Source organism: Seriola lalandi, unplaced genomic scaffold (assembly GCF_002814215.2).
Source record: "Seriola lalandi dorsalis isolate HSWRI2012SDOR001 ecotype SW California unplaced genomic scaffold, Sedor1 jcf7180002054630, whole genome shotgun sequence".
In the NCBI taxonomy this organism is placed as follows: domain Eukaryota; kingdom Metazoa; phylum Chordata; class Actinopteri; order Carangiformes; family Carangidae; genus Seriola; species Seriola lalandi.
The window spans coordinates 2779931-2851615 of NW_019525183.1; the positions used below are offsets into that span (position 1 = coordinate 2779931).

At 40.4% G+C, this 71685-nt stretch overlaps 4 protein-coding genes across 4 annotated transcripts in view; 3 read left to right on the plus strand and 1 right to left on the minus strand.

Moving 5' to 3' along the window:
* Positions 1-102, plus strand: part of spega (striated muscle enriched protein kinase a) — a 44146-nt gene extending 44044 nt beyond the window's left edge. The window contains 1 exon segment of the mRNA XM_087177697.1: positions 1-102. This exon segment is cut by the window's left edge and continues 1492 nt beyond it. The gene's annotated coding sequence lies outside the window, so the exon portion shown is untranslated.
* Positions 103-1289: 1187 nt separating this feature from the next.
* Positions 1290-14436, plus strand: LOC111665328 (carboxy-terminal domain RNA polymerase II polypeptide A small phosphatase 1-like). The gene is made up of 7 exons (XM_023420291.2): positions 1290-2110; positions 8661-8809; positions 9038-9139; positions 9653-9709; positions 10336-10428; positions 10677-10862; positions 11444-14436. The coding sequence occupies exons 1-7, from the start codon at positions 2038-2040 to the stop codon at positions 11570-11572; spliced, it is 789 nt and encodes a 262-aa protein (XP_023276059.1). The 5' UTR covers positions 1290-2037; the 3' UTR covers positions 11573-14436.
* A 1385-nt stretch (positions 14437-15821) lies between these two features.
* obsl1a (obscurin like cytoskeletal adaptor 1a) lies at positions 15822-29660 on the minus strand. Its single transcript, XM_023420290.2, has 25 exons — positions 29210-29660; positions 26910-28194; positions 25748-26017; positions 25289-25549; positions 24785-25090; positions 24108-24374; positions 23738-24013; positions 23542-23656; positions 22990-23150; positions 22557-22829; positions 22147-22422; positions 21742-22017; positions 21360-21635; positions 20989-21264; positions 20611-20880; positions 20242-20508; positions 19901-20170; positions 19545-19811; positions 18463-18729; positions 18206-18318; positions 17918-18071; positions 17480-17641; positions 17076-17180; positions 16722-16988; positions 15822-16431 (listed from the first exon to the last, which is right to left on the minus strand). Exons 2-25 carry the CDS (start codon positions 28102-28104, stop codon positions 16154-16156), a joined length of 6648 nt encoding a protein of 2215 aa, XP_023276058.1. The 5' UTR covers positions 28105-28194; positions 29210-29660; the 3' UTR covers positions 15822-16153.
* Positions 29661-60720: 31060 nt separating this feature from the next.
* LOC111665251 (sodium/potassium-transporting ATPase subunit alpha-1) overlaps positions 60721-71685 on the plus strand; it is a 15615-nt gene continuing 4650 nt past the window's right edge. Inside the window, exons 1-16 of the mRNA XM_023420182.2 lie at positions 60721-60894; positions 61202-61315; positions 65077-65136; positions 66473-66574; positions 66687-66788; positions 66874-66987; positions 67239-67373; positions 67573-67690; positions 67817-68085; positions 68178-68486; positions 69457-69591; positions 69836-70028; positions 70138-70313; positions 70439-70575; positions 71230-71380; positions 71482-71650. Of these exons, the coding sequence (XP_023275950.1) occupies positions 60883-60894; positions 61202-61315; positions 65077-65136; positions 66473-66574; positions 66687-66788; positions 66874-66987; positions 67239-67373; positions 67573-67690; positions 67817-68085; positions 68178-68486; positions 69457-69591; positions 69836-70028; positions 70138-70313; positions 70439-70575; positions 71230-71380; positions 71482-71650 (2296 nt within the window). The 5' untranslated portion in view covers positions 60721-60882. The remainder of the gene's footprint in view (positions 60895-61201; positions 61316-65076; positions 65137-66472; positions 66575-66686; positions 66789-66873; positions 66988-67238; positions 67374-67572; positions 67691-67816; positions 68086-68177; positions 68487-69456; positions 69592-69835; positions 70029-70137; positions 70314-70438; positions 70576-71229; positions 71381-71481; positions 71651-71685) is intronic.

The window sequence follows — 71685 nt, forward strand, 5'->3', positions numbered from 1 at the left end:
GATTTGTAAATGTACCAATTTGCGGTGTTTATATGTGGAAAAGTTGAAAATGTTTTTATGAGATAGTATGTAATAAACTATTGATACAACTGAGAAAATTAACGTTTCTTCTGAGTGGGACACTGTTTTGGGATAAGCACCTACATTTTGGATTTGCAAGAACCACCGAGAGCTTTAAGAATTCTTCTGTTTTTACAACATGTTTGCAATTAAAATACATTTATACAGGCAGGCAGGAGTAACACAATGCAAGCACCTTTGTATAGTCTTCCATTGTGTGCAAAACTTAGCTGTTGTTTTGCTGAGGTTCCCATGGAACCCTCAAGGATAGTTGATAGTGATGCGGTTCAGGAACCTTAACATAAAAGGATACAAGTGAATTGTAATTTAAAATGCCGACATAGTAAAACTGCTTGATCTTAGAGTGTAGTATTGGACAGTTTGCCTCATCAAGCCCAGGTGTGATTAATAACAATAATAGCCTCATTCCATTCAGGTGTACCTGTTCCAGGAAGCTGCTATTTTGCATGCTGGCTTACTGTCATGGATTACAGGCACACTTACATAAAACAGTGTCAGCATTAGTTAATGTTTTACCCCATGTTTTTCCCATACTCTGTTCACTCATAAAGTCTGTTCCATTGCAAAAAAGAGTCTGTTGTCCCACAATGCAATACACAACAAAAATGAATGAGCTGCTCACAGCTGGACAAAGGAATAATTAAGGACAGCTGTAGTAAAAGAAGTATTCAGATCTTTTACTTAACTTATACATCTATGTAAAAATCCTTAGTTACAAGTGAAAAAAGTACATTAGTATTATCTGGAAAAAAAATCTTAATCTTAATAAACAAAATAAGAAGAAGCTAAATCTGTAAAGTAAATGTGGAGCAAAAAATAATTATAAGTGTGAAATTGTACTTTAGTTCAGTATATATAAATGTACTATTCCATCACTGTATTTCAAATTAAGTTACCAGAGTGTAACACAACATTGCCACAGAAAGGAATAAGATGTAAAAACTATGCAGAAATTAACATATTATAGTATCTTTCTAATGAAAAATGAAGGGAAAACATTACAAAACTGTAAAAGATGTGTTTCAAACTAAGTGGGGGAGTAAAAAAAGCAATGTCTACAGCGAGTAGGTAAAAAAGACAGAGACAGCATTTGTGCGACGGTCCCTGGCTGTAGGCAGTTTCAAGGGGACCCAAACTGGGCGTTTCTTTGCGGCTACTCCAACGAAAGGTTTTGCTCTTTAGCAAGTTTTTATCAACAGCGGTCATTACATAATGTCCACTGTAGTGTAAACTCACGTATACATATCTAAAGCTGCCGGTCAAAAAGTAGAGAGAAGTAGTTTCCGCCTCCTGTTGAACAGGGCAGTTAGTTAAAGTTCGTGAGTTTAGCTTGCTGTGTGTAGCCTGTGAATAAATAACATCGTTTATTTACTGTTAAACGTCATTTTGCATGGCAAAGCCCTGTTCAGATAGCATAGGGGAAAATATACATCGTTGGCCATGTATATGGGGTAATATATCTTCTGTTGATATCTAAGAATAGTATGTTTGACTAAGTTAATTCCGGTGTAGTTAGCCTGCTAGCTTAGCTAAGTTTTGAGTAACTTTATTTCAGGCTACTTTAAGGGACCATCGTCAAAGTTGTAGGCGTCAGCAGAGGGAGTGTAGCACACGGCCATTCCCTTACTGCGCCACTTTAAGTGAAATGGGAAGCCTTGAAACCTCCATGTTTGTATCTTGAAATTGCGAGCGGAGTTGAGCACCATATTGAATCAAAGTTGCCAACTCCTTGTCAAATGTTTTATAACTTTCATACTTCAAACTTCAGCGGGTATCTGAGCGGACAAATACACCCGGAGTGTAATGGACTTGCTGTAGGCGACTCGTTTCTAGGTTTCCCGGAGCGCTCCAGTTTTGTTTTCGTACAAGTTAAGTTGGTTTCATGCAGCACCGAGTCAGCGAACAATCTCCAACTTTAAAGTGTGAGGTCAGCACTCTGGACCAGACCTGGATGTGATGGACAATCCGTCCTCAGTAATCACCCAAGTCAGCCGGGATGAAGAGGGAAGTAAAGCCGCAGGAGAGAGGGGTAAGTGGCTTTACTTTCGCCCCGCTTTGCTTCTGCACTTATGTCAGAAAAAGTTTTGCAGCTCCGCGGTCACAGCTGAGTCAAAGTTCACGATCCTCAACTCAGAAACCGCACAGTAATCTGCTTACAGTAACAACACATGACAATAGGCACGGCTGTGCAGATATAAACACTACTCTTTTAGAGAAGTGAACTCAAAACTTGTTCGAGCACTAAAACTGTCAGTTTTCTATTCTGCATAGAGTATGGCTGCGGCCCTTTGGCCTGTGATGAAAGTAAAGGAAATGACGTACCAAGACAGCTATAATATTTTTAATAACAGCAAAACAACATCTTACAGTCACCACAGACCCACTTTAAATCCATACATAATATTAGAGTGGTGTCATTTGGTGATAAGAATAAATAAATAAATACATGCAGCACTATAGCAGCATTTCTTATACATGTGTGTATATATATATATATACTTTCAAAAACATCTATAATAATGGCACCAGTATCATAAATATCTATTGTTACAATGACATTTTCATACTGAGAATGAAAAAGTTTAATCTCCTCCATCTTTAGCTCTGTTTTACCACAATGCCTCTCTGTTTCCCTCTTAACTAAACAACTGGCCTGTGAAATTCTGATTTCCGCAATGTAACACTAACTTTATCAGTTCTATGTTCACTAGCACGGATCTGTGGCACTGCCACTGTACACAAACCAATGACAAACCACAGACTGTAAATGCAGGTTACTGAGTAATCAGGAGTTCTGTCAGTCAACGTCCCTGAGAAAATGCTGCCAGCCATCCTCGTGAAGGCCATAATCTAACTTCATTAATGGCGAGTGTCACTTCCAGCCTGCATGCTGTCAAACTGATAGTTAAATTGTGGCTGGAGTTAAAGCCTTTGTTCAGGCAAACTGTACACACAGAGATGCGGTGAGCAGATGATCAGTGGCTGAAATGTCAAGCAACAGCCTTCTTGTAAATGTGTAGTAGCCTGATCTATTACATAACCCTGTCCCCACACTTTGAGAACATGTTTATGCACTGCGACACATGGCCGCTGTCTCAAACAGCATGTTTACTCTGCCCAAAGAGATTCTGACGAAGACCACGGCTTGTTAGCTTCATTAAATGAAAACAAAACTTTTAGTTTTGGTTAAAAACTTTTAGTTTTGGTTTCATTGTTGTGTCGGGTTGTGTTTTAGAGGATCGCCACAGTTCTGGTTTAGTGGTAGCCACTGAATTCAGACATATCCCTCTACGTTTGAACATGAGAATCTAAACTATGGTTTCACATTAGTAAATGTGGACTGAATGGCTGTGAAAACACCTGAGAAAAGTTTCTGGTGAGCAAGAGTACTTTGTCAATTAAAGCACACTTACTGTTGTTTTATGCACTTCTAGGACGGACCTAAAAGTGGGGTCAAAGGCCAGGAAAGGTAGAGAAACACTGGGCTAGTGATGGTCACTGTTTTTACAGATTTTTATTTAGTCTGATCCACCTGACCTCCAGTTGGTGGACAGACTCCATACACTTATAGATTGGGGTCAGAGTGTATGTGTTTTTGAGATCTGTATATTATATTATATTATATTTCTTTCTTGGTGTTATTTTCTCAGGGTTATAAATAAATAATAAATAAAATGCAGAATATACTTGGGGGGACATTAAAATGCGAATCTAAGACGCTGTTCTCTTGCATTTTCTTATTGACCGATGAATAACAGCGTGTCTGTAATCTATAAATATGATCTATGAATAATTATTGCTTCTGTAACCAGATCTCATACCATGCTGGTGCAGTCTCATATATCAGTTTGTCAATCAAGCAGGCGGATATCGTCATTTTATGAAGTATCACATGCAGCCTGCGTGATCACGAATAAAATGTGCAACAAGCCGCACGAAGTTGCAGCTTGTTGCACATTTTATTTATCGGTTTGTTTTAATATGGCGTCTCTTTTAACTGGAGCAGGTCAGGTTCACTTTTACGTCACTAACCAGTGTGAAAGCTTCATTAGTCTGTGTTTTATTGGAGAGATTTATTGTCACATTAAAGTGTAGGAGCTGTTTTACAGGCTTTTCGTTTCAAAGAATTAAACACTTTAAAATGGTTAAGTGTCTCTGATTAAGGCAAATTTTAAATAATTGGCAGCCTAGTCAACACCACCATCAGTCACACAGGGGTAAAGAGATGTGTCTTAATAAAACTCTGACTTTGAAAACTTTTGGAGTAAATCAGACAGGTAGGGAAGCTTTGTGGAGAACGACTCCTTTTTGTTATGGGTTGGTTTTCCTTATGTTTTGAATCATAGCAGCTACAGGAATCAGCCAAATCTGCTGCCTGACTAAAGCTCAGGAGTGAGGGAAACATAAATGACCTAGAAGAGGAGTGGAAGCGTTGATTACAGGAAACCATTGACACCGTCACACTTTAAAATGGATCCCAGGCTGATAAAATGAACTGATAAGGCAAAGCATCTCATCATGAGTACATCATGGTCACTGATGTGATAAAATGCAGTCTGAATTATTCATTTTCGGTAAAGTTATGGGACAGGAGATAACATTTTGAGAGTAGGCCTTTTGTGTCTAATTCACAGGTGATGTTTTGGTCCATTTAGAGCCACATTTCATCATCTGTTATTTATAATTTGTTTCCTCAGCTTTTACTTGTGTCAGTGGTACGGCAACAAACGGTCTAATTCATGATTACCTACGGTTTGTTTCTGCCTGCCTGTCTGGCGACACACTGATAGTATTTCTCACTCCTGGTGGTCGCCTGTTTATTTGTGTTTTAGCTTAAGTGTTAATGTCGGCGTAGTCAAAATGAATAGCCGCGTTGAATATGTTTTCACCTCAAGCTGATGGAAGGTCTGAAGACTTTTCCAGAGACTTCCCACAGTAATACACATAAAACGATTGTTCATTTTTTGTTTGAAGCCAGATGTGTTGAAGGGTTTTTTTTTTTTTTTAGCAGATTTTTCAAAACAACTTACAGTATATTACTTCAGATTGAATGGTAGTTCTAAAATCATCATTATTTGTTGAATTGGAACACTATTTATTTGTAGCATTTGTACATTATACCTTTTTTATTTTCTTGTGTCAGTTTGTCTTCAGCTGAAGGAGATGAGATGATAGTAAGGATCCATTTGATCCTTTTCAAACACCAAATCTGACATTTGTACTGAGGAGGGGCCCAGTGTTTTTCACTGTGTGCCACAATGTAGTGTTAAATGTCATAAAATGGACCATGGCCTGTGTTAGAAATGTCAAAACAAACTAGAGGAAATATTTTTTTCATAATCGATTCAGTCAAGCATAAATACCAAATATTATCTGGTTCCAGCCTCTCAAATGTGATGATTTGTTACTTAATGATAGTAAATCACAGAAATAAATTAATAACTCATTAATAATTGATTAATCTGCTGATTATATCCTCAATTATTTGATAACGAACGTAAACGATACATTGCCCTAAAATGTGCAGACCGAATCCCTCCTCAAATCTCTTTGTGAGTAAAATGTGGATGTCAGATTTTTGTATGGCTCTCTTCACTGTGTAAATCATCTGGATTAGAAACCTATTTTAAGAAGAATGACACACTTGTCTGAACATTGTTTTGGCTGCAAAGGAATGAAACACGTGGAAAGTACCCACTGAATAATGGAAGTGTAAATACCACACAAACTTTTGAAGAGAAAATCAAAACACTTTATTAGGGTGACATCCAGGGTTGTCATGTTTAATGATCAGTCAGGGGATATTTTTTTAGCCCAATGCCTGCAGTATGTTCCCTCCTTGTCATCCTCATAATGGCCCTTTTTATAAATTAATGCATGCTCTGTGTTGTTCGGACAGCACCCACTTAGCAATTTCTTCTGGTGAAAGGCCTGTGATTAAAGGCATGAATATTGATGTGAATAGATACTGAGGGATCAAATAAGGACATGTGATTGAAGCCTGGAAATTGTAAGGGCATATGACAAGGGAATGGGAGTGAAAATCTAAGGAGATCAATGAATAAGGGCATAAGGGAGTAAATAAAGTCACAGGAGACTAAGTAAGACCACCTAAACTTTGGATTTATTAAGCTATTTTCTTCTTGTGATTGGTTTAGTCTGAAGTTTTGTGGAAAATAGGGTGTGTTTTCTGGCACAGATTGGGACTATTTCTCCTCATTTAAGCTTTGCAATCATTCACATTAGTAAAATGAAAAAAAGTCATCTTGATGTCACGATTGCTCAAAGAAGGACAGCACTCGAATACATGAGTAAAAATGTAAACCTGTCTTGACATGAATTCAGCCCAGTATAAAGAAGAAGCTGCGTCATAGTTTCACAATCTTGCTCCTGCTGCACTACAACATGATGGCAAGTAGCTTCCTCCACTGATACCCGTCTGTTTCCTCTTCCTGTTTTGGCCTGAGCGCGGCAGAGGCCAGCGGAGGGTCAGACGGGGTTTGAATCCACAAATGGAGTAGGAGGGAATGGCAGAGAGGGAATGAAAGAGGCGTGAGAGATGGACAACAGAGGTTTGTGTGTTGGTAAAACAGTCACGTCCGGACAGACAGAGAGAGCGAGTATGGTGCATGAAGAGACACAAACAAAGTCCAGTGAGAGACAGAAAAGTGTGGAGGAGTGTTGATCAGAGATTAATGGGACATGGAGAAGAACTTAATGGTGATTTGACTTGACAAACATTCGTGAGAGCAGAAATAATGTGACTGAGTGACTGAGATAAACTTTGCTTGAAGGAGATAAAGAACTGCAATTTTTTTTTTTTATTTATCTTAAGGCAAAAAAAAAGGCATGTTTAGCTGCAAAGCTCGTGATAACTGATTGAGTTCTTCCCCTCAGAAGTTATGAGGTGAACCATTCCCCCTGCTGACCTTTCATGATGACGTCATGAAGATGAAGTCATAAATGAATGACAAAAATAACCAACACACACATTTTAAAAATTGTATTTAGACGGTGCAGTTTACATAATTTACATATAAAATATAATACAAAACAAATGAGTCAAATGTATTCAGTTCTGTTTTTATATACATATTTTTTTCCATTTTAATTTACGTGTATTTACCATAATACTAGATTATATAAATGATTACAGTAGACCAAGATGGCATCTTCGGATGCCTGTCTTTTCTATCCCACAGATACTCGTTTACATATACTAGTATATATACTATACTATACTATATACTAGTTTATATACGACTGAGGAAAGCAGAAAATATTCACATTTGAGAGGCTGGAATAAGAGAATTGAGGATTTACTTTTTCCTAAAATAATGACTTCAAACAATTAACAGATTTTCTGGTGGTCATCTCATCGTTGCAGCTGGATTACAGTGGTGCCGACTGGTTTTTCCTCATGCATATTTTCCCCACACTGTAAGGAATGAGGTTAACGTGCTGAGCTGTACAGGTGCACACTTCCTCCCCTGTCACAACCACAGTTCCTTTGTTCACCATTTGCCAAGTTTCTCTGGTTCATCATCTGTTCGGCAGCTGGAGCATTTGTTCTGTTGTTAAAGCGAAAAAAAACGATGAGCACCTGAGGGTAAAAAAATCGAAGTGCGCTGCTTTGAATCTTACTTTTTTATGCTTCTGCTTTTACTGCTTTTAAATGTAACACTGTTGGTTTGTTATTATCATTGTTAAAACAAGACATGCATACACAATACAAAGTAAAACGGGTTTTTAAAAAAAACACATTAAAGCCACAAATCCAACAGCAAGAAGACAAAGGACTAAAGCTTGTTGGGATACATGCATTATACTGTTGTTCTGACCACATCAGAAAGTTCATGTATTTACGAATGAATATATGACTATTTATGAATGGTCATATGACATTTGCCCACATCAGACTGGCATAGTACATTCCATAATAAACTCATGATGTGCTCATGTTGCCTTTTATTGCGCCTGCTCCCTGCACCGCTCTTTAAGCGTAGTGAAAAAGTGCTAAATATTTATTTGTGGCAGTTCAGGCTGTTTGCTGCTGACATCGGAGGCGATTGTGCAAGAGCTCCTGGCAGGCACGTGTGTCTCTAGCATGGTTTGTCCAAATGCAGAAAGTATGAGGAAAGCTGCGGGATGTTTTTTTTTTTTTTTTTTACTGTTTTTAGACACTCATTGACAAGATGAGTCTTCAGTTATGTGGCAATAAAACAAACATCATTACAGTTTCATTTTTCTGTTTTGTTTGTTTCTTCTGTTTCTTTTTAAGGCTGAAATCTGAGTCTCTATAGCTGCTCTTTGTTTGCTTGTACTTTGTTTTTTAAAGGTTTACTTCATTTTGCAGTTTTACTTCATTAACTAGATAGAACAGGAGAATATTAGCAATTCATCACAGTTCCTCTTGTGGCAATTTTGCTTGATTTGAATGACAAAAATTAGTCAGTAATTAGTAAAATACCACTTTTAAGGGCTCATTCTACATCAAAAGTTTCATATGGCTCAGGAAGAGGGTAAGTCAGAGTCTTTGAAAATAACCTTGGTGACATCCTCCCCCCCTGTGTCTGCAGGTTCCTCTCCCTCTCTGTCCTCCAAGAAGCCCAGGAGCAGAGGCCTCTTCTCCAGCCTCTTCTGCTGCCTGTGTCGGGACCAGCCTGAACCCCCACCAGTCAACAACAACGCCCCTCTGCTGGTCGAAGAGAACGGAACCGTCTCCAAGGTGTGTTTGCCTCTGTCTCACTGAGAGCATTTATTTGTGGTTGCATTTTTTTTTGTCCTGTTTTGACAGCAATGGAGATGCTGATAAAATCAGAGATGAGAGAAAAGAGATGTCAGGGTAAAAGACGTATTTCAGCTGGCATTTAAGAATCAATTTATAGGGTTCTTTCTCTTCTATAGAATTTCTCTGTGCGTGTTCAGGTAAATATCATTTTGTGGTATTTTTTAGATCCAGGTGAAGCCACTGCTTCCTCCAGCGAAGTCAAAAGACTCTGGAAAGATCTGCGTGGTTATAGATCTGGACGAGACGTTAGTTCACAGCTCGTTTAAGGTAAGACGGGTTAAGAAAACAATACTGTTGCATTAACTACGAGCAGCTGTGTCCACATCCAGGATTGCTAGAGTGTTCGTGAATTTCTTCGATGACGCAGGGACTTTAAAATATGATTTGTGCTTTTTTAAGAACAAAACGGCTTTACAGCACATATTTGTCCCCTGTGATCACATTCCATCATGAGATAGTTATGTTTAATCATAAGAATCACTCTGTAAGATCTATATTTTGCCCTACCTTGTTGTTATTGGCTCTGACAGTCACATTTCTGTCATTGCCAAATCTAAACTAGCTGGTTCTTAATCCCAAATAAACACAGTCTCTCCTCCATGTACACACACTCTGCAAACACACTGTCTCTTCCTGCAACTGTCCTGTAATAATCCCACAGTCAGTGCTATTTAGATAAGGTTATAGAGAATGTTGTGTTTTGTGCTTTCTCTCCAGTGATTGTATCTGAAAATATCTTGTTTATTTAAACCATCTTTTTTCTGTGTGTGCTTCCGACAGCCTGTGAACAATGCAGATTTCATCATTCCTGTGGAAATAGATGGAACGGTACACCAGGTAATGTCATCATCACACTCCCGCTTGATAAACCTGGCATAAAATATTCATATTGTAACCCGTTGTCATCTGTGGCTCGCCGTCCTCGTGGTTGTGTGATAGCACTGCTCTTGAGTTTAAATTGCCGAGTGTAGAGGGTGCAGTCGGCATTTAAGGGATTTGAAGATATGGCTGCTTGGAGATGGATGACATACAGTGGGTCTGGGCCTGATTCAAGTAATCCAGGATAGGTTTGTTCAGACAAGCAAAGCCTATTCCGGATGACTTGGTTCAGGAACGCTGCCCTCAGCCGCCGACGCCGCAGAAAGAAAAAAAAAATGGAGGAACTTCAAGAAAACAAGTCTTGTGTTTTACTTTTGGAGCCAGATGTTTGTGTGTTAGTGATCTACATGAGTATCTTTTATATTTAGTTTCCTTTGCAATTGCGGTGTGTGGAATTTGCATATTTGACCGATATGTAAAACAGGTCTGCTAGATCCATATTGCACAGAAAACCTTCACATTGTCCAATCATTATGTGCATATGTTATATTGAATACCAGAAGAAAATGTCATGGGTCCTGAGGCAGTTAAGATTTGTAGAAACTTGTGTAGAAGCCTTGTTTGAAGATTACCATGTGTTCCAGGTGTATGTCCTGAAGCGGCCCCACGTCGATGAGTTCCTGAAGAGGATGGGGGAACTGTTTGAGTGTGTCCTGTTCACTGCCAGTTTAGCCAAGGTAAGACACTTCACAGCTCGTTGCCCAATAAACCAGTGCACTGAATAGAATACTGTGTTTCATACATACTGTTTATACATGCTAATATAATATGTTTTGTACATCACATTCATGTCTTACTGTATACACAATATACTGTATGTTCATTGCTAAAATTAAGTTTATACTCTTGTATGAAAACAATGTCAAAATGTATTATCTTTGAGGTGCACAAGCTTCAATACTTTTTTTTTTTTTTTTTGCTGCAGTATGCAGACCCAGTCTCTGATCTCCTGGACAAGTGGGGCGCTTTCCGCTGTCGCCTCTTCCGGGAGTCCTGCGTCTTCCACAGAGGAAATTATGTTAAGGACCTGAGTCGCCTGGGTCGTGACCTCAACAAGGTCATCATCGTGGACAACTCCCCGGCCTCCTACATCTTCCACCCCGACAACGCAGTGAGTGTCACTAGACACAGCACCTGAGTCATGATGATGACAGTGGTGTCTTTGGGGTGGGGCGGCAAGATATTCACCTGCTGAATAAAATCTGTATCATGAATAACTGTAACACAGTACACACATCAAGTTTTTATAAGTTTATTTGACTTTTTCTATACTGGACTTTCCTACTTTTGCCATTCTGGTGCAGTCATGCAGTGTTGATGATAAAAACAAATAACAGGGCACATTTCCCAGATGACGGTGGTTAAGTTAAAGTAAATAAAAGGGGTAGTTAACTTTTCTTCTTTGTTCTCCAGGCTGTTCTGTTTTGTTCATTTTATTTTTTGCTTTCTTATTATGTTGTGTAATTCAGGGGAAAAGGCAGTATGTCACAATATCCATTTAGTTGTGAAAAAGTCGTGTTAGTGTCTGTAACAGTTTGAAAGTGAAAATATGACTTTAAGCCATTCTCATTTATTTCAGAAATAATTCTTTCAGAAATCTGACTGTGATTGGAACATCAAAACTGTACATCATGATCCACATTAGTTAAAAAAAGGATAAATGTGGTTATGTTGATTTTTGCTTTTGTCCAGGTGCCTGTGGCCTCGTGGTTTGACGACATGTCCGACACCGAGCTGCTGGACCTCATCCCATTCTTCGAGAGGCTGAGCAAAGTGGACAACGTCTACTCAGTCCTCAAGCACCAGGGGGCCGCAAGCTAACAGTGTTCGTCTTTTCATCTCAGCTCTGAACAAAGCGGCGTACTGAACGGAAATACACACCAGCGAGGCTCCATCACCAGCTCCAGCTATCACTGCCCACCAGAACACAGACTGCTTCACAGCTGACAGAGCCTTCACCTTCCCAGTATCAAACCAAGATTATGTTTGGGAGTTTTTCAGTGACTTCGATGGCGTCATCACTGCCACCTTCTGGTCAAACAGAAAACTGCCTGAAAATTACCTTGCAATTCTCCCCCCATGAACCAGCTCATGTGAGTGAATGCATGAAAGGATGAATGAATGTTTAAGGACATTTCACTGAACTTGCAGTACATTTAACAAAACAGATGTCTGCAGCCATGAATCCAATGGACACAGACTGGGTACCGGACATAGACTTCTCTCATGGACTCGGCAGTTTGACCCTGCAAACCGAAGCAGGTTTGGTAAGCAGGAATTAAGTGGAAAGGAATTTTTGGAAATGTTTATGTGCAAATAAACTTGATCAGATTTGTCAGTGAAAGAGCAGAAAGTGAACACATACTGTAGATGTCTTTTAAATATTTTGGAATAGCATTACCTTTGTCACACACCTTAATCTTGTCAATTATCACACTATTTGTCTGCAGTCGAAAACGTGATCCTCGGGTGTGATTTTAGAGGTTTTAGAACAAAATTATCAGGTATTTTTGAATAATCATGACAGTGTTACGGATGAATCTGATTCAATTAAAAAAAAAAAAAAAAAAAGGTTTCATTAAAAACCATCTGGGATTGTACTGTCAAATATAATCAGGAGTTGTTAAATACATTAATAACTAAATGATTGGACAGCACTTTAAAGTCTAGTCTAGAGTACAGTCCTCGCTTTCACTGCAGTTTAGAAATTGGTTTTAGCACGATTTGAATACTAAACATAGTTTGAAAACTGAATAATAAATGGGGATTATTATTTTGGATTTTGGATTTACTAGTATTAAATAAAACTAGTGGAAAAAATCAATAATGTGTAAATAATAATGTCCTCTTACAGCAGGAGGCAATACAAATTTTTGATGCATAGAAACATTACTCAGTGGGAAAATCAATCATTCTAAACTAAATGTTTCAGCACTGAAACAAAATGACTGCAGTATTTTCTTTTTTCTCCAAAATTCAGACACTAATATGAATATCAAACCATCCGCATATGACAGTGGAAGAGCAGCTGCTATGCTTATCGGTTGTGGATTTCCAAAGGCGGTGCAAAGATTGATGGACAGCCAAAATGCATTGTGTATCTCCACCTGTGTGTTGATAGATGCCATGACCAGTTGATGCCAGAGACGAGAGGACCAGGATTGACTTCTAAAAGCGGGTCATTTGTCATGCTACATCAGAACAGAGGCTCCGTTGGTGTATGATTGGTCTTGTTACTTGTTTTAAAGCCACACTCAAAACTTGAATATCTCACAGCATTCACAGACTGTATTTGAATGGGTAAAGAAAGTCGCAGAAAAGTTAGTTTGGCTTGTCAGTTTTGGTCTCATAAGCTTAAAAGTACAACTTTTTTTTTTCTTTTCAGTTAAGCGGTACACATACGCTGGAAACAATTTCAGGACTTTGTAATAAAATGTGTGTCGAGGGGGGGAGTCTAGGATATGTGAGGTGTTGTGCCTGGTGAGCTGGCACCCCTTTGCAAACAAAAAGTGGTTTAATTCGGTCCAGATTTAAAGGAGAAATCCATCCCGAAACACTTTCAACACCGTCAATAAACAGCTATTGGTGATTTTTCTTGCACCTCTGGGTCCTTTGTTATTTGGCTGGTGGTCATATTCTGGTGTATAGACATCACGTAATGTTAATGGGAGTTAAATGATGATGTGTTGTAGTGTGATTTGAGGGTGGAGTTTTCCTTTAAAATCTCAATTATAACAGATGTGGAGTTATACATTGAGGCTGTGCTGCTTTTTTCGTTTTATTTTTTAAGCTCTATGTGGCGATGTTAGTTGGTCGGTTTCTTGAGCTGGTCTGTTTTAAGGAGCGGCCTGGTCTCTAGCAGGAGTCTCAGACTCTTGTTATGTCCTTCATATGCGTTGACAATACCATGTGTTGACACTGATGAATGAAAATGGTGGATTTGACTAAGAGCCTCAATAGCAGCGTTGATGCTTGATGTGACTTTACCTAGATGGAACAAGGATGACAATTAAGTCCACCATATTAAGAGCTATTACATTATTTTTCTATGTTTAACAAATTATTGTCAATCAAATTAGCCTTTTTCTTTTCTAAATAATTACTGATTTTAATTCTTCTCTTTGCCCAGCAGTGGTCCTCTGATACGACATTGACAGGTTGTTTTCCAGAGGGGAAACACTGTTGTGGCCGTTTTCATGCAAGACGTGATTGGTTACCTCATATATTAATAGGTAGGATATGGATCAGAAACACCAGCAACTGACTAAAAGATTAGTATCTTACTGTTGTAGGCACATAACAGGGTAATTTGTGTGTTTCATGTAAGCCATCATCACATGTCTCAATTAGATTTAATGCTGATACTGTTGTTTCTGTTTTTGGAATTCATTGGCAAAAAGGAGTATTTATAGGGATGTTAAGTCATTTGATTACATACAGAACAAGTGTTGTGTCACTACAGGGCCCATTCGCTGATACTGTACTTCTTACACATTCAGTAGATATGTATATTTTGTTTTGCACATTAATAAAGCAAACAAATTTCATTAATATATGGAATATTCATGTTACTGTACTCATGATTCAATAGATGTAACCTAATTTTTGACCTTTGTTGTTTTATCATACCAAATTATATATGGACTGTGTAATAATGCCATTTTTTCCATAAATGCTAAATGAAAGATGGTCCATGTGCTGTTTTATTGAGCATTTCCTCATTTCCTCATTAGGCCTGGGGATTGGGTTTGTCAAAATCAGATGGTAATGCTTCAAATGATGAGACTTGCATCAATGGGTTGATTAATCAATTAATCCATAGACTGAAAGATAATCAGCTTAGATTTTGATAGTTGATTAACTGTTTGGAGAAACTGTAAATGCTTTACACTGTGATTTAAAACATTTTATAGAGTAAAGGACTAATCGATTTATCAAAAAAATAATTGGCATTTTACTTAATGAAAATAATAATTAAGAAGAAGAATAATTAATTGCAGCCTTTATATTGGGCTATTGTTTGTTTGTTTTTTATGTTCGAGCAACATTACCTTTTTTTTTTTCCATTTATTTATTGACAACTGGCAGCATGACATAACACTATGTAGCATTAATTTCCAACAATTAGCTGTGGACTAACCACCTGTTAGCAAACTAGTTACGCAGCTAGCAGGCACAGAGAAACATTAGCATGTTGGTCGCCTCACGAATGTAAGTAAAAAAATATTTACTCTCCTTTTAGCTGTTTTGGTGTCCACCAGCTCCTTAGAGAAGTATCTTTCTCTTAAAACGTCAAGTCATGAGCTATGTAACGTTTTGTGTTTTATGGTTATAGTTATATGACTATGACAAGCACAAACTGGGGCTAGCTAGTCGCTAGCAAGTAGCTAACTTTTTTGATGGCGGGCGGGTCAAATATACAGTAGAAATACAGTGTACAATTTTCTACTGAAGTATTATCATTATATACTACTTTATACGTGTACCATCAAACTATATAAAGTACTGTAGTTAAATTAGTTTCAGCTCAACCAAATACAACAGTAAAATGTTGAAGTGTCGGTTGAAATGAACCAATAATGGAATACGTAACAATATACCCCTCATGGGGATGACTTTTGTCTGAGTGCTTTTACTGTTGATACTTAAAGTACATTTTGCTGATGATACTAATGTACATCAGAACCCCAAGATACTCAGTTTACAATAATATAAGAGTGAGAAAAGCAGCACATCCTTACTTTTGGAGAAGCTGCAACCAGAGAATTTTAGGCATTTTTACTGAAAAAAGGCCTGAAAGGATAACGTGGTTATTAAAAATAATCTGCAATAAATTTTTCTATTAATGCGCTAATTGTCTAATGGACTACCACATTACCTCTGGGTGAGAGCTAGGCCGGACAGAGTCTCTTTCTGACCATTATACAAAAGTCTCACAGTTTATTTAGGGTTGGAGATGTATGGATACTGTAAAATCTGAACACCTTGCTCAGGATTTTTGAGTGTTCCAGTGCATTTTTAGTCACATTAGTCACAAAATATTAAAAAAAAAATATTTGACTCTATGGAATTAACCACTGTTACTTATTATTTTAATTTGGGGGGTTTCCATCAGAATACAACAATGTAAAGTCAACTAGGCAAATAAATATCATCTATGCTGTAAAAAAAAAAAGGAATAACTGGACTGAAGAAACATCCTTCAGGTTTAAAATGCTTAGTCCAGCTTCACCGAATAGCCTCAATTTGAAAAATCTCAGAATAGAAAAGTGCAGGCCATCCAATCACAATAATTGGATTTTAAAAAGTTCTAAGGGACAAGAGTAAATCCAATTTTTGCAGTTAGTGTATTCACTTTCTGTCTTTCTCTCAGAGTCACTTGCTTTTCTCTCTCTTGTTCTTCTACTCTGCCATGACACTGAGTGTGGCGCTGCTCTTGGCCTTGCCCATGGTAAACTTGACCGTGCCACTCATGTCCACACATGTGTTTCTCAGGGTGAGTTTGTGGACTGTCCCGTGGTTTTCCAGCCGGACAGAGGGGCCCGAGTGAAGGGTCTCTCCATTCAAAGTCCAAACAGGAGGCTTGCTTATGTCGACAGACACCTCACACTGGAAAGACGCTGGCTCAGGCTCCATCACCTCCATGTCCTCAAGCTCTTTGACCATCAGGAGAGCCTGGGCTGCAGCAGCATGAAGAGAAAGAAGTGTTATCACGGTATGAGAGAACATAGTAAGAAAATAAACACTTTAACTTTGGAAAAGTATTAGAAAACCATAAAACTTGACACCTAGAAAAATAATTTTTTTAGACACATTAGTATTCGTAAAAACTGATCACACCTAAGTACAGATGGAAGTTTTTGGAGCTGGAGCATTAACGCTGATGTATAACCACTTAATCCACCTTTAATTTTTGGCTCCCCCAAGGACACACATTTCTTAAAAGTCCTCAGCTCTCCACCCATCTTACCTTCCACCATCAGTTTAGCTTTGGATGTGTGCTCCCCAACCTCGATGCTGTACGTGCCCTCATCCTCCACAGACACCTGCTGGATCACCAGTTTATGGGAACAGCCGTCAACCAGAATGTCCACTCGATCAGAGGAAACCAGCTCCTCCCTGCCCTTGTACCAGGTGGCGCTGCAGCGAGGTGAGGAAACGGTGCACTCGAGGATCACGCGATGTTTCTCCAGGGCTGTTCGGTCTCGCAGAGGTTTAACGATGGAAACTGGGAGTTCTGGAGTGAGGGGAAAATTTTGGAGATTTGGTGATGAACGTTTTTAAGATGTTAAGTCAGATATTTTAGATGTAAAAAGTAGCTTACCTTCTACCTCAAGGTAGGCTGTAGATTCAACATCTCTGGCTACAAAGCGGATTTCTCCAACATCTTCAGCTTTGACATTACACATCAGCAGGAAGTGTTTGGTCCCTGAAAGAGAACAACAAAATATTCGTAGAATCTATTTCAAGGAATATTGAAGCGGTTTTGTCGGCTTGTGGTATAATACCTCACAAAGACACTTTTAGGTTTTCCTTTAATTTCTCACCCATCTGTATGTTTTGTCTCTGTCTTTGCTCTCTGCTTACTGCTAGGCCCTACAATTCCCTTTTTGCCCACCATATGTCCTGCTACACACAATTTATTATATTATTTATTGTGGGTATTTGTTTCACAGTCTTATCAGAATCACTCAGTCTAATCAATAATTGATCCGTGCCTTTTCTGACCTTCAGTGCGGATCTTGATGGTGCTGGTGGGCCGGATCTTGTGGCCATCCTTGTACCACTCTCCTGTCACATCCTCCAGAGAAACCTCGCACATGAAGACAGCATTCTGGTCCTCCTGAATGTAAAGATCCTCCAGATCCTGCACTATCTCCAACTGATGCTCTGTGAGGTTAGTGAAGAGATTTAGATCAGGGATATTAGATTAGCCAGAAACAAAGATATTAAGTGTCATTTTTGGAGACATGTTGATGCATTCAGTTTCTCCCTAAAACCACTAGATGGAGGCATAGTACAAGCTCTACTCCAGCTACTTCACTTGATGCAGAATGCAACATGAAACTTGGATGAGCCTTGAAATGTCAAATATTGTCAAAATGTAACTTTTCATATAAATGTTAATGGGACATGTGGTATGGTAGTATCTCTTCAGATAATTACCATACACCTCCAGTGAACAGTAAGTGTTAATTTCTCCTGCATCACATGTGTAGGTGCCAGAGTCAGCCCGGGAGCACTGCAGGATCTGACAGAACCGCTTCCGACCCATGGAGTAGATTCGACAGTTCTTCCCTGGCTTCAGCTCCGTCCCGTTCTGATACACAGGAGGAAAAAGACAAAGGTATTCCTCATGAGTTTAAAACCTGTTGCCATCAAATCTTATATTTTTTTCTGCGATGAGCCAAAACGTAGACAAGCACAATGATAGGATTTATTGGTTTCTCTTACCTTGAGCCATCTGACTTCAACATTTTGTCTGGAGAATTCACACTCCAGAGTGGCAGGAAGATCCTCCTCCACACGGACATCAGCCAACGTTTTCAAGATAGACACTGGTGTCTCTGTAGGTTCAGTCAAAGAACTTAATAAGTGAGTGAATCAACAAATCAGAATCGATCAGTAATGCTTATTCTTTTCTGTCCGTCCTCCTGGACTTTTCCAGGAGGATGAGTCTATACCTAATAATCATTAGCTAATCTAGTTACCTTTGATTGTGAGCCTGGCAATGGTGCGTACCCCTTCAGCAGAGAAGATGATGGTACCTGTATCTTCCAGAGTGAGGTTCGACAGGGTGAGGCTGTGGACTTGCCCATTGGTGCTCACCCGCCACTGGTTGTTTGGTTTCACCCGAATACCATCCTTCTGCCAAATTCCCTCCACATCTGTGTGAGAAAGCTCCACCTCGAAAGAGGCAGTCTCTCGTTCAAAGGTTTCTTGGTCATTTAGGCCTTTACGGATGGAGATTTTACGGGCTGGATTGGAAGAGATGAGGGACAGTAGTGTAGTGAGAGGAGTGATGTACTTCTTAGAAAATTGTATCAGGATTAAATGATGCCATCCAGATATTCAGAAATGATACATGTGAAGAATAATTCCTAAAAGTCTGGGTAAAAGTTGGGTGATGCATCTGTTTGGCAAAACTTGATGTTGAATCTCATAATTGCATTTTAAATATAATCATGCTGCTTGAAGGCAGGGCTAACACCTCTACTGAACACTCAAATAACACTGAGTTTCAAGGACAGTAAAAGGTGGTTCAAATATAGACCCAGCTCAGTTTATCACATTACAGAAACAACACCTACAGTAGCTCCATGGTCCATTGTCACAGTGTCATTCAGTATACTATTGTATAACAGCATGGCTGTGTTTCAAAAATCTTTTCACACTTACAGGTCTAGCCCTGCTCTTCTCAGTATCTTTTTGCATGTGACATACTGTGAAAAACGCTCTGCTCTTCTGCTGCCCAGAACTCATCGGTGTCAGATGAGATGCCAGTCAATAAATGACGCACCGCTCTGACTCTGAATAATTCACAAGAACACTAGAAAGTATTTGGATAGTATGTCCTTTAGTTCTCAAATGATAAGTTCAATTTTGCTCATCTATCAAGCAGAAATTCAAAATATTTATTGGATCTGTTTCCTCAAATCTGAGGATTTGTTGCTGTTTTATGTAATTGGAGATTACATATCTTTTTCTGACATTTCATAGATTAAGATATCAATTGATAATCATTGATATATATACACACACACTCAATCACATCCCACCTCATATCACTTACGTTCTACATTGAGTTTGACCTGTGCTCGGTCATGCAGAGTCTCGCAGCGGTAGGTTCCCCGGTCTGACAGAGTCAGGTTGTTGATGGTCAGACTGCGTTTACAGCCGTTCTGAGCCAGTGTATGTCGAGGGCCGGGCTGAATGACCACTCCCTGCCTCATCCACTGAACTTCCCCTGTCTCCAGACTGATCTCTGTTTCCAAGGTGGCATCGCCAAACTCTTCTGCCATGACAGCCTCCATTTTCGTAATAAACATGACCTGAGCCTCTGAACGTAATTGAAAGAGAGAGAAATAAAAGTTACAATGGCAATTTTGGTAATACACCATTTCCTCTCTTTTCATTTAATTATCTTACCCTGAACTTTGAGGCTGGCTTTGCTCAATTGTCCCTCTGCCTCTGCTGTAATCTTCGAACAGTCCAACACCTGGCATTTCTTAATCACCAAGGTGTGGCATAGGCCATTCCGGGTTGCCTGGAAACGATCACCCAGCGTGATAGCCTCATTGTCCATGAGCCAGACCAACTGAACATCCTCAGGGGAAACCACACACTTGAAAGTGGCATCTTCTCCTTCAAGCACGGTGGTGTTGTGGAGCTCTGTGAGGAACTCAACCACTCGAGGCACTGAAAAGACGTAAGAAAGTTCATGAAGCAGCTGCCGTATGTAAGAAGAGACAGAGTGCAGACATACTTACTCTCTACTCTCAGTGAGGCCACAGTCCGGTCATCTCTGGACTCACAGGCGTACTCCCCAGCATCCTCTCTGGTCAAACGGTGGATGGTCAAGCTTCGCTCCACTCCATCCGCACGAATGGAGAACCTCCTGCTTGCAGCCACCTCCATGCCATTCTTTAGCCACTGGACATCTGCTTTTGGCTTGCTCACTTCACAGCGAAGGGTTACCATACCATCAGCATGGGCCACAGTGTCCCGGAGTGGCCTCACAAACTTGATTCTCATTTCTGTGATGCAAAAAAAAAGAAAAAGAAAAAGTTAATATGGCTTTTCAGCCCATACTGAAGTGTTCTGTAATGTTATTGGCAAAATGAAATTGAAATTTTAACCTTTGACCAGCAGGCTGAAGTGGATCTGGTCGGTGTTGACATCACAGGTGTACTCGCCAGCATCAGAGCGCCTCAAAGGCTCGATGGTGAGGGTGCGCTTATGGCCCTCCACGAGTGCTCTGAAGCGCTCACCTTCAACAGGTGTCCAGTCTTTCAGCCAACACACTAGAGCACTTTCTTTGGACACGTAACTCATTAAGGTCACACTCTCTGCTTCGTAACCCGTCACAACAATGTCATCCTCTTTGTTCACAAACTCAACTGGAGGTTCTTTGATGTAAAAGAAAAGAGAAGCAACTATTAGGTACCTTTTTTTTTTTTTATCAGAAGCTTACTTTTTTTCTGAAGACTCTTGAGACCTTTACCCTGGGTCTGTACCTTGTATTCGGACGACACTGATCATCTTGTCATCCACAGCGTCACACACATACTTCCCAGAATCTGAGGGCTGGATATTAGAGATGATAATTTTCCTCAGAGTCCCATAGCTCTCAATGTAGGTACGAGAGTCATTGGTGAGCAGCCTCTCATTGCAATACCACTGGACGGGTGCATTGGCGCGGGACACCTCACAGGCCAGGATCAGTTCATCACCTACCACCATCTCCTGGTATTCTGGGTCAATTGAGTTTCCTACAATTGTCACTGGAGGCTCTAAGGTCATAAGAGGGACAAGGTTAGTGATTTATTCAAGTGAGAATTTTTGTACAAATTCCATTCGACAATAAAATGAAGTAAATGGATTTTACCTTCTACTGTAACCTGGAAGCTGATATTGTCATCTCCAACATCCAGGAAGTACTCTCCTGAGTCTCTGAGTTCAGCGTTGAGGATGACCAGCGACCGGAAAGCGCCTTCTTCCTCTTCACAGAACCTTTCATCGTCCTCAATACGACAGCCATCCTTGTACCACTTGGCGACAGCATTGGCTCTGGAGAGTTCACACTCCAACACAATGTCATCAGAAATCAGGGACTTGAGTTTTGTCTTCATCTCTGACTTTCTTAAGATCTTCACTGGAGGCTCTGAGGATGCAGAATTACATGTTGACACTCAATATGATATTATGGTTGTCTTTAAAATCGCTTTATGAGCCAGAAGTCATCTCCAAAGCCAACTTTTGCCTCTTACCTGAAACTTTGACCTGGAAATCAATTTTATCATCACCAGCATCGCAGGTGTATTTTCCAGAATCCTTTGGTGTAGGAACATGGATGGTCAGACGACGGATGAGCCCCTCCTCTGTGATGGTGACATTACTGTTTTCCTCAATTTCTTTGCCATTCAGCCACCACTTGACTTCTGCACTTGGCCGGGACACCTCAATCTCCATCACAATTGGTTTGCCAGCAAAGCTATCCAGTTTGTCAGGTGTGTTTTTGGGAAGAGTAAGCGTCACTGGTGGCTCTGAATGAAAAGGAGGAATAAAGTCATTAAAGAGGAAAGAGTCATAAATGATAGAAATGCTATCGAATTTATGTACATTTATTAATCTATCAGGATGCTAAATAATTACCCTTGTGTCCCCATTCCTACCTGTAATAGTTACCAGGAGCGCCACAGAGTCATCTTCAGTGTCACATATATACTCCCCTGTGTCATCCACAGTTGGCATGGGTATAACTAGCCGGCGTTGGGCCCCATCCACCTCCAGGATCAAGTTAGGACTCTCTTCTACCTCCAAGCTGTCCCTGAACCAGCGGACAGGAGCATCTGACTGGGAGATCTCACAGCTGAGCACCAGCCTCTTTGATGCCAAATGGGTCAATTCCAGCTCTGATTCACTGGGGGAAACAATTCGGACTGGTGGTTCTAGAGTTGGAAGAAAAAATGTAACCTTTATTTGACCAGGTTATTATTGGAAATCTAATGAATATGTGGAAAGCATTTTGGTGATGTAACACCTTTCCAGTAGGAATATAGCAGAACCAGAAGTGAGTACAAACCTGTGACATTAAGCTGGAAGAAGACAGAGTCTCCATCTGTTTTGCAGACATACTCTCCCTCATCCTCCACCGATCCGCAGAGGATGGTCAGCCTCCTGTAAGGACCCTCAGATATCACCTGGATATTGTTGCTCTCCTCTACCTCCTGGCCATCCTTGAACCACTGCACCTTCCCGCTGGAGCGGGACAGTTCACACTGCAGGTGGATCTCCTCTGAGATATAGCTTTTCATCACAACATCATCCTTAGGTTCCACAATCATCACTGGAGGCTCTGTGTTTGTAGATAGTTGAAGCAGATTGAGGCAAATTTAGCTTTCTTATGTAACTAATGTGTGTGTAAATAACACCTTTCATCTTATCTCATTCATGAATTGATACATGTGTCACAAATTTACTACTCAGACCAGCAGGAATCAGAACTGTCCCTGTACCTCTGACATTGACGGTGAACTCCATACTGTTGTCTCCTGCCTGGCAGGTGTAGCTTCCAGCATCTGAGGTTTCTGCAGAGCGGATTATTAACCTCCTCACAGTTCCCTCTGCCTGCAGAGTGATGTTGTCACTGGGCTGGATCTCACAGCCATCTTTATACCTGGGACACAAATTTGATAAAGACAACTATAAAATAAATGGTATAAATAAATCACAGACTAAATACAAATAAATCAAAGTAGCCTATTAAAGAATACGTAGATGAATTAAGTGAGACCTTCCAGCAATGTCTGTTGTAAGTATCTGCAACAAATGAACCAAATAGTACTACAACATGATCAACTCACTTTATCCTTTTTAATGTCATAGCAGTCTTACCAAAACAGTGTTTATGTATATGTAATTATGCAAAACCTCTGAATGCAAAGCTAAGTGATACTACATGTCAAAAACAACACTTCAAAAAACAGAATCATTAAAAAACTGAATTTGAAAAGAGAGCAGTAAATAATACTTCCTATTCATTTCTCTAATAGGACTTTACTCCCTACCATATGACTTCGGCTTCCTCTCTGGAGACGTTGCAGAGCAGCACCACAGGGTCCAACTCCATGCTGCTCTTATGGAGCTCCTCCTCTGGGACCAGACTGAACTCCACAGGAGGACCTGAAAAAGAAAGGATGGATACAAGGTACCATGGTAACACAAGGTACGAGAGGATGAACTTGCTATTCAAATATCTTTTACCTGCAACATCCACTTTGAATTTGATGACATCCCCTGAGGTTTCACATGTATAAACTCCAGAGTGACATGCATCAGCTGACTGAATGACAATCCTCCGCATATTCCCATCTGATTGAATGTTGACACCATCGGCCATCTGGAGCTCCTCGCCATCTTTGAACCAGGATACTTTTGCAAAGGGGTGGGAGACTTCACAGTAGAGAACAATAACATCACCAGACTCCACCTTCTTATTGCTGTCTAATTCTGACAGAGGGCTGAATTTTAAAACAGCAGCTGCAAAGAAATGAACATACAAATTAAACAATCTCCCAAAACATTCTTCTATCACATACTAGAACTAGCAAGATTAGCAGATTTTAACACCTACGTGCAACTTTGAGCACAGCTGAATCCCGGACTCCATTGGCTATGAACGTGACCTCTGCTGTGTCCTCTGTAGTGCGGATGTCACGGATAACCAATGAGTGCTGTGTTTGTGAGTGTTGTATCAGGTATCGTCCGCCATGTTGCAGTTGGGCGCTATTCAGAAACCAGGTTCCAACCATTGAGGCAGACAATTCGATGGAGAAGCGAGCATCTTCTCCCTCCACAACCTCACAGCCCTGGAGGTGACTGCGAATTCTGGGCCCAGGAACTACGAAAAATGCAAAAAACAAAACTACAAGTTAACAAAAGTAAAACTATCAAAATTCAAAGCAATTTTTGTGGCCAATACTGATATTGACATTTTTAAGGGGAGAAAGTTACCTGTTTAATACAAACTGATAACATTGGTTAGTAAAAAACAAAAATAAATTGATTAGTAAAGAACTGTGATGGATTTGTACCAAGAAAGTGACATGAAATATAATAATTCATTATGAAAATAATGGTAAAATATATACAGTGTATAAAATGCTTCCAATTAAACATATAAGAGCTTTTTTTTCTTTCTACATCTGGAGTGAGGACAATTTAGCAGCGTTATACTCTCTTTAGGTTCACAGTATGATGAAATGCGCACAATAACATATGTACAATTTTACTTCACAGTCATTTCCTCACCCAGATGGACGACTTTGGGAAACTCCACATGACCACTTCGTCCGTACTTGTTGATGCAACAGACACGGAAGCGGTAGTCGCCTTCGCATGGCACGCTGTCACCAGTGACCTCAGCTGAGGTGGCGGTCTCTGTGGTGAAACACTTCTGCCACTCCTGGGAGCCCACTTCTTTTCTCTCCAGCACGAAGATGGAGCGGGTGGACGTCTGGCTGTTGGGGGCAGGAACCCAGGTGAGAAGGGCACTGTTGGGTCGATCTACGTCCATCTTGACACCCACAGGGCAGATAGGGGGACAGTGTCTTGAGGCTAAAGGACGGGGGAGAAGGATGAAGAATGTAGGAGTGAGTCATCGTGGCAGAAGGGCCTGGTTGTTAGAGAGTTCCTCATGGAATCTATTCAAGTCTAGCTTTCAACAATTTTCTTTAATATCATTCTCAGAATGTTTTGCTAACCAGCCAGAAAAACCATGAAACAAATTTTGAAATTGGTGTCTCCTAAAAGTACCTTTGACCTTGAGGCGTGATGAGGTCTTGGATCTCCCTGCGACAAAGGTCACTACCCCTGAGTCTTGATAGGCCACATTGACAAACACCAGAATGTGAGTTTTGCCAAAAGACTTGAGGATCGTCTGGTGTGTCTCGTGTAGCTTCAGACCATCTTTAAACCAGTGGACCTCCATGTCGTCATCCTCCACCTCCCCGCAGAAGGCAGCGTTCTCGCCCTCCAGGACCTCCAGTTTCCGAGGAAGTTTACGAACAATAGTACCTGTAAGTAGGAAAAATATTTCATTAATTATTACTTCTCCGTTGTAGATTTACAGTTTTATATCAGACTCACACATTTCTCTTTTAATGATGATATTGAATTATTTTCAAATAACTTAATGTGTTACTAATGTGTCTAGTTGCTGGGGATAGGTTACTTTGTACTAAATGCTGTATTTCTGCATTCAGTACATCATACCTTTAACTGATAGCTCTGCAATGCTCTTTGCACCATCAGGCATCTCACAGAGATACACTCCGTCATCATCTGTCCCAACATCATGGATCATGAGTCTTCGCTTGGTTCCTTTCTGCTCCATCCCGTATTTACTGCTGGGCATCAGCCTCTGGTCCTCCAGGTACCAGGTGGCCGGGACCGACTCATCGGGCACCTCGCACTCCAGCACAGCAACATCCCTCTCCCTCACCTCCACGTCTCTTAATGGACGCTTGAACCGCACAGCTGAGCCTGAAGAACAAGGGATATAGGTATTTACTGCATTTTAAAGTTAACAAAAATGACGGCTATAGATTTTGTTTATAGGTCTCAGTTTACTGTGTAGGTTAAAATACAAACAATAATAATAATGTAGTATAATGACAATACTCAATGGTGGTTTAAACTGAAAAAATATTTTAAATATATGTTAAATATTACATCCATTTGATATGTGCAATTTCTTGGATTGAATTTCCTAATTGAAATTTATGTGAGGTAAATTATCAGTAATTTATTTTATACCATACTTCTTCAGTTTGCTGAAACATCTGATGCCACCACTGTATGCTTTTGCTCAGCTGTTGTTATGCCGCTCCATATTATCGGTATATTAAGGACTGATATGTTGACCCCAGGGCTAAGCTGGCACTTATGATAGAGGCAGCTGGCACAGTACAGGACAATAGTTATGAAAAGTTATGTGACCCTGAGAATTATCTGCCCTTTATGAAGGGATTAGGACAAAATAATTAGCTGCTTTAAGAGGTGATGCTCATACATTTCAACAATGCACACAAAACAATTAGCCTCGACAAGTGCAGTTTATCACTTTACAGATTATCTATGTGGATGGAGATATGAGACACACTGACTCATTCATTTGGACCATTAGTTGTTTCTTTAAAATGTTCACTTAGAACGATGAGTGAAACTGGTGCAGAATCTCTTGAAGTGTGTGTGTGTATGATCTTTGCTCTTGTAGTATTGTTTGGCATGATGAAGACTATGACTTCACACCTTTTAGATGATTCACTTCATTTTGAGCAATGATACACCATGTCATGTTGAGAAATCTGTGTGTTTAGCCAGTTAGAGCTGCAGTAAAAGCAGATTGTTTGCAAACCGGGGAAGAATATCCTACCTTTGACGGACAGGTGAACGGCACTGAGGGTGTTTCCAAGAGCGTTTGATGCTGCACAAACATACAGCCCTGTATCCTGCTCTTTACAGTAAAGGACCTTTAGCGTGTAGTAACCCTCTCGGTCCTCAAATATCAGATGACGTCTCCCGGGATCAAGGGGAACCCCGTTTTTCTTCCAGATGATCTCAGGTTTCGGCTTCCCCGTCACAAGGCAGCGAAACTTGGCATGTTTCCCCTCTGCCACAGCAAACTTCTTGACTGTAGATGGTTTGACAGGTTGCTCCTCTGTGACCCTCGACAAACTGAGTCGCCCGCCCCTGTGTTTTGGTGACCATTGGCTGTTAGTGTGACCACTGGAGGACATTTTACTCTCCTCTCGCTCTGGTACGGGCTCGACCAGAAGGACAGCCCCGGCCAAGGCGTTGCCGTGACAGTTGATGGCTTTACAGGTGTAGACACCTTTGTCTGGCATGCGCGTCCTGTAGATCTTCAGTTGGAACCAATCACCATCTTGATTGCTCACGCTGAAGTGTGAACTTTCAAAGATGTCATTCAGCTTCTTCCCGTCTTTCTCCCATGTCACCTCTGGCAAAGGAGTGCCCCAGATTTTGCAGGAGAAGGCGGCATCTTCTCCCCTGTCCACACGCAGAGACAGGGGCTTTATGAGGAATCGGGGTTTCTCATCAGATGTCAAATCAACCTCTTCTCTTTTTTCGATAAACTTGCCGTTCCATTTGTGTTCTCCATTTATCTCTGCTCCATTTTCTTTCCTGTGTTCACCATTTTGCATTTTGCAGTAGCCATTCAGGTGTCCTTCAAGTTCTCCATTTTCTTTCATCGGCTTATTCACACCATTAACCCGTAATTGCCTTTGTCCCCCGTCCTGTGGTTGGGCCTCTCCTTCCACTTTGAGGGAAGCTGCTGCATATGTTTCACCTATGCTATTTCTAGCCTTGCATATGTACTGGCCAGCATCCTCTTGGGTCACCCCAGTGATGGTCAGCAGGTAAGCTTTTCCCTCCTCCGACAGTTGGTATCGTCCCTCGAACAAGATCTGGACATTTTTACGCTCCCAGATCACATCAGGACGAGGGTCCCCACCAATTTGGCACCTCAGTGTGGCATCTGTGCCACACTGTGCCACCACAGGGCGCGGGTAGCCCAAAACACGAGGAGCACCTCCGAAAATATCCATGATAATGTCACACTCTCTCTGGTTTGAGTGAAGAAATTTCTTTTGTCGTGGGATTGCTTGGAAATGATCCCCTTATCTATGACGAAGGAGCTGTGTGACAAGAAAGTAATCAACTTCAATAGAAAGACAGAGTCAAACAAAAGTTTTACATTTGCAAAACTTGTTTTCCTGCTGCTGAGACATTGTACTCTGTACATGTCTGTTTACAGCTGACCCAAGCCAGATAATTGCATATCAAATGTGAGATATTTTTAAAAGAAATTTTATGATTATGGAATCTGACTTAGATGATTCAAATCAAAGAAGACCGTATTGAAATGTTCCATCCGTCAAAACACGCAGTGTAGTTAGCAAAGCTGAACTGAGGTTAACGTGTTAAGGAAGGTGTTTATCACGTTCAGTGGTTTAGTTAAGTGGGTTTTGAGCAAACATAAACCACTCTCGGTTCTCTCACACCTGGTGCTGTAACTCATTGAAGAGTGTATTTATAAAGTAGTCTATCCAAAAAAAGACTCCAGAGACCATGTGTCACATAGCACACAAACTGTGGAGTGACACACCTGCAGTCACTAACTAAGACGAAACTGAACCATATACCCATGCATGTATAGAGCATGTATGTCAACTGTATCCTCCCTGATGGATTTTCTTTGTTTCTGGATTCTTTCATTGTTGTCATGTTGTCTACATCTTTAAGGTTTAGCAACAACCCAAGCTGTTTGTTATCTTGAGCTAAGTTCCTCTTTCTAACATTCTAACAGCTTTTGGTTTGATCTGGGAGCATCCAGGGGAAAATGTTAGTGTGGCTCATTTGCTTCCCTCATGTTGTCACCATCTTTCTTTTGGCACAACATGACACACCATGCTCTCGTGTCTAATGCACATCCTCTAAACAGCGTGGATCATATAGTGTAGTGTAGTGATCATGTCTGGAAAATAGCTCTTTGTGTAGCATGTCAGGTATTTCTAAAGACTTGTGATCAATAAATACATGAAACAGACTCGGCTTCCCTTTAAGCAGTTTGCTGGCACATGGAAAGAAATTATTCTACTTACAAGAAGCTGTGTCTAGAGAAACAAAAGAACAGTTAAAGGATAAACTTACCGCTCCTATGAGTAGGTTTCTTTAAAGCATTCTGTCACTGTTGTGGTGTTAACGTAAAAATTATATCCTCAAAACATATGACCCTTGACCCTTCCTTCAGTTATTCTTTGACTAATAGAAATGGCCGATATTCGTTCTGTTGCTCTGTGGAGCAGTCGCGCAGCTCTCTGAGACTTTTGTTCCTTGTCTCTCTGGTTGGGTTTGTGGTTTGTAGGTTCTGGCTCACAATCGACACACCTCCTGTTCACTGAGAGTCAAAGCAAGTTAGAGAAAGTAGATCTTCCATTCACAATTGGTGGCCCATAGTCACAGGTATCACGTCTTGGTTGTGTCCGGCGTTTTGGTGTTAGGTTGTAGGTGGCAGAGAAGAAAATGACCACAGTCTTTCAGTCAAGTGTTGGCTTATGCTTCAGCTCTGATGCTGTCATTGTCCAACAGTGAGAGAGTGAGAGAGTGAGAGAGAAAGAGAGAGAGAGAGAGAGAGAGAGAGTGAGAGAGAGATGGAATGGGGGGCGGGCAGCATTAAATGCTTTCACAGCTGCTGCCACTGCAAGCCACCACCTAAAAATACCGGCAGCTTCGATGACAGTGGGCCAGATAAAGTTAGGCTCTCCATTCACAGACCGTGGCTCACTAAAGATAGAGGGGAGGCAGAGGTCTGCGATGGATCACACAGCTCAATAGATATCCTTACTTAAACCTCACAAGAGAAAGGACACCCCGCCTGCCGGAGCTCCTTAAGTCATGAGTCACGCTGGCCCGTAAATGGGGTCAGATTGATCTCACATAAACTACTGTTTGAAAATGTATTTTTAATTTAAATAAATTGAATAAAGTATCTAAATGTTCAAACTGTTTATCCATTACCTTTCTGGTTTGTAAAATGTTAAATTTTCAAAATTAGATAATAAAAGTGTTATATTTATTATTATATTTAATCCTCCAGGAGATCACTTGTTAGTCTTACTATAGATCCCCAAACAACATCATTTTGAAGAAAAATCACACTTTGTTTGAACTGCTCATAACCTGTGACAAGGGGTCTCAACTAGATTTTGTTTGGAAACCTCTTAAATAACTTCTTTCAGGGGACCTGAGGACTTCAGTAGTTCAGTCTGAAATAATTCAATTCAGAAATAATGTTAATCTTCTTCCTCAAATTACCATAATCATATTTTGACTACTGTAAACTAGCAACTGCATGACATCCAGATAAAGTTTATTATTATTAACTAATGAGCCTATGCTTAACTTTTCAAACATCTGTACTAGATAATATTATTATTTGAAAGTTATACTTGGAAAAAAACTAGACATTTGGATGTTGAAATTCCCTTGATAGTTTGACTGTCGTCACAAATTCAAAAATGACTTGCAACCTGAGGAATGTCCAGTTTGCTGTGCACAACAGCAGGCAGTCACATAATGGCTTGTTTAGCACATAATACACAAAGTTTAGCAAAGTTTAGGTTTAATGTATTTTCAGCACTTAAAAGTCAGAGGGAAAAAAATATAATACAGCCAACATGTTTTGATAGTGCAGGTCTAAACATGTAGCTGAAAAAATTTAACTAATTATGAATGGATGGAAATACAAATTAAATCTATATGACTCTGTGGATGATGCAGGACTCCTTGGGCTGAGTCAAGATGGCTCATCAGTCCAAGATTCATCAAAATCAGACAGTTAATGAGTATTCAGAATTTATCATATACTTTTTAGATATAGTGTCCAATTCCAGTACGCTTTGTGCATGGATGAGTTATATCTAAAATGTATGTTTTGATGATATTGACTGTAAACATTCTCCCTTTGTGATATATTGTAAAGATAACTCGGTGTGTATAGTGCATTTTATGTAAATTTATCATTTCTACAAGCTGCCACACCAGTGGTATTTGAGATGTCAAAACCGAAGTATATTCGGACACGTATCCAAAACATTTAACATTTTTTCCCTTTGCGCTTTTAACAATTCCCTCCTGTTGACACTTGTTGCCTGCATTCTCAGACAATGGCTCTCTAAGTTATCTCTTCAAGTGGAGTGTTTCGGACAGCCAAAGCCACTGACACACACTGCAAACTGTCGTCATAGATATTTTGACATTCAGTGCAGGTCACATAGCTTCGACCCCTTTGTGACGGTCGCTGACTTAACGCACTTGGCATACCATCTCGAGCATAGAAAAGTTCCTTATAGCAGAAATACAATGAGGAGAAATCAACATTGGAGTAATTCTTGAGTTAAAAGTAACAAATGATGTCTGCTAACAAGGATGTGTCGGTAAACAATTTGCCAAATGTATAACAGAGTCATTTGGAGGACTCACACCAGAGTAGTGGCTCCATTTAAGGCTGCTGGTACCTCTGACATTCTCATCCCTGCAGCTGTTAGGTACGATGACTGCACCAGGAATCAGTGCTGCTCTTTGTCCTGAGATTGGGTTTCAATATCAAAAGCTGAAGAGGATTGACAGGGACCAAAGGGTTCTTAATTGTGTGTCAGTCAACCTAGTTTCAAATCAAGGAAAGCTTTTTGTGTTTGTCGTCAAGCTCTCTTCATGACAAAACCACATTGCTTTGGAGGTTTGGTCAAGGCTAAGGAAATTGGAAATTTCATTTAGAGCCACATATACAGTGTTTAACACCCTAAATTGATCCTTGGTTCAAAGATCAAACGGTAGAAAAACATCCCTGGATCTAAACATGATTATTGTGCTTTGAAATTTTCTCATATGCTTGTGTAAAGCTGAGGAAAATGTACCTTACGTGCCTTTAAAGGTGTCCAGGTGCTGACAGACTCAGAGTGCTTTAATGTAAGCAAGCAATCCACTGTATCTCTCAGGTCAGGGCTGTACTTTTTAAACAAGCTGGATTGAGAACAAGTTTTTGAAAACTCACATTGCTCGGTCGGTCCACCTACATACCACTGAATGGAAACTGTTTATTTCAGCTGGCAGCTGTGGGCAAGCAACTGTTGGAAAGAGATTTAATAACGGTTAGTTGCTGTAGATTAAATCTTGTATCGTCACCCTGGTGGAAATCAGGCTGAATATGAGAGAAATGTCCCTTTAAAATTGCAGGTAAATATGTCATTACTTTAATGTAAGTATAGTGAAGTATAGTGAAGTTTTAGTGTTGCAGTGCTTGTGAACTGTATTCGTGGTGTATAGCAACCAAGAAATGACTCCACATGCTAAAATTCTTTCTTAGTAGAGAAGATGATTGAGAATCTGTTCATTAAAATGTAGTTTGATTATGAAGAAAATTAAAAATCCAAAAAGTTCTGTGCTGACAGTGCTCAACACTAGATGTAAAACAGTCACTCAAGCACACACAGATATTCAGTGCAGAATAGGTGACTTGCACAATATTGTCCAATAGATGGAGCTACAGATACGTTTTTATTTTTATTTTACAACAACGAATCATTGGAAACTGACACAAAATGAATACATGGTAAACTCCACGGAAAAGGAAATAGATCAACAAGGTTTATTCTTTAAGCCACATGACTCTGACCTCTGACCTCCCTGAGGAGGAGGAGGAGGAGGAGGAGGGCAGGATAATCGCATATCAATAAAGTATCAAATATTTCTATCTTAAAATACAGGCGATCTGGTCAGAAAAGGTATAATTTTACCAGCAAGGCACCTCTGTGACCGTTTGTCCTTAAAGAAGAAGCATGACTGAATTTAACTTTCCCAAATCGATGTCTCATTGTAGAACTGACATCTTCAATAGCGTTTGTCATTTTGATCTAATTAAGAGGGAAAGTCTGGCCATTTCATTGGAAATGTTGTTAAAGCATCTTGGTCCAAGGATGAAACGCTGGTGACCCCAGAGACTAGAAGAAGTGTGTCTAAGCTCACGTACACACTTGGAGGCAGAGCCCGGTCCCTCCATCTCAAATTTGATCACCGCACTGAAAGAGAAGAGTGAATGTATACTGAGAAATATACAGAGGAGGTCGTGGTAGTGGTAGATGATAGAGGGATTTGCGGAGAGGAAAAAGAAAGATCAAACATTTTTGTCTGGTGACCTCTGACATCTTAGCTCCTCCTCTTTCTCCCTGCAACCCGAAAGCATGCTGGGAGCAACAACAAGGGATTCTGGGAAAGACAGGAGGAGGGCTTTTTTTTTATACAAACAACATCTGTGTGTATGTGTGTGATAGAGAAGTACATGTATTCAATCACTGGTTGTTGTTTTGTTTTGTTTTTTTTATTATTAGATTTTCTTTTTCTCCTGAGAATAATTTTAGCTCTGATTCAACATTTGTCCCAGATTTAGTTGTAGTGGACGTTAAAGCAGCTTTTTCAATTGGAAAATTTAGTGTCCTTGTTTGGCCTGCTTGTGGGAAACTGACATTTTCCAGCTGTGGAGACAGGGGTCCATGGAATATACTAGTTACACTTGACTGACTAACAGAAAGCTAAATAAAATCAAAGAATCAATCAAGTATAGGGTGAATCCAAGAAAATAACGTCTAAATATTAAAGGCCTCTTGTGTCCTGGCTCTGGTTTTGTAATAAATGGACAGATACTTAAAGGAATGAGCCTGGTATCACTCTTTTCATCTAAGTCCAAGCTTTATTCCCAAAATGTCAAACTATTCCTTTAAAGATGTCATCAATGAGCCACATCATCACACTGCGTGAAATGTTTCTTCTTTATCATGAGTCGACGAAATACACTGTGCTGTTGTTAATTCTCAGTAGTATGCTACATTTGTGTTAATCCGCAACTGAAAATAGTCCCCAACAAATGCACTGTACTACTGTTTGAATATCATTTGCTAAAAGCTACAGTGCCCAGCTTTAGGATATTACTGTGAAGCAGTTATATATAGAATAAGGCCAGCTTTATCCTTTAACCATAGCAGCCGTTATTTTCTGCCCTTGGATGCTTTGACAGGAAATATAACTGTCATCGGGATCAAACATGTGACCCTCAGATTACAGGACAGTCTCTCTAACTTCTATCTCCAGCCAGCACTTATATTGTGATCTCAAACTGCCTGTGTGCAAAGAGGATTTCTCCTGACTGAAAGTTGAAAAAGTGTACACAATCAGAACAACAAGTCAACACTTCAGTTTGGCTGTTTTATTCGTGCACGAAGGACAGATCTGGTGCAGGTTACACCAAGTCTCTCACTGAATGCCAAAACTTTAACCGCTTATATCGTATTTTGCTCTCGAGGATGTCACTTACAACTGTTGACCTAGAGACCTTTACCTCTGTGTGTCACTTTTATAACTTCCAACCCCACAAAGGGGTGCATATCTAAAGTCTCTGGCAGATGTAGATAAATCAACAAACAACAATATAGCTATAAAACCCGGATTTGCAATGGATCCTTTGGCAGTTTACTGAAGGCAGACATTCCTCACATCCTAAAACCAAATTTGCATGCATGCAAAACAAGTACTACTACACTGTGCATGAGTAAAAATTCTCAGGGCGACAGTTCATTTTCTTTCCAAAAAAAATCCTCTATTCTCAATCCGTCTGTATTTTCATCTTGAACCCTTTCGTATTTGTAAGAGGACTTTTATTTCCATTACAGATTTATTCTCTTGCTCACATTTAATCAAAAGTTGTTCATGGTGACTGAGCTCACAGCAGTGGGGTTAAGATGTCAGAGCTGCACCAGCATTTACTCTGAAGCTCTGAACCGTTCGTGTTTGTGTTGTGTGTAAACTCAGACCTGCATTTTGTGTCCTGCTACACTCTGATCCTGGATTTGGCCTTTAAGTCAACTCCATGTTATATCTGCTCTAATAATGAGAGTCAGATGTTGTATTGGAATAAAATGCTGTGTTACTTTTCATGATCAGAAGCAGATGTGGACCAAGGTGGGGGAAAAAAAAGCTCTCTGGTGAAAAAGCAGACACTCAGCTGATAGAGGGCAGAAGAGTACTTTGTCTTTGGCACTTTGAAGAACTGTATGGATCAGTCAGTTTTCAAGAACGTGATATATCCTGGAGTTTTATTTGTTGTCTCATCTTGTGTGGACAGTCAAAGTTAATGACCAGTAGTTGCAAGAAACAGACACAAATTGTTTAGCCTGGCTATGTTTGTTGGTAGGTATCCAAAATATGGATTTACTGCATCCATGCAATGCATTTTGAGTTTTAAAACTTAATCAGCAAAACACGACTAACTGTAGCTGTCAAATAAATGAAATGCAGTGACAAGTACAACATTTAACTCTGAAATATGGTGAAGCAGGAGTATGAAGTAGCATAGAATAGTATGGGAACCTCTGAAATGTACTGTACTTGATTAAATGTATTTAATGTCCGCTGCGACACAGTAATCATCTGTTATAATAGCAATACATTATTAAGTATTCACTTTGCTTATGGGTCAGGGTTGACTTTTTTTAGCTTGGTATTACATTGTGCACAAGCTCTAACTACACTTTTATCAGTACATTTATACCTTACATACCTTGTATTTTATTTAGCCTGTGTGAAGATTGATTAAATCACTAATCTAAATGTGATTAAAGTGGAAACCAAACTCCTAATCTATACATCCTGCTTCAAAACACAGGAAATCAAAATGTAGTTACACGATAAATTGCATTGTCCTAATCTTTCCATCCGTATTTACCACTATATTTCTCATTGCTATAAATAGTCCCGGTACACTGATGACAATTTATTGACAGTTTATGCCAGTTCTGTGAATAAAGTGTTAGTGTTGTAGTGGAAGTCAGCTGCCCTGAATGCACAAGCAAAGCAGCCTGACCCTGAGAGCGATTTACACCACACTGTCTCTCGCACTCAAGCAGTCACGTAATGTACAAAGGGCTTTAGCAGCAGATGCAGATGTAAATTACATATGATCACACACACTCAGATGGATGTCATGACAGATGTGAGGAGAGCGGTAGATGCCGTCACAGCACTGTGTGGCTGCTGGCAACCATCTGCCGCACACGCTGACTCTTTACTTGAGATGATCTGCCTCCTCTGACTATTTCACACTCTCACGTTATCGCTGGTGTTTTTACTTCTGTTCTTTCTTTGTCTCACATTTTCCTTGGAGAAGGAGGCCAACACCAAGTTTTGTTTTTTTTTTGTAGCTTTCAAAACAAGAACTTACAAGAAACAAAACAAGAAAGAAATATAAAAAGAATATGTGTATACATTAGGATGTGTTAGAAAGCACACTTGTATATGTGTTTGCCCCTTGGCAGCATGTGTTTAACTGTACATGTCAATCATGTGCTCACAAACACACATGCTCACACACAGCTGCTCATTGTGAAGCCCATGCAGTTAGTTGGCCTTTATTAACTGTTGTCTCTAATTAGTGGCAGGTTATCTAAAGAGTGTGTGTGTGTGTGTGTGTGTGTGTGTGTGTGTGTGTGTGTGTGTGTGTGTGCGTGTGTGTGTGTGAGAGAGAGAGAGAGAGAGAAAGAGAGACCAAGTAATTCAGCGAAAGGCAGGGAGAAATGTGACTGCTGCAATGTGTGTGTTTTTCTCAAACTTTCAGCCTCCATCCTCTGCACACCAATGCTATCTCCCTCTGAAAGTGTAGCTTTAAAAATGCTCTATAGTCTGGATAGCTTGCTTGATTGAAGACAGTGAAAGTCAGACTGACATTTCTTTGTCAACCATGACAGACACAGTGGAATACCCACACCAATACACTGCATTGGGTGTTCGGCTATTCTGAAACACAAAATTACTGAACACAGAGAGTCAGAAGTGACAGAATGGATGTCCAACAACATCTTAAGTCTCTGAATAATTAAATTTAACTAGGATCCCAAATGTCTGACCCTTCTTGCACACTCAGTCGGCCTCTTCACTTCCTGTTGTCAAAGTATATCAGGCCATTTTAGCTGGTGTCACATCTTTTTGCCATCGGAGGACTCCCTATGGAAATCAAAACAACACTAATTATTGATTAATGACAAAATGAATGATAGAATATTGCAATCAAATTAGGAAACAAGTAAGTGTTTTATGTATGTGTCATTCCTTGAAATGTGTTCGTATGTGCTATAAAGAGAGACCTGCTTGTTGTGACTGTTACAGTCCTCCTTATGAAGCAAAGGTGGGGTTTGCAAGCTAAAAGGGGGTGAGGGATTATCTATTTATTTGAGGTATGTTGTTGTACACTACTGTTGTGGAAATAAGTGTGGAAATGATTCCAATGAGGTAACAAAGTTTCATCATAGAGACAAAGTTGTCTCATTTGGATGGAAAAAAGGTGCTCAGTTCACAGGCGGATATAGATGAGTGTTATTTCAGGCACACATCCTGGTGCTAGAGATGCTGTTACCACGGCAACCTGTGTGTGTATGTGTGTGCACGCGCTAGCAACAATATCCCCCACATGAACCCTTCTTAGTTACTTTCCTTTCTGAAAGAGATGCCGAGCACAGAGAAACTCGTGCTTACACGTTGCAGATGTACTTGCTGTTTTTCTGCTTTCCTGAGTAATTATAGTGAAGATATGTGCGTTCTATAATAATTTTGTTGTCTTGTTTTTGCCCTTTTTCTTTTCCACTCAAGTTGCCAGCTTGCATGGCCCCCCCACAGGGAAAACATCTTATGATCCACTTAACAAGCCAGGCCATTCATAAAGGTTTTTAACTTTTACAACTGAGCAGTAATCACGGGGGGAAAAAAATCACTCTTTAACTCTCAGCTAATTCATCAATTGAAATGCAGATCACTGAGAAAATCCAGAGTAAAAAACATACACTCAAGAATTCTTAGAACTTTAGGTCTTCTTGTTGAAAGTCAAAAACTTTACTGAATCTGTCGGTCATGATCTTTATTGCTTTATGGTTTTGGCTTAATTAAAACTTAAATTATTAATAAGATGTATACAATGCACATTAATATTAATACCAGATTGTATTGTTATAGCAGATATCTTGAGTAATGTATGGCTTCCAGCTCGGTTCTTGTTTAGTTGTGCTCAAACGGAGGTCAAACTAACAAGATGTGGTTCTTGTGGCTAGTACTCCAGACTGCATTAATGAAATGCACATAAACAAAAGCAAAATGAAAATCTACTGCTACTCAGCCAATGTCTTGGTCTTAGAAAAAATGGTGTAAGCTTCTTATGAAATTTGGTGGACAGATGGACACTGAGCCAAGGAACAATTGATTAGGTGCTGGTGGTGATCCAGATCTGAGAATGGACTTTTAGCCATAATAAATGTAATAAAGATCCTGTGGGTATGAGTGCAGAGTCAGGAAGACAGTCTCCTTAAAGTTTATTGCAAGTGGAAGGAATGATGTCTGTGGATTCAACAGCAAAGTGCAAAGTGAACAATATACCTTCTGGTTTGAGAGATTGAAAGCTGATTTCAGAATCATTCAGTTCAACATTTGTCTGGGATATTTTTGGCTAAAACATGTCTTGAGGAAAGGAAGCACCTAGATTAGAGTGGAACACTGATGTGGATAAAACTGATAATATCTAATTGAGTTTTTATTCCCAGAGAAAATACACAGCTGCAACTCAACATTGTGAATGATCACGATTAGTTGTCATAAATTGTGGAATCTCATTATACGAGAGGAGGATTTTTATACACTATCTCACACATTCATTACATTTTCTCCCCGTGTTTTGATTTCAGACTTTTCCCTTCACTTTGTTTCCTCTACTTCTCTCCCCACTGTTTCATTAAAGATGAAGTTGGCCCACTTCTCAGGAACTAGCAGCTCCAACTAGGGGAGAGAATGATAACGTGAAACTCTGGCTTCCCATCGGTGATGATTCACACATACACACACACACACACACACACACACACACACACACACACACACACACACACACACACACACACAGAAACACATTGTGTGTCTAACTATACATTGCACTCATGGCAGTGCCATCATTATTACTCTTAGTGACACTCAAGGGAAAACACACATGCACACACACTGAGGTGTTTTACTGATGCAGTTGAACTGAAAATGCCTATTCAGCAGGGAAAAAACGCACAGAGAGAAAGGAAGTTTCTTCTGCCATGTTGGTGCCTCCAGTGAGAGACAGGCCAGACATCAAAAAAAGGGACACCAGACAGATAGGAAATGAGAATAATTTTCTTCCCTCCTTTCACCACTCCAGCTATCTGATTGCCATGGTTACCTGAACACCTGTCTCATACAGACATATACACATATATACACATACACACACACACTATCTAAAATTAGCAACTGCAACAGTAGTCTGGTAGCAAAGTTAAAAACATGATAATTTCCTCTCTGACTTTTCATAAACATCCTGTTTAGGAAATGTGCTTATGATGAATTGACAATTTCAGAATTTGCATACACAAACACATACATTTTGTCAATGTCAGGAGCAGAGACACACACACACACAGCCATTCTTATATAACAACATGTGTGAGAACTTCTTTTCCTTTGAACTCAATCCCATTGCAACACTAAAAAACACAGCTGTTGGCGATGCATTTTACGCTTGTTGTTCTCCTAAGAAGACGTCAAACAGACGTGGATCCGCCTTATGTTATGTATATTTTGATTTATGTCTATTGCAGATCATAAGTCCGAAACCTGAGTTGAGGCAGTTGAGTTGTAGTTTTGACACAGTACAGTTTGGTGCAGTAGTTGTTAGTTTTCGGTAATCATTATCTACCTTTGTGTGAGCGTGTCTGAGCGGTGAGGTAGCTTTGGCTTTGTTTGAGCAGATGAAATCAACTATCAAGTTTTTGTTTTTCTTGGAGTTGGAACGATGAATGGAGAGCAGCAGAGAGGTGTGGCTGACGGAGAGTAATGAATGAAGGCATAGGGGAGACTGAATGAAGTGCTTTTCCTGATTGAACTTTCACTAAGCTCCATTAAATAACTTAAGCCCACATTATGAGTAGAAGTAGATTAAATAATGACAAGCACAAAATCCCTCTTTTACAATAAAGATAAAGCCTATGGGATTACATATAGGTTGTAGTATTTGCTCCTTCATGTGCTCCTTATATCTGCCACATGACTTTAAAGCAGCGTAAACCAAGGGTTAAGGGTTCAGCAGTTTGAAAGAAAAACTTAACTTTACTATTTGAGCAGTAGCAGTAATGTGATCACTGTAATTGGACCACTGATGCCATACTTTACTTCATTACAGGAAAACATGATGTGACAGTGTTGCTGGACACAGGAAAATCTTGACGTCTTGTTAGGTTTCTCTGTGTTTTCTTCATCAACATGGAAAAACTAAAGCTGAATGCAGCAAAGTTAGGATTTGGGAAAATAAATTATACGTAAAATCCAATGTCCAACAGAACATAATTGACTGTACACATTATTTAAATGAATTGAGTTCATTTCAGATGAAATATACATTTATTCCTTATTTCATATGATGATGTTCTGATTTATAATTGTAACCATCTTTAAAATGATGGCAGTTTAAGACTTAATCTATTCTGTGTGGTCATTGCCTCGAGACCCATACATAATATATTCACCTGCATTTGATTCAAACTGGGTACATTAGAGAGATCACTCAGTAAACATAACCTCTAAAGCATTTTTGGATACAAATTCACAAAGTTGTTTCCTCTATTGAAGATGATGTAGGTGGTTACAAAATGAATGAGCCAATATTTCTTTCAGTCAGGTCATGAAGATAAATGCATTATGTTTATGATTATCCATACATCCAAACTGCAAAATTATAATTTTATAAAAACCTCAATTGCCAACATGCTTTATTTTGTTCTAACCGTGTGTTCATCACATATGTATGAGTGAGGTGATGTTTCAGCCGTCATCACTTCTGTATTTCTGTGCCAGGTTACGAGCTGTTGTCATCTCTTTGGCTGCCGGTTTCATGAGGCACTTTGTGCACGCAGGAAACAACAACAGCTATTAATTACATGATGATTGGATGGTTACGTAACAGGTTGCACGTGCGTGCTATATTAAACTGAGGCAGCTTGGTGATTCATTGCAAACACGGATAACTTAATGGCAGAAAGTCAGAGCAGGGAATGAAGTGTTATATAATGTGAATCCAGTGCACATGTGTGTTTGATCGAGTAAACCAGGCTAAAGAAAAAAAATCCCTCATTCACTGATAACATGCATGTAATAGAGTGTGTATGATTGTGTGTATTAGTGTGTGTTTGCGTGAGTGCGTCCGACACTGACTGGCAGATTGCTTGCAGTGAAATGTCAGCTGCCCACACCATACGACACGTTGTGTTGCTGCTATGTATGTCCGTATCTTTGTGTGTGCATGTGTGTGATGTGTGTGTTTCAGTCACAAGAGTGTGTGACAGGCAGACAAACAGATGGGGGGGAGCTGGAGAGACAGCAGGGAGGGGGAAAAAATCAATACATAATGTCACAAGACGTTCATTTTTCATCACATTTAACTGAGTTCTACTTTGACACAGTATAAATGATGTTAGACAGATTTATTCCTCATCAAGGATTTGATTTTTTAATGCAATGATCAGATTGAGTGAGTTTCTAAAAATGAGGCTTTTGTGCCGCAACAACAGCTGACCTGCAAGAGACTGTAATCCACAATACATTTATGTTTGCTGATTATCAAGGCTGGTCAAATATATTAAAACAAATACTTGAAATAAAATGAATACATATGTACAGTACAGCACTGTGATATAGAGTGTTATTTAGTTGGTCAGACTGTTGAGTAGGATGTGAAAGACTGAATTAGCTGGAAACATCTGATTAAGCTGAAGTCCCCAACATGGATAAATATAGATATTGATGGAAAAGAAAATTGATGACGAGAAAGAGAAACAGAGAGCAACGGCAGACGCTTGACATCTCGCTCTTTGTTGCCCCTCATCCTACACACACGAGATGAACTTGTTCACACTGTCTGGCTGCCTCCTTAGGATAAAACATTGTCTGCACGCTGTACTTTGTCTGTGTGTGTGTGTGCGTGCTACTGGGTGTACTGCTGGAATGGTTATCTTGGTAGATGGGGTGTGGATTGTTGTCATGGCAACTAAGTAATGGGGTTAAGATGACGAGCGTGTGTGTTTGCGTCTGTTGTTTTTTGCACACTTGACCCTTCTCCAACAGGAGTGTCTCTTTGGAAGTGTGTTTGACTCTCGTCTTCCGTGTCGACACGTAAAAACGATGTTCACGTGTGTGTTTGTGTGTGTTGATGGAATGAGAGCAGAATAGCAGAGAATGAGAAGGAGAGAGAAAAGCAGAGAAGATCAGGACTCTCTGTGCCTCAGTAAGACTGCTATTGATTTTTTTTTTTAACGATCCAATCCTGCTGACCATGTATTTGCCTATCTGTGTGTATGTGCGTGTGTGTGTGTGTTTTTAGTGAAAACGTCCATCAGGCCTGCCCTTTCTCATCCCTCCCAACCACAGTAAATCCATCTCTCTGGCTTATCAGTAAGAGGCTAAGATCAGTCCCTCGGGCTCTAGTGAGAAATCCATGCACATCTCTGTGTGTGTTCGAGTTTCTGCGTCCATGCATTATGTGTACTTTTTTTGTTCATTCAAATCCATGCTCATGCTGTTTCATTTGTGTGGCCAGTGAGATGATCCAGCAGGGCTTTAAGAGGAGTCTAAATCTAAATTCAGGCTTTTCCGCAGCAGAAGCTCAGAGGAGATCTAGAAATATTTTAGTTCGCATCCAACGTCATATTGGCCCCTAGAGGCCCCCAGTGCAAATCCATTTCCATTCCTCTGTGTGTGTGTGTGTGTGTGTGTGTGTGTGTGTGTGTGTGTGTGTGTGTGTGTGCGTGCGTGCGTGCGTGCGTGCGTGCGTGCGTGCGTGCGTGCGTGTGTGTGCCTGATTGAAGAATCCATCTGCTCTTTCCTTGTTAAGATCAGCCCCTGAGGGCCCCTCAAGCACAAATCCTCTCCTTGCTCTCTTTTAGCAGATAGGAGAAACAGCTGCCTCAGTATGTGAGCGTGCCCCACCTTTTACAACGTTTGTTTACATTTAGATTAATTTCATTAAAATTACTTCTTTGACATGCCTTTATTTGATAAGGAGAGTGGAGAGAGACAGGAAACATGGGAGACATGCAGTAAAGGGTTCAGCCAGCTGGGAATCAAACCGGGAATCTGCTGTTCAAGGCTCATTATGCCCATATGGTGTGTGTCCTAACCACTCAGCCATCAGGAGGCCCCACGACCAAGAATTTCAAGTGGTAAATCTGCCACTGATATCATTGTAGACCGCATATGTGCTGGGTGAGATTGGACGGCTTAACAGGCGTAGCAACAGTAAATAAGTGGGCTTGACAACCCTTTTGATTTCAAAAAAGTGTTCTGTGGAAACTGTTTAACTTCTGTGTGGCCTTGCACTGCATTCATAAATTGACGATAAGTAGAAAATATTCCACGGCTCTGGGAGCAAACTGACCCAGAGATAATTGTAGTTTGACTTGCTGAAATCACAGAGAGGTCGGTCAGGATCTTCCATAACTTTCCTTTCACAGTCTTGCAAGTTGATTGTGTGAACAAGAGACTTCAGGCGCGCTTTCTTTTGAGAATGTAGCTGAAAGCAAAGGTCAGAGCAGTAAAGTGTGACAGCTCAGACTTCGATAATGCCACACTGTTCAGATACTTTTCACACACACACTTTCACACAGACATACACAAGCTAAATCTTTCTTGGGGCTTATTTTATTTGGGTCATTTAGAGTTCACAGATGCAACTGTACACACCAACACACGATTACTACTTTTTCTCTCTTTATCTCACACACACCAACATGCTGGCAGTGCAGACAGTCACTCTCTACACTCGTACATCGTGCATGAGACCTTGTTGCTAGGCAACACTGGCCTATGTCAAAATGCCCCTCCACAAGAGATCAGGCTCTGGAAATGCAGTGTGTGTGTGTGTGTGTGTGTGTGTGTGTGTGTGTGTACGTGTGTGTGTGTGTTGACACTAATCTGGATTGCTGTGTATTGTGTGTGTAAACTGCAGTATATACATGATGTTCCCGCATATTTCCTCTACTATCAGATTTAAAACTTTGCAACAACAAATGACAAATATTTTCACTTTCTTTTAAAACTTCTCCAGTGTGTTATATTACTGCTGTTTCCAAGAAGGAAATGACCTTTTCATCTGACCCCTCTACACAATTCCAACAAAAACTCAACATTCAAATCTTCATGCGTATCACAGGGCATATAAAAGTATAATGCAGCACATTTTTTAAAGTTGTTTAGCACAAATTAGATTCCGTGTGACATCACAACTGACATTTTCAACTGACAAAGTAACATTATGATGTCATAACATTCCAGGCTTCGAAAACTGCTTAGCTGAACAGGTTACAGGTTCACGTGTGAAGAGTCGAGACAAAAAACACAATAGAACAACAATAACAGTGTATTCAGTACAACAAATAAACAAAAACATGATGGGCAAAAAGATGAATAGATACATCTTTCACCACCAATACTCACCGATTCATCTGTCATCAAGACAATCAGCTGCGAAGAGGCCCAGGGCTGCTGGTCCAGTAGAAAGAATGGAATTGATGCCATATCCCATCTCCTATGACGTCCATGCCCAATGCAGGAGGTACTACAGCGGTAGTGATGAAGTTCAAGATATGATTTGGGAGCCATATCCTGTTGCTTACTTTATCAGATCCAGGTGGAACACGTTCAACAAGCCCAAACAATCATTCCCCTTCAGGAACCGGCAGCCAGCAGCTGATTCACACTACACCGGAGGCAACGCTCAAAACAGCTTTCCCACCTACAGCCACACACCTGGAGAGACTGATCAGGTGGAGAGTATGGATTGGCAGTGATAACCCTCCTTCCTTCAAAAACAAAGAAAACACGAAAAACTAAACCAAAGATCTAATGGATCGACAACCTACCTCTGATTTAAGAAGAAAAAGAAGAAAGAACCAAAGTCCATAAAACACACATGCAGCCAAGGCACAACAGCTCAGATTTACCTCTCAAAGTATAACACGTTGATAGGTAAGTTTGAAACTTTTCCTTCTCTCCATCCACACCCTGAAGACTTGTGGACGCCTCCATGTAAAAGTCCTGACACATCCCACCAGAAGAAAACACACAGGCCGGCAGGCCCAGAAGTAAGCTGGTAAAAGCAATACTAAATGTGAACAAAGCCTTCATTCTATTAGAAGATTGTTCTCTTTTGAATTTTAACTGTGTATTTCTGTGCATCTTCTGTGTCATTGCAAATAAGGGAAACCTCAATGGTTTTGGAGGCTTAAATAAATAAATGAAATGAAATCTGGAAAGCTAGTGCTGTTTGTCCCCATATATGTTGTTTTGTGCAGACAGTTGCAACATTTATGAAAAATACTTCAGGTTTAAATGAACCAGAATGATTCTTTCAGAATTTAAGTAATTTGAGTTTATTGATATGAGAGCTCGTGTTGAGGGGAGGAAAACACTGAAACTATAGTAAATGCATAACACACATTAATATTCATGCAATGATACCTCAGTAAGCAGCAGCAAAGAGAACACAGTGTAGCCACACACACTGAGCAGAGGACGACAAAGATCGTGTACACTTCCTTTGTCCCAATACACACACACACACACAGATCAAATTATAAGAAGTTGTAGCTCAGAGAGCTGAAATCCTTTTGCATTATTGCAGGTTTCTGATTTTCTTTCCACTACACTGCTAATTCATAAGCTGCTTCCTCCTGTGAGCTGTGCACATTTGACCACTGGACCACTGGAATCCATTGCGAAAGACTGGTTTCATTATTTTGTTTGTCTGTTTGTTGCTCATTAGGATTTGTGAAAATGCAAACAAGAAGGATGGAACCAACATGTATGCACACAGGAAGTGAGATCCAGAGGGAGTCATAGACAGACACCCAAAATCAAACAGTAGGGAGGTCAGACAGTTCAGGACTGTAACAATATGAAATAATGCGCTATTTTACCCACCTTTTCTAACTTTTCTAACTTTATAGCCGACAGCTGTTCGTGTGGGGCATTTCTCTCTTTCTCTTCCTCCCTCCATCTCTCTCTCATTCCTCTAATTGCAGCTGTAATCCTTTGCCAGATTAGAGGGAAGTGCAGGATCTGTGTTTGGTGTTTGTGTGTATGTGTGTGTGTGTGTGTGTATGTGTGTAGTCTGAATGAACGATGCATAGATCTCTGAGAGATTACTCGATCCATGTCATCATCACACGGGTTGAAACTGAAGAATCCAAATCCAATTTACTCTCTGCTGATGTTTATTCAAACGAGTAATGTGATCCAGCAGCTTGTGAAGCAACTGAACCAAATCACTGGGCGTTTCCTCCACGACAGAGATGCTGTGATGTTTATTATTGTAACCAAGGTAGATAGAGTTTGATTTATCATGACTCTCGCTGATTTGGTTGCTTAATATATTCACTAATTCAACAACAGTTTTCCTCCTGCTCTAATACTATTTTGTTTCTCTCTCTTCATCTCTCCTGTCTGACCTGGTTGTCATCAGCCTCGACTGATGTCTATTTATGTTTTTCAACGTGTTGCAGGAGAAAAGATGGTACATAGAGTTATGAAACATCCTGCCAAAAAACATTTGAATAGCCAAATAAATTTAATTAGAGCTGAAATGGAGAGGACATTTAGTGGCCTCATGGTTGAAATGCATAATCTAATGCTGTGAACTCTGATACTGTGATCAGAGGTTTTAACTTTGTTGGCTTTTTTGGCATCTGGCTTGTGTACATACGTGTTTTTCTCTAAATTGTATTGAAATTGTAAGCTATTAGTTGTTCATTTGAAGACATTGTTTTTCTTTTAACTGGCGTGACAAAAGCAGTTTGCCTTACAGTTGAAGCCCCACCCCAGTGTGCCTGTGATTATCAGGAGCCTAAAGCAAAGTTATAAAGTTTAACTGAGAGGGTTCTAATTAATTAATGATTGAGCCAAATAATAGACACAAGCCTTTTATGATTGTGATGTATAAACTCTAGTATTTAGCTTTTCTGTACCAACCTGAGGACCACAGAAGAATCACTTTGTCTGCTCAAGGACACATTTAATTTCAGGGGCATTGTGTGGCTCAATTGTTAATTAAAACCCTCTCAGGTAAACTTGATTGCTTTGCTTTAGGTTCCTCCAAACCACAGGAACAACAGAGAAACAGAGAAATCAGTAAAGGCACATTCAGCTCATTAGCTTCTCCTCTCTTCCTCACCATCTTTTCCCCTGGTCTCTGTGGCTAAATTAATTAATCAACATAACAGTACTTTTTTTAAACCATATTGTTGCATATAGAAGATTTTCAAAATGGCTGTATGTATCATGACATTTGGAGAGATAATAGCCCGCTCTCTCCAGGTCCACCTTTTAGGTTAGGAAGCCCATTTTGGTGTTTTTGTTCCCTGATGAGACTGCATCAGTTCAAACTCACATGTCAGCAAAACATACTGGAAAGCAGCACATTAGCAGAACAAACTAATCAGCCTCAATTAAAAAAGAAAAAAATGCATTTGGAGCAGTGCATTATCAGGTTTTTGAGTAGTTTCATTGTTGTCAGCAGAGAGGACACTCAAAGAGATGAGGAGAATACATCCTCAGCCCAGAATCCTCACATTAAACATATCAAACATGCTCTGCCTCATTTTGCTTACAACAAGCTTCTGAATTAATTCTAGTAGGTCGGTCTCAAAAGCCTAATGCTCACCCCTGAAGCTTTTCATGTGCTCTTAGTGAAACTTCAGCCAAACATAATGGCATTAAAGTCTCTGCACCACTATTATTCACTAAGTCAGTCTCTCAAACAGGCCTGGAGGAGTGCTCTTAAATTTTTTGTCATATGTCCCTCTGTCCATCCATACCTTAGGCCATGTTGGTTCTGTGCCTTCCCCTACTACCTCCTCATCTTCCTGTATAGATGATGATGTCAGAAAATATATCCTCAGACACAACCCAGGCAGTAAGACCTTTACTGGCTCTTCTCTCTGCTTCCCAAGGCAGTTAAATAAAAAAAAATGTGCTGTGTCACATCAAACTTGGTTGCTGTCCAAAAGAAAGATAAACTGAGGGTTAAAGCGTTATTATCCTGCATCTTAAGCTAGATAAACAATTTAAAGACATGTTGGGTTAGCTGAAAGAAGTTGTCAAGAAACAGAAAAACAAGGATTTTTTTCTTAGCTAATGACTTCCGTTCAGTACTGATAGGAATGTAAGTGTGTTCCCATATTTAGAATCTACTAAGATGATAATACAACAAAAAAAAGAGCAAGAACAACAATCAAGAAATTAAAATTCTTGCAGTAGATGATGTTAACTAAAGATGTTAACTAAACACTCCAGAAATAATGAATTCATACTATGCTATACCTCCTCTGCTGATGTGATGTTACAGTCCTCATGGTGTACATTAGCTGTGCACAGAGAACAAGGGCAAGGTTGTCTGGTGAATAGTCTGTAACAAGTTTTGTGACCAACACTGAAAATGAATCACAGGTATGTACAGTATATGTTTAGCATCAGAACTGCATTGTGTGTGTGTGTGTGTGTGTGTGTGTGTGTGTGTGTGTGTGTGTTGCCACTGCCACAACAGGGGCCAGTGGGATTTGAACCCTCAACCTTGCCATTGTTAATGCCTCATTCCACCTACAGATGGGTGCAGTGAGCAAAAGATGCAAAATCACATAATTAAAGCCTAAACACAAAGGAACCACACTCACTTCTTAAATAGTTTTATTGGATTGTTTGTACATCTAATGATATAGGACCCAATATATAAATGTCTGGCTTTTGAGCTACAAGGCCAGGTCAGTGTCAGCTCTTCCCTTTCTTCTCGGGGAGATTATGTAAGGCCTCAAGGATGATACCATCATCTCATGAGCAACTTTGAGACAAAAATGCCACAACCTCTGTGTCCTGCAGGGACGTCTTAATGGCATTATCAAGACAGTCATGGCAGCATTTGCTCTAAATTCAGTAAATGTCTCGCACGCACTCTCCAGTCCACTCTAATTTCTTGAGGCAACATGAGGGATGATTTCATCCTGCAGCCTCAGTGCAAAGTTAAAGGGCAAGAGCTTTTAAGATCTACCAAGTCGCCCATCTTGTTAAACCCCTTCTTATGACATGTCTATGGAAGACAACAAGGAGAATTTAACATCCCAAAAGAATATATAGAGTTCAAAGAGAAACAGGAATTTAAGATACATCAATTATGAAAAATGAGAAACAACTCTTTACATCTCACATAGAAAAAGAGACGTTTTACAGCAAGACAGGACCACTAGTGACTGAATGATATCAAAAATATGAGCATACATGTTATTCAATGCCAATACAGATTTCAAATGCATTCATAATGTGTCATCCATGGCTTGAATCACTCAATCCAGCACACACGCACATACACCCCACCCTGAAGAGTGTGATCTGCTCCTATATTGGACTTTACCTTCTTTAATGTAATTATCTTCACCTTCAAGATACTAAGGACAAGAATGTCAGAACAGTCTGTGTGTGTGCATGTGTGCCCATTATCTCAAGAGCCAGTGCCACATTGCTGTTTGTGACGGATTGCTCCATTGGCTGCTGATGCAAAGAGGCCCTCAGTGAAAATGAACGGAGATCACTCTCGTGCTATCTACTTAGTGTTTACCCTGGTCATTACGAATGCCCCCTTCTCCTTCAACCCCTCGTGTGTGTGTGTGTGTGTGTGTGTGTGTGTGTGTGTGTGTGTGTGTACGGTATCCCATCATACCAACTGATCCCAGATGTGCAGCTTCACACACATACTTGGAAATCGCTGGAGCAAGTAGGCAGAATAGTAGCAGATAATATATGTCATTATTAGTTTAAATTCTGCTCAACAAGTCAGTGGAATGATGTTGGAAATGGAAGTGGTTATAGCGAAGCACCTGCCTGCCATAGTCAGGTCAGTGGAGGTTTAGTCCATTGGGAGGTGGTGTTGCTTTGGAAGGGACAGGCTACGTTCTCTGTCCCTCTCTCTCTCTCTCTCTCTCTCTCTCTCTCTCTCTCTCTCTCTCTCTCTCTCTGCAGCTTGTACAATGACAGAAGAGGCTCTGTGTCCATTTCACCGTCAGTCAGCCTTTCAAGGCTGTTGGGAGTGTAAATATTGGTGTTGTCACGTGTGTGTGTGTGTGTGTGGGCAGAAGAGTGCGGGAGACTTAAAATTGATGTGTTAGTTTTCATCAGATTTTATGGATGTCATCAACAACTCCCTCTCTCTCCCTTTTTCATCACATATCTCTCTCACACACAAACACACACACTCTGTCTCTTTCTTCCCATGATTCTGCTGTCCACTGTTAACACAGATCTCGTTGTGTGTGTCTTTGTGTGTGTGTGTGTGTGTGTCTGTGTGTGTCTGTGCACTGGTAGTTTTCCATGAGGGAAGGCTGCGAGGGCCCCAGGGGAAAGTCTTCACAGAGGGGAGGAGTCAGCAAAGAAATTCTGTGTGGTGTGTGGCATGCGTAGGTGTGTGTCAGGATGATTATGATAATGAAGAGGAAAAGGGAATGTTGGGGGAGGGTACAGGTGTGTGTGTGTGCGTGCGTGTGTGTGTGTGTGTGTGAATGTGAATGAATGAACTCATATTGGGAAATAACAGCTGTAAAGCGGAAAACTCCAAAGTACAACAGGGCTGCAAGTGTGTGTGCTTTTTTTGTGAGCGTGTGTGTGTGCAGTGTCAGGAAATGAAGTGATCTTGTGCAATAGCGAAGTCACCCATCTTTGCAACGTAAAAGCTGAAACACAGGGAAGGGAACTTCTGTCACATTGGTTGATAATTTTTTCGACAAGAGTTGAACAAAAAGTTTTCTGAAGTGAAAAGAAAATGCGGTGGAGAGACAGAAAGACGGCAAGAGAGATTAGGACAAAGGAAGGAGAAAGCAAGGGAGGTGCAGACAGATAGAAAGACAAAGAAATCGTTTGTTTTGAGATGCCGGTGTCCTTTCCAAGGACAAGCAGACATGCCACAACTGTCATGTGAGGAGACTCCTCCTCCTCCTCCTCTCTGTTAAACTCCTCCCTCTCCAACTTCCACTTGTCTCGCGTCTGACTGTCTCCTCTGCTCTTAACTTGTTAACCCTCCTTATTCAGAGGTGAATGAGAAGGTGACAAAGCTGCTGTCTGTAGCAAAACTATGAATGTCAGGAATGTTTCAAATAACCTAGTCAAAAACATATATATGTAAAAAAAAAAAAACATATAAACCCCTTTCTCCCACTCCCATATATTTCCTCTCAAAATAATAAGTTTCTCCTGCCCAATGCAACCTTCAGTATAGATCAGTACACTGTGAGTTTGGGGTTATTTACCCTTCAGCAAGCAAGGTACTGCTGGTGGTTTCGTCATTACAAACTCAAGCCGTGCAGCCAAACTTTGTCAACAATTATTTTAAACTCTAGTGGGGGTCTCAAACTTTTCAGTGATTATTTGGCATCATTTTCAGGGATTAAACTGAAAGAGAACTTCACAATGTCGGTCAACTGTCAGCCTGCTCTGGCCTATCTTTCTCTCAATCTCCCCTTTATCTTCTTATCCATGCCCTTCAGTTAGTTACCACTAACTCAGTGACCTTTGACCCAGTTAATGAGCAGAGGTCCTGTCGCTGGTGTCTGTTAGGGAAGTGAAAAACAGCTTTGGTTTGTATAGGCAGTTACCAGCAGGGCGTTTATTCTGAAAGCCTCCCTCAATACACGCAATGTACCACAGCTCTGTCACAAATGAACACTGCACAATCATTGAGGGAGAGCTGGCAGTGATGAAATGACACATTGATAAGTCATGTTGTATTTCTAAACATACTTGTACATCCCATTTTTTCGCAATGTACTTTTTCTGGTTGCCAGTTTCGGACGTCCACATTTCTTTTACTTGCTGAAACAGGCCAGTTGTGTTGTGTTGACTTAAGGTTTTGTTTAGCTCGATTTCATGTCGTAATTTTCTTTTTCTTTCTAATTTGTTGTCGTTTTCTTAAGACCAGACCATGGATACACACATTTACGGCCATTTTCAGCTTCATTCAAAACCCTTTTCATAACACAGCTGGTATAAACATAATCTTGGTTTTAAGATGACAATTATGTGTAGTTTTGTTTTGGTAGGTGCAACCAAAAATGAATGAGTAGCAGCGTGTTTACAATTATGGCAAGTCATAATGATAGCTTACTGTATGAAGTGGTCGGCAGTCAGCTGAAAGCCTGAGCTGCGGATGTTGATTTTTTGATAGTACAGGAACGATTTCCGAGCACAGACAATTAAGCAACGCCTTCGCCTTATCGGGAGGCTGAGTTCATGACTCGTCAGGAGTTTGCAATATTTGACGGTTATTTCAACACATTCACTCACATGAACTTCTTGATCTTTTGACCCCAGTCTAACTCCCACCCAGACAGATGGAGGAGTGTATAATTGATTTGTCTATAACTGAATCTTGAGTATTGGGACTTGACAGCCAAACCAGCCAACACTGTTTTAGTGCAGTTTCTCTAGATTTATTTTAATATACATATATTTTGATTTTTGTTAATAAAATATATCGAAATCATTATCATTATCAAATCTGTCTTTATTCAACACAATTCCACATATATTCAATGGTACACTGAATGTGGACTTTAGTTCTTTTAGCAGATAATTGCCAGACCACCATTTTAGTTTAGTGTATTTCATTTAAACCGTCCACGCTATTGGTTCAGATGAACAATTAAGGGATCACCAAAGTAGTTAAAATTCATTTTGAGAGGCGACATAAATGTCTGTAGCAAAATTTTCTGACAATCCATCAAACAGTTTGTTGATATGATTCAGTCTGGATCAAAGTGGAGAACTGGATGACATTGACTGGACTGACATTGCTACCCCTAAAGCTATGAAAAACACTGCAGCTGTAACATTCACTGCCCACAGATGGCTCCACCGTCAAAAACATAGCTGCAGTTACTCCCCTTGCCTGTAGGTGTCGCAAATCAAACGAGAGCAACAGGTGCAGATGTGACCGACCTCTGGCGCTCAGCCTGGATTCAGACGTTAGTCCTTAATTTAACATGATTTTTCTGTCACTTGCTAAGCTGAGAAAGAAGAAAATCACACACACAGACACACAAATGATTCGCTTCTGGTGGTCATTCTGGTGTGTGTCTGTCAGCAGACTCATTGCGTCCACACTCAGGTTTACACAGTGGAGTATGCGTGCATGAGTGAGACAGAGACAGTGGCTCTTTGTTGCTGTTGCCAGGGTTTTGGATCAGCCAGGCTGGACGTGCCTACAGTGACTCTTTCTTTCTTTATCCTCTCTTTCACGCTTTCACTCATTTTCTGTGTCGCTGTGCTCCTCTACTGCTTAATATTGTGGAATATAAAACTATAATGTCACATATCCAATCCTGAAGAAGTGACATCTCACTCTTGCTATTTATTTATTTGTATAATGAATACATTTTTAGAGTTACATTGTTATATCCAGGGTTTTCCACATGTTCCTCTGGTATTTGTTTAAGGACAGTCTTCCTGTGACGGTGTATCATACCTCTCCCTTGGCTAAAAGACAGATATTCCAGAGTTATAATTAACGCTGGCAGACAAACCTGTTTGTTTCCACAACAGGATGAATTTCAATACCAAGATCAAGATCAAGATGAGCACAGAAATGAAAAAGTGAAAAGTGAAAACCTGAGGAAGCCTGTGGACTGTTCACACAGTTGTTCTTGCGATGTTAATGAATATGGTGTTATGAATGCTGATACGAGCCCTCCGGGGCTGCTGCTTGTGTCATGAATGCTGCACCTGCAAGAATCCTTCTTTCTTTACAGCAGCTGATATTTGCATTTGACCATATTTAAGATATTTTAACTCTTTTTATGCAACGACCATTTGAAAGGACGAATCCTCAAAAACAACATGGAGGTTAAAGGTATACGATGTATCAGTTAGTGAGACCTCATTGCAAAAATTCATGTGATTGACCTTTTGACCTGTTTGCAGCTTTAACAGTGACCTTACACTCATGCTGACAATCAGAATAATCAAAATTATAAACATACATCTCTCACTTTGTCTTTCTCTCTTTCGCATTCCTCTAATTGCAGATGTAATCCTTAGCCAGATTAGAGGCATGTGCAGACACTCCGTGTGTGTGTGTGTGTGTGTGTGTGTGTGTGTGTGTGTGTGTGTGTGTGTGTGGTCTGAATGAATGATGCATAGATCTAGAGATAACACAATCCCTGTCATTATCACATGGGTTGAAACTGAAGAAGCCAAATCCACTTTACTCTCTGCTGATTTTTATTACCACTGCAAAGGAGGACTAAACTTGGGGGAGGGGTGGGGCACGGGCCAGGGAAGAGCCCATTACCTTTTGGGGCAGAGCCTAATGGTTAATTACGAATTGGAATTGTTCTTCTCTGAAGTCTGGTGCATGTTGTTTGACATTGGCTTTGGGATAGATCTGCACTCTGAGAGCCCTTCTAGTTCAAACCAGGAATGTGATCCAGCAGCTTGTGAAGCAGCTAAACCAGACCACTGAGCATTTCCTCCTTGACAGAGATGATGTGAGGTTCGTTGTTGTAACCAAGTCTGACACAGTTTGATCCATCAGTCATATCTCGTGTTGAGGATGGAACTGATTTGGTTCGTTTATTATCTCTACAGTAGTTTTCCTCTGATATAAAAACCTGATTTCTGAAATCCTGCCTGTTCCCTCTGTAATACAGGTTGGTCTGATAAGAACAAGGTTTCAGGCAAATGTTTTGGACTATAAATAGCAGCACTTTCTGTTTCTTTTGTATCTCTCTCTTTGCCTCTACAGCATAGTCTGACCTGGTTGTCATGTACCTTAATAACCAGCCATATGTGTGTGTGTGTGTGTGTGTGTGTGTGTGTGTGTGTGTGTTTGGCACAGTGTATAAGTCTCTTTGATAATATCACCTTGCAGGGTGAGATGGTCATGCTGCTTCCCTTCAAATTAAATGTCTTTCTTTGTAGACATAAATTAAGTTATTTTTTTCTGACAGAATATGACTTAATGACACTAAGTAATATCACATCAAATTCCTTTATCTGACCTCAGCTTGTAGTAGATATTAGAGGAAAGGCAGCTCAAGATGAGGGAACAAACTTGTCTTTATCAGTACCATCCTGGGTTAGAGTGTACTGTTTTCTCTTTCTGTCTTCACTGTTATCTGTGTTTTTCACACTCTCTGGGAGAAAGATGTTGGACCTTGACACGAATATCCCCGGTAGCAGACGAGTGAGAAGACTGCGGTTGATGGAGTCTGGTATTGATGCTGTGTTTTTTCTCCTTCATCTGTGATTTTTTTGCTTGTAGAAAAAGGATATTTGAGGCTTCAGAGCACAGCACTTACATCTTTGTTCTGTTCTGCTGAAAGGCACCTGCATCCAAACAAACCAAAACGTCGACAAAAAAAAAAGGTTTAAATTTGAAACTACTCTTGGTGAATTGAGCTTGATCCTGGGTGCAAAGAGTCAATAGAAAAATTCCACTTCTTTTCCTTTTTTCAGTCTTCAGATAAACACTTAAGATGGGAATTTCAAGCAGGTGTGTGAAGTTTCCTTTCAAGAGTTCTGACCTCCTATTGGAGAAAATGTTTAGGCCGAGTCACTGACCATAATGCTCAGTAGATTTCATGTTTTTATCAGTTTGCTCTTAAAGGCTCTTGGCTCTCGAACCAAAACGACTATTACTGGTTTGTTAGTATGCTTTATACTAAAACAGACCTATTGAATGAATACTGGTGATGGCATTAGCACTGCCAGCATTGAGCTTGTGTCTGGCAATAACAGCAGTGTGCGTCAGAGGGAAACTGCCACGGGAATTGCAGATGTCACCCTAAGTCAGTGCTTCAATTTTCAATTCCATCCTCTTTGGTTTGATGCACCAGGAGTAAAACATGAGATAGTCATTAGTTTTACATGACAGCATGAGGGCAGTTGTGAAGTTCACTAGGTCCATAGAGGGTCTCATCCTCTGGTATAAGGCAGGTTCTGCTCTCAGCTGAAAAACTGAAAAATAAATAAAATATTCAAAACAAATGGAAATATTCAGATTGATCTAAAATAATTATAGGAAAAGTACATTGGAGAAATGACACTGGGTTAAAAATAATAATTTTTGAAAAGATGTCAGAGTAAAAGATTCAGTTCATCATATTTACAAGTCATGAGCACTGTAGTAGCTTGAAAGGAAGCAAAGGAAATCAGTGTGGATAGGTGACTGTGGGACAATTTTCCATGAATAAATGCACGTGTTCTCGCTAGAAAAGGTAATTTAAGAGTAAAGAAAACTTTTGGGATTTTTTTGAATTCTAAAAATAGTATAACATGTGCCAGGAAAACTTCCAATGGGAGGCATTGCTACTGATGCCTGTCGATCTCATGCTTCATTTTAGTCTTATTCGTGAACAAGCAGCAACTATCTTCCAACCCAAAAGAAGCAATCCACCATTTTCCGACATAGACACTAAATGCTGAATTGAATTTAACACTTTTTGGCCTACTTGACGTTCCCCCTTCTTCCTGTGGTATGCCATGTGGTGTCAGAACCTAAGGGGGAAAACTCCATCAGAGTATAAATATGAATTTAAAAAAATAAAAATAAACCCAAGAAAGTATAAATGAGAACGAGTTGTAACTTTAGCAACCACAGTCAGAGGCTCAGTAGTTGAAATCTTGTGATGGCTGCCGGTGGAGACAATAGCTCTTTGTCTGTGCAGGCTCCTCTGGAGGAGGAGGAATGATTTAACAAGGCAAATTTTCTCCCCACGTGAACTCAAGATTTCACTGTCCCCTGCAACGCTAAAGTGGACATGAAAAGTAGCTCAACAGCCTAGATGTCTGAAGTCACTGCACTTGTGTTTGGCGTTAAATCAACCACACATGTCGTGGATGTAGTGTCCTGGTGAATGGATATATTCCGAGATGACAGACCCACCAACAAGGAGAGAGGAGTTTGTCGTTGTAATCAGCTCATGATTTAACCAGCCACCAACATAAATTGGACATTTTCATGCTTATGCATATGCAGACTTAGGGTCAGTGTGAGGACCTTTGTAACAGTGTCACTATGATGTGTTGGGGATCATTTTAAAGGGTGCATTTTTGGCTTTCATTCAAGTTCAGATGTGAGTCTCTGCTGTATGCTGTATATAACCAATGTTAAATTTTTGTTTTACTAGTAATTAAGTGGCACTAAGGCAAAATTCCAGCATAAGGCATGCAAGTTCAGTAAACACACATATATATAACTGCCAAATAAACTTCAGACAGTTTATAAATGTAATCTCAGTTCGTAGTGTTGGGATCATCATTTATCTATGTGCATCCATGCTGACTATCTGTAGCTGTATTTACCCTCTTCCCCTTCCCTGTCCGTCTCTCTCCTCTTCTGTCAATCAGTGCTGGACTTCCGTCAAGTAGTAACAGTTACAAAACACGGGCGCTTTTGGTTTGATTATTAAACATTTAAAATGCCTCTGCGTCACACTTGGTCCAAAGTTCATGACAGTTGGAGTACTACAGGGGCAACCTGCAGCAGAGTGAAACATTTACACTGTACCTTTATATATATATATATATGTATATATACATCTGCACTAGCCAAAGACAACTTTGATATAGATTCACCTCAGCCTCCTGCAGCAAGAAGGGATGATGAGTTTGAGTTGAAATGAAAAGGTTAACATGTGAAAAGCATTTTTGTTTTTCAGGGGGGAAATTCTCAACACAACAAACAGGATAGATTCTGAATTATAATGTGTTTATCAAAGGGCTGGTTTAACCAAATTATAAAAAACACACTATCTCAATTATAATGAATGTGAATGGACGTATTTCAGAACCTCAGTACACAAAACTCAAACTGTTTGCATGTCTATGCCCTTTTCTAATCTGCATAAGTACTTCTATGTACTTCTATGGCTGTTAAATGATAGTTATCCTACATCAGTTACTACTAATGTGTTTTCCATTACTACTCATTATACTCACTACTACAGTGACATTCCAAAGGCCATGTTTTATTTCTTCCGGTCATACACTGTTTATGTATGACAGAGAATTGTTTGGTGTTAAACAAGAACCTATACTACATTGATTACAGAGCTGAAACCCCCATCAGCCACATGAAAAACTCAGAGGGAGCCACTCAGACTCAATCACAGTCTGCTGCTTCTGGTTTTATTGATGCAAGAGTGAGAGCACTGCTGCGTGGGAGGTCGATTTCCCAAAGATTTAAACATGCTCACGTGCTAATCCTGCATATTAAAGTGTAAATACAAATTGTCAAGGGGTGTCTGCGCATTGTGTGGTCAGAAGATGTGGTCGTATGTTATTGTGAAGCTAAAGATACAAGTACTGGAAGTATATGCACAAATGAATAGCTGCTGAAATGATGTGTGGTGACGCACATGTTGTTTGTTAACAACCCAATGAATTTCATCAGATTATTGTGAGTTACTGCACCACAGACCAATTTCCTTTGGGTTCTATTATATTGTGGTGAACTGTAACTATTATCTGAGCGGATATACAGCAGTCTGGGTAAGAGGAAAATGGGGTTTTATTTTTCTTTTGGCTTGAACTCACCCCGAAGGGTTTTCTCAACCATTCTCCTTTCCTCTGTCTCATACATCACCATCTTCTTTCTCCTGGATCCATTTCATGTTCCTGAATAGAATTGGAACAAAGTGAATTCAATACACTGCCGGCTCTACTGCTAAGGCAGGTCCTCCTGTCCTGAGTCCTGCTAAAGCAGTAGCAAAATGAGCTGCATTTATTGTACAACAACTAAAACAATAACTGAAATGTGCTCTCCTTCTGTCTCTTATATCCCATTTTTCTGCTATTTTCTCCTTCCCTCCTATTTTACAACCTCCCCCCTCATTCTTTCTCCCTTTTTCTCTCTTCATCCTTGCATCAACGCCCCCCTTCATCCCTGCATGGTCTAGTGACTGTAAACAGTTGGAAGTTTACTGCAAACACATCCAACAACCCCCAGCAGCCAGCCAACAAGGACGATCCCTCCTCCTTGCTGCAAGTTTCAATGAACAGGAAAAGCACTCCTCGGTTTCATGAGGGACTTCAGGGTCATTAGTGTCCTTTGGTGCAGCTAAGGTGGCCGCCATAGATGTGAGATGACATTGTGAGTGAACTGAGCCGGGTCAGAAGAACCTTTGTCTTGTGCACCTCATGCTCAAACACACATTTTCAGTGTCTCTGTACCAACCTGAGACGTCACTTTGTGTGTTCAAGGACACGGTGTATTTCTGGGGCATTGTCCTGCTCAGTCATTCATGGGAACCCTGTCACTTATCCTTTGTGGGTTTGATTTAGATTTCTGCCAGCCACAGGAACACTGAGGTGGGGCTTCAGTTGTAACTGCAAACCTTTTGTTGTCCTGTTCCTGTTAGTCTATCAGCTGGGCCAATTAAATATGTATTTGTATCCGTTTCTGGATTTAGCAGCAGCTGAACTTTGCCCAAGTTTGGACCTGAAACCTAAATCTCACCTAACGCTGAGAGCACAAATTGGGTCTCAACTGAGATTTTTGTGTTTTTCTCAGGATGATTAACGTATATTAATCCTTCAGCCACTGTATGAGAGTAGCGGGCAGGAGGCCAAGGACCTCCTTAAGCTCACTCAGAGTTGCAGCAGTATGAATCTATTCTAAACACAATGGCTTAGCATTGTGAAATACATTCCAGTGCTGCTCTTTTGACTTTTCCTCAGGTGAAAGTACTTCAAAATCAGTGTTTTTTTTGACAGGGCACATTGACCTCAGAAAGAGAGGGGGAGGCTAAAGGCTCACTGGATTCCTCTCTTTGCATTCCACGTGTTATCTTTGCTGTGAGTAACAGTTTTGTCCAACCGCCTTTTCCTGAATCCTCATGGGAAAAAAGTCAGTTTTAATCAGCTTCTCACCTTTTTCTCTTTCAGTCTTTGTTATTCAAATTGATCGTTCAGCTCCAAGCAATAAGTCACTCGCAAAACTGGACTTTCACCTTTCTAGGTCTGGCTTTATCTCTGCCTACCTCTCATTCTCTCTTCCACTACGTTGCCTTTTTTTTTTTTTTTTTTTTTTTCATTCATCCCTGTTTGTACTGTAAACGAAGCACATACAGACAGAGAAAATATGCACATGCACAGGGATTCACTGTAGTTTCTCGGGTCCGTACCACCTACCTGTTGCGAGGGGAGGTTGTAATTACAATTAATGGAAAAAGAGCAATGGATTGAGCAAAGAGAGTAAATGAGTAAAGAGTGAAAGAAGGGAAGCGGTGAGAACAAAACCGGGAAGTTGAGCAAGATTCACCCCTCCCCTTTTCTCCCATAATCCACTACCATTACTATTACCTCCCCCCCCCCCGTGCACCCCTTTCCCTCACCGACACTACCACTCACCTGCCCAGTTTCACCCCACCCTGCCTCCCCTCCCCCAAACTCCTCCTCTCAAGGCAGGTGAGCCAGCTGAGGGTATAAAGGTATGGTAATGTGAAGAAACCTATCTTCTCTGCTCTGGGGAGTGCGGAAGACACAGGACGCAACAGGGCTGAGAGAGAGAGAGAGAGTGTGTGTGTGTGTGAGAGAGAGAAAGAGAGAGAGAGAGAGAGAGAGAGAGGCGGGGTAGGAAAGTTACAATTTAAAAAGACAATTGGATTGACTGCGCTCAGACTTGTGTTGCAACCATGGGGCTGGGAGTAAGTAATGGAACCTTGTCACATGTTTTTGCCTGTAAATTCTTTAGATTCAGGTTAAGATTATGTTTTTCCAGTTTTGAGCTGAGTTGTAGTCATAGGTTTTTGAGTAAACTTGACAGTTGTGGGTAGCCTGAAGTACTTTGTACCTTAGTTTCAATATCTGCTGCACGGTTGTAGGAATTTTGGGAGCTTTTCAAATTAGTCGGATTGGAGATTTTTGGACAAAAAGAGGAAGTCTCAGGGCAATTTTTCCACTTGTGCTCAGTCTTATTCAGGAACTCATTTTGTCTCACTTTCTTCAATTCAGAGAGGGAAAGATGAGTACAAACTGGCGTCAACCTCAGATGGCGGGGAAAAGAAAAGCAAGAAAGGTAAAGGGCCCAAGAAGGATATGGACGATCTGAAGAAAGAAGTTGACCTGGTGAGTACACAAACAAAAATAAAACCTGTGTGTTTCTTAAGTAGCTTTACTTTAGTAATATATGTAAACACTCAAAAACTGCTTCTAAACCACTTGTAAAGAGTTTAACTGAAAGGAACAGGCACTAAATAATAAGACCTGCTTCAACTTTACAACCCATACACATTGCTTGCCTCATACTTAATGACAGTCCTATCCAGTCTATGTTAATACTTTTGGACACTGTAGGTCACAGCCATTGGTCACAGCAATGACACAGTGGCGGCTGAGACCTCAGCACTAGTCACATGAGGTGTAGCTGTTTGCCCTGTATTTCATAGAGATTGCTACTTATACCACTTCATGTCCTGTCACATGTTATTAAGGAGTTCACAGCTATACTTTAACTTCTAAATCATGCTTATCTAGATTGAGTTTCAGCGCTGAGACGTTCTGTTGTCATTACAGAGTTAAGCTTCTCAAAACATATGAACTAGTTCCTCTTTGCAGCTAGTAAACATCTATTATTCTGCTTCTGTTTTACTTTCAGACTCAGATCATGATTAGTTTAATTGGTAGGGCATTTGATGTCCAGCCACAGTCTGCACTGAGCTGCTCTGGATGCATAGAATTGTAAAGTTGCATACAAAGAGGTTTAGGTGGGATTGAAACGTCACGTGTAGATTAGTAGTTGACCAATTTCCACTGGTGTCAGCTTTTTCACAGTCTGAATCTGTAGCTGACTGAGGTCATTTCCCAAGGTCAGCGGGGAACTTGCTCTCTGTTCATCGCCAACTCAAGGAAAAGGTCTGATGAATAACTTCACACCACAAACTGTTCACTAATTAAATTAAATAAAATGTGCACTGGTGGCAGTTTACAGGCAGAAATGCATTTGTTTAAGTTTTTAAGTGTTGTTGAGGTCTCATCTGTAACTTAAGTTCTTTCCTGTGGGAGAAGTTTGCTGTAACTGCTGTCAATTCTGTATTCGTCCACAAACTACCTTTAAAATGTCTCGTTAAAAGACAGAGCACCTTTAAACCTTGGTAGGATTGTGTCCTTGACAAGGTCAGTTAACAAGGAGGCAGATTCAGGTCTCATGTTCATCTCAAAGCACTAATAAGATATCAGTAAAGATACCATTTTAAAATATCCAACAAATGATTCAATAATATCAAAAATATTATTACAATTTTCTGTCATTTTTGCTCTATGATGTACTCTAGATGTTTGACTTTCACAAGGTCATTAAGTATAGATGGATGCTGTTAGTTTATTGCAGATGTGCTGTGTGTACCTTTAAAAAAAAAAAGTTACTTACTTACTTAAAAAAAACTACAATTACAATAGATTATGAATGTCATGTCTTGTTGCCATTTTTATAAGTAGTTATTTAATAACTGCAAGAGTCTCTGCACAATGTCATCCAGTAGGTCACAGAGTGCTGCAGGTTATTAGGTAATAAAACTCCCATCTAGGTGACATATTAATGATTATTACCCTTCATAGGACCTAACTAGATCTCAAAGTCCTGCCGCAGCTGAAGGACATATCAATGCCATAGCAACCGTATCGCCTGTCTGCCTTAACCTCCCCAACTTAGCATATCATTGTCTGCAATTAACAGCAGGCACTGTCTCTAATGTGCCCCTCTGCTTTTGTAAGTGTATTTGTACGTCATGAGAAAGGCTTTTAGTTTAAAATAAAGTTTGACTTTGGGAGCACAAGAAGGGCAACATCATGTATTGATAATTCACAGGTTTCAGATTTGAACAGTGGTTAAAGAATAATAGTCTATTGGGCAGCAGTTGGTGGGTCATAAGGAGCCCATGAAGCTGACATGTTAATGATTAGTGCACCAGCATACTTGTATCATCATACAATAAAGTGAGGCACCAAAGTCCAGTTTAAGACAATAGAAACTATTTCCATAGCAACAAGAAGCAGCTGGTGATTTGCTAAAATCTGACCAACAGAAAAAGCTAAATATAGATTCCTGTTTAATGTGATCGATCGGGGTCCAGAATTTATTTCTTAAACTAGTTTAAGAAATGAGTTTGTGTGTGGCTGGCCATCCAAACTCGATCCAAATGCGTGTGTTTGTGAGGCGGAGAATCAAAGCCAGCGAATAAATTTCCTCTACAGGCTTCAAAAGAACTGCTGACTAACAGTTAAAATAAGCAACAGTAGTTTGGAGCATGTGATAACACATTATGCATGGCACATTTGGTATGGAGCACTATGCCTGCTTATTATAATGTAAAACTGTGGCAGGACTGACAGAGCCATGCAGTCACACCAGTTTCTACACTGACTCTGAAGAGTGCGTATAAATGTGAAAGGACTCACTTCAACCATTAAAAGCTGAGGACTTCACATTTTCAGTGGTCAAATGAATATTATGCAAATGTATAATTTCATACAGTATTTATATATGTATATATATGTACTCCAGGCAGTGGGTGATTGGGACATGAAAACTTTAATAAGGTCAGAGAGAACTTGTTTTTACATAATGTAATGGAACACTAAAGTCTCATTCGTTTATTCACTCATTCGTCAATCATTCAGTCATTCTAAATTAGCTAAGACCCAAGCTTATAGGAAACTTGATGGGTTGATTTTACTACAGATCATAAAATGGTGGCTTTAAACAAATAAACATGTTATTCATCAGACAGGCCAACAAAAAATCATATGATCAAAAGTTAATCACAGATATTTTCCATTCTGCTCTGTCTAATAATAATGACTACAAGCAGATGATTACAACAAGACACAGTTCCCATGTATATAAGGACACATTGCATTTTTTCAGGATGTAGTAAGCTGCATAACTTCTATTTCATGAAACAGAAAAACAAATATTAACACCATACTGAAATGGACACTAGAATGAGGTTATTATTCATTCAGTGGTGTAGTCAGTATTATTTCAGTCACAACAAGTGTTTGTCACATATTTGAGATTAATATATCACCACAGAATCCAGTATGGGCATCTTTACTTGGGATGTTTCACTCAATGGCAGTTTCTGTAAAGATGACAATACTTTGTTGTTCCACAGTATAAAAAATGAAAGGTGGGAGTCAGATATTATTGCACCCCATCCAAATTATATTGAAAGAATCTCTATTCATTCACTCGCCGTAGGCGTTATTCAAAAAGCACCGTGTAGGCACATGGATTTGTCAGCTTTTCTCGTTGTTCATTGGCAGATCCACTTTTATTTGCATTTTCACCCATTTCTTTTTAAAAATATAAACACTTGAGCAGATAAACATAATGAAATTCATTTTGTTGACGCTGATGTTGATGCATCTAAAGGAGCGAGCTCCAATCCCGGTGAGCTCCACCAAAACGTCAAACACATGAGCAATACACTCGGGAGCAAACAGCAGTATATCAGTTGGGTGACATTGATTGGGCTGGATGGACTGTTTGCTCACAGCAAACTGACTGTGTGGATGAGACCATACGTAACAGAGCTCATGTTGTGTTTAGCTGCGAGTTCTCAATCATCAGTAGACTCTAGTTTTACTCGAATGTCTGCTTTGACTGATCTTAAAGTCACGCTGTATGGACCAGCATGCATCCATAATCCTGATCAGATAGACGACTTTACCTTGTCATCTTTATGTTCCCAGTGTCCCTCTGGAGGACATGACGGGACATTTTTTAATCCTCAAAGGAGATAATATCTGCGGTTTTAAAACGACAGGGATTTTGGTTTGTTTTATGCAATGTCTCTCAATCTCTCTCTCTCTCTCTCTCTCCATAGGATGATCACAAGTTAACCTTGGATGAACTTCACAGGAAATATGGGACTGACCTAAGCAGGGTGAGCACTGAATGTGTGTGTGTGTGTGTTTGTTCTTTAATGGGTGTGTGAGTCTATCAGAGTGATAGTAACTCACTGGAGTTGTTGTACAAGCTGCTGGTGATAGTTTCACAGAGGCAGATAAAAGTGAAAGGCCAGGTCTGATCCTGCAGGACAAAGTGAGGTCACAAGCACAAAACTGCAGAGATATACTTTACACTTGTGGACATTTTTTCTCTCTTATTTATCTCAGAAGATTTAGCAGCATGTAAAACTTGTAAAGGGTCAGTGTACCAAATTACAAATAACATATTTTCTCTAGTCTTGAGTGGAATTTAGTGAAACTAAAAGAAAGTAACATTTATAACATTAAAAAGCAACAGTTTTTTGTCAGAAACCATGTCTCGTACGTTTGACAGTTTATCTCCGCTGTGTTGAGATGGCAGCAGAAATCCTACTGACAAGATATTTCAAAAACATGTCAAACTGTACAGAATGAAGGGAACTCAGCTGCTGCACAAAATGTTCTCCTCTTGGTTTTTCATCAAGCTAAGGACACACACAGAATCCCATTACACAACACAATACAACCCCACAGTGGCCAAATGCTTGACTGATGGTGATTATCAGCTGAAATCTGATCTGTCTGAGTTTGCCCCAAAACAAAGACTTGATTCATGCAGGAAACACCATCTTATTGGCTCCACCGACAAGAAGAAAATGCAGCTTTTCACTTCTGGTATCTGTCCAAAGAGACTTTACTCTTAATTTTTTTTTTTTTTTGCTGTGGAAGAAAATGTGACCTTGACCCCTTGTTGAAGTACGCACTGCCCATTGATAAGAGAGAGACAACCTGATTGTCCTATCATCATTGTTTATTATTATCACTCTTTTCATATCACAAGCTGTGGTTTACCACTAGCTTTATTTCTACCGTATAATTACACAGGATAAAATGAATGAAAGATGAAAGGAGGAGGCTGTAATTATAAGGTTACTGGGATCCTTCTTCCTGTGGAGGTGGTATCTTTTGGTTTTCTTCCAACCAAACTTAAATCCTTAGGTTGTAGTTGTGTACCTGTTCACCACATGAAATAGCTGAGCAGGAAACGTGGCTTTATCCTTCATCGTGTTTCCCTCCAGTAGCTTCTGAAGACATCTTTAGAGAAGCAAGGAAGAAAACTGGACTAACAGGTTTTTAAATTGGGGTTTTGCTTGGTTTACACACGGTGTATACTGTTTTGCTCCAGGCAAGACAGGCCAGTCGCCTCTTCTATCTCTCTTTTTCCGTCAATCTGCATGTGCTTTTAGCCAATACAGTTAAACCTTTACCTTTTTTATTTGTGTCTCTTTTTAGGGTCTTTCCACCTCCAGAGCAAAAGAGATCCTGGCCCGAGATGGCCCGAACGCCCTCACCCCTCCTCCCACCACGCCTGAGTGGGTCAAGTTCTGCAAACAGGTAGAAGCCACTTCTTTGCATATTTAAACTTTTGGGGATGCAAATTCATTCTTTGTAGCCAGTCACACCAGCAAAGTCTTGAAACTTGAAGGTTATTTTATCTTGTTTCCAGCTGTTTGGCGGTTTCTCCATGCTGCTGTGGATCGGTGCCATCCTCTGTTTCCTTGCTTATGGTATCCAGGCTGCCTCAGAGGACGAACCTGCCAACGATAACGTAAGGAGGTTTTGTTTGTATGTAAATTTTAGAGTTAATAGCTCTGCGGACAAACTAACCAGCAATTGTTTCTCCCTTCCTGTAGTTGTACCTGGGTGTCGTGCTTTCTGCTGTCGTCATCATCACTGGTTGCTTCTCCTACTACCAAGAGGCCAAGAGCTCCAAGATCATGGACTCTTTCAAGAACCTGGTCCCACAGGTGAGTTAATTTACAGTTAAATACATTTTTTAATAGTCCCCAGTAGCTCAACATGTTGCTCAAATCAAATTTAAGACAAATCATCAAATATGCACAAAGCAAGGAGCAGTATTACTCCATCAGTGTTCGTGCACTGATGACACATTCTTCGTGTATCAACCGGAATAAAAGCAAAACCTATATAGAAGGTTATGCTCCTTTTAAATATGCTCAGAAATGGCCACTGACATATGTCATCTTTTTTCTTACAGCAAGCTCTGGTCCTCCGTGACGGTGAGAAGATGAGCATCAACGCTGAGGAGGTGGTGGTCGGAGATTTGGTGGAGGTGAAAGGTGGAGACAGGATCCCCGCCGATCTGAGAATCATCTCCGCTCACGGCTGCAAGGTCCATACCTCAAAGACGTTTTGTTGTCACCTGACAGACAGTCTGATGTAGGAGTGGTGACACTCCTGTCATTTTTCTATCTTCCCATTTTTGTTCAAGAGCTACAATACCAGTCATTGTTTTTATCTTGTCCTCAAGAGAACATCTTCTCTTCTCTATCTTTGGTATTTCATTCTGTGTTTTATTTTTCTGCCTTCAGGTGGATAACTCCTCTCTGACTGGTGAATCAGAGCCCCAGACTCGTACTCCAGACTTCTCCAACGACAACCCGCTGGAAACCAGGAACATTGTTTTCTTCTCCACCAACTGTGTTGAAGGTAAACAACTAGTGGTTGGCACAGAAATCACAACGTCAAAATGAATTCATGTAAAATATTATTTAGATGAAATTTAGTTAAGCTCAAAATTGCAAACATCTAACTTTAAAAATGTTTTGCTCTCAGGTACTGCCAGAGGAGTCGTCATCAACACTGGAGACCGCACCGTCATGGGTCGTATCGCCACCCTGGCTTCCAGTCTGGAGGGCGGCAAAACTCCCATCGCTGTTGAGATCGAGCACTTCATCCACATCATCACTGGTGTGGCCGTCTTCCTGGGTGTTTCCTTCTTCGTCCTCTCACTCATCCTTGGGTACGGGTGGCTGGAGGCCGTTATCTTCCTCATCGGTATCATTGTCGCCAACGTGCCAGAAGGTCTCCTGGCTACTGTCACTGTGAGTCCTGGTGATTCTTGTGCATTAAATGTCCAATTATTGATCCAAAAGATAACTCAGCTCTTAACTAACCCGAGCAATCTCATCTCTAGGTGTGTCTGACTCTGACTGCTAAGCGTATGGCCAAGAAGAACTGCCTGGTGAAGAACTTGGAAGCCGTCGAGACCCTGGGCTCCACCTCCACCATCTGCTCAGACAAGACCGGCACCCTGACCCAGAACAGGATGACCGTGGCCCACATGTGGTTTGACAACCAGATCCACGAGGCTGACACCACCGAGAACCAGAGCGGGGCCTCCTTCGACAGGAGCTCACCCACCTGGGCTGCCCTGGCCAGAATCGCCGGGCTTTGCAACCGCGCCGTCTTCCTGGCTGAGCAGGGCAACGTTCCCATCCTGAAGGTAAAAAGCTTATTGTATGCATGTATGTATGTCTGCCTTTAACCTCTTGCAGTTACCAAACACCAAACGTTGTGCTCTAGTTGATCTCTTCTGATCTGCACAAAAGATTAAATAATTAATTTGGCTTTGGGTGTAACACCTGTATCTCTTTGTCCTGGCTGTAAACAAGTACAGAGCTGAATTTACGGTTGTTTTCTCATGGAATATTTTCCATTCTTAGAACATTATGTTGAACTGGATACTGGGGCTAGATGGAACATGAAATGCAGTGGCTGTGTGGGAGGTGTCTTGGCATTATGACTTGGCAAGGAACTTTTTGAATTCAGAAAAATGCAAATGCAGCCAAACTGCACTACAAATCTTTATAAAAGGCACTCAACATAATTAAAGGCTTTTTCAGAAATATGTAGCTGGTGCTATAGCAAGAGGTCGCCAGACAGACCCATTGATTTATTTCTTAATGAGTACTGGCAAGTATATTTCTTTTGAAGCTGCACAACGGGGAAAGAAATAAATGTGGCAGGGTGAGCTTGTTATTGCAAAATAGCTTCCCAAGTATTTCTTTAAAAATTCATTGGATGAAGTATCCACTGTTGGTTGAATGGTGGTATTTTCTTCTGGAGTGGATCACTGAAACTTAAGCTGATCCAAAATGAACTAGATCATCTACCTACTGTGTTCTTCTTCATAGAGAGTGGTGTTTATAAAGCCTCAGAGGCTGTAATTGTAAAAGTCTGAATGTAGATGAACAATAATCTTTTGTAGTTAGTGTTGTCTTATATCGACACAGCTCTTATTGTCAGTGTCTGCGGTCTTATTTTCAAATAATGTCACTTGTAGAAATGCATACATTGGTGGGAGGGGTCAGTGGTTCATCTTGGCTCTAAGTGTATGTAATATTTTCCTGTCTTTGTTACATTGGCTGTCATGTACAACAGACTACTCTTAACTCTTTTCTCTCAATCCACAGAGAGATGTAGCTGGTGACGCCTCAGAAGCTGCCTTGCTGAAGTGTATTGAGCTGGTATGTGGATCTGTTGGTGGCATGAGAGACAAGTACCCCAAGAATGCTGAGATCCCCTTCAACTCCACCAACAAATACCAGGTAAACAATCCATTTAGTTTCCAGCGCAGTTAAAACAGGCAAGCCTTGCATTGTGAGACGATATTTGAAGAGGGAAATGTTGATTTACTCCCCCTAGTGGTTGTCATCATTCACCTGTTTTTGACTGATGATAAAAAATCCATACCTGGATAGTTTTTATTCAAATGGAGCTTTGCTTTATATAAATAACTGATAGTAACAAAAAAAACTACCATTCAAATCCAACCATCCTCTCGTCCCACAGCTTTCCATCCACAGGAACTCCACTCCCGGAGAGACCAAGCACCTGCTGGTGATGAAAGGAGCCCCAGAGAGGATTTTGGACCGCTGCTCCACCATCATGATTCATGGCAAAGAGCAGACTCTGGATGAAGAGATGAAAGACGCTTTCCAGAACGCCTATGTTGAGCTGGGAGGACTTGGAGAGAGAGTACTGGGTACAACATAGCTCCACACTAAAAGCTATATCCTTGTATCTTTAATTAGTCGTTGGAGAAAAAGGAATTTGTGAACTCCTGACAAGCATTTTCTTCCTGTCTTATTCAGGTTTCTGTCATTTCAACCTGCCCGATGACCAGTTTCCAGAGGGCTTTGATTTTGACACTGAAGAGGTGAACTTCCCCACTGAGAAACTGTGCTTCATTGGCCTCATGTCCATGATTGACCCCCCTCGTGCCGCCGTGCCCGATGCTGTCGGCAAATGCAGGAGCGCTGGAATCAAGGTGTGAAACTGTCTTTTCAGGTGTCCGGTGTTTGTTGTCTGCAAGTTTCTGCAAGACAATGATTTATAAAACTCAACACAAAGATCTATAGCTCAAGTGTTTTGTTTCACCTCCTCCCCCCTCAGGTTATCATGGTCACAGGTGACCATCCAATCACAGCCAAGGCTATTGCTAAGGGTGTGGGTATCATCTCTGAAGGCAACGAGACTGTTGAGGACATTGCTGCCCGCTTGAACGTTCCAGTTTCAGAGGTCAACCCCAGGTTAGTGCTCTTACCAAGCTTTATTCAACTAGTTTTAATCATCTTCCTTCTTCCTTCTAAATGTGGCTTTTTAAGTAGCATAGTTGCCAATGTTTGCCTAATGCCAGTACTAATACGTGCAAAATTAAATCAGACTTGGCCCTGCCATCCACTCAGCCAAAAAGGCTTTAATCTTTTTATCACTGCAGACAAATAAATCTAGATGTGGCTCCGAGCTGGCAACTTTACGAATCCTTCATCAGCAAGTTTCAGTCTGTTTGTTCAGATCACAGTCAGACTGTAAACCTACAAACACCACATATAAAAAATACTGTCATCCTGGGCAGATTCCTCATGCCAGATGAGAAATGACAGCTGTCATTACAACATTACACTGTACTCTACCATGCCTCTGATATAATATTAAAAAATATGATTCACTGTCTGCAGTGAAGATCTAATGTTTCTTCAGGTCCTGAAGAAGTGAAGCACTTCTAAATATTTGATGACAGTGCATTCATTTTTCTTTTAATGGGTGCCAAGGCCGATAGTGTTTGGTATTTCCTGTTTACCCACTCCCCATGATTTTCTTTTTGTGCATCCTCAGTTTTACTCTCAGAAACAGGATGTAGGATCACAACTGTTGTCCTAATGCTGCCGTGATTTCCTCTCCAGGGATGCCAAGGCCTGTGTTGTCCACGGTGGTGAGCTGAAAGAAATGTCCGCGGAGCATCTCGACGATGTGCTGAAATACCACACTGAAATCGTCTTCGCCAGAACCTCCCCTCAGCAGAAACTGATTATTGTGGAGGGTTGCCAGAGACAGGTATGTAAGACATTTTCACAGACACAAATTGGAATAAAAAGCTTTCAGAAATGTCTGTTGTCCTAGATTTTAGTTTTTACATGACTTTTTTTTCTCTCTAGGGTGCCATTGTGGCTGTGACAGGTGATGGTGTGAACGACTCTCCTGCTCTGAAGAAGGCCGACATCGGCGTTGCCATGGGGATCGCTGGATCTGACGTCTCGAAGCAGGCTGCTGACATGATCCTGCTGGACGACAACTTCGCCTCCATTGTTACCGGTGTGGAAGAAGGTAAGAGCCACGGCGAGACTCATATCTGAAGACAT

Excerpts from the sequence above, each read along its gene's own strand:
- LOC111665328 (XM_023420291.2), top strand. The coding sequence starts at position 2,038 with ATGGACAATCCGTCCTCAGTAATCACCCAAGTCAGCCGGGATGAAGAG. Across the intron at positions 2,111-8,660 it reads TAAAGCCGCAGGAGAGAGGG|GTTCCTCTCCCTCTCTGTCC; the intron begins GTAAGTGGCTTT and ends CTGTGTCTGCAG. Across the intron at positions 9,140-9,652 it reads TAGTTCACAGCTCGTTTAAG|CCTGTGAACAATGCAGATTT; the intron begins GTAAGACGGGTT and ends TGCTTCCGACAG.
- obsl1a (XM_023420290.2), bottom strand. The coding sequence starts at position 28,104 with ATGGATATTTTCGGAGGTGCTCCTCGTGTTTTGGGCTACCCGCGCCCT. Across the intron at positions 18,319-18,462 it reads TGCCAGGCTCACAATCAAAG|AGACACCAGTGTCTATCTTG; the intron begins GTAACTAGATTA and ends CTGAACCTACAG. Across the intron at positions 16,432-16,721 it reads AGCTAAACTGATGGTGGAAG|CCCAGGCTCTCCTGATGGTC; the intron begins GTAAGATGGGTG and ends ATGCTGCTGCAG.